Genomic DNA, 72,089 nt, shown 5'->3' with positions numbered 1-72,089 from the left:
AACAGAAAGCCTTATAAAGAGAAGCCCCTTGTTCCACGATCTTCACGTTCCCTGCTCACCCATCCACAGTACTGTCTCTTAAAGTCTTTGGATAAGTATGTGATATTTGGATCACTTGCAGCCATTAGATAGTCCTGAGGTCAAATTAATCTTAGAGATGCTAAACCTGAGTCCTAATATCATTTGCCACTAAGGCAATACTAACAACAATTATTTATTTCCAGACTTCTTATTAATGGAAGACAATAAGTAACTGAGTTTGGGCTATTTCTAGTCAGATATTGTTATTTGCAGCTGCATGCATTCTTAACAGATACGGACAATAATAGCAACAAACACAAAATACTTCCACAAAAGAGTTGGTAGAAAGATGTGAGCCATCATTCTGGAAAAGCTTAACCTAGGATAGGATCAAATTAGCGTTGTGTTGGATTTCCTGTAGAAAAGGAACAATTTGCTTATTATATGCAGCCTCTTAACCACAAGGATTGGTTAGAATTTTTAAGGAAACAGAAAGGGGTTTTGTCTACTTACATCTCTTTGCTTTAAAATATTGTGGGTATTCTGAGGACTTTATTATAAATACTGAATCGTAAGAATCCACTAAGAACATTTGCACAAGACCAAGTTCAGTTTTATGTCTGTACTTCATCTACCATGTGCAGAGATTTTCAAGAAACACTACAAGTTTTTGTGAAAGGACCCCTGATGCCTGAATATTAGGAATGCATTTCTGTACCAGGATGTGGTCATCTGTGAAGACAAAAATGTTTTTATTGAATTTTTGTGAATTCATTTTCTCTTCCCTCATTTTTTGGTGAATTTTGTGTAACCTTAAACTGTTCCATGTTCTTATATACTCAGTTAAAACATCAGACCCAACATTATTTATTTTAAGGATTCACACACTCTAGTTGTGAAAGGCTGGCACTACTGTGTGGCATCTTGGAATTAGCATGAAAAAACAGAGTAAGTGCTTTGAATAATAAAGGGAATATATAAGGATCTCTTCAGTTGAGAACAAAATGTGGTGTGATCCCACACAATAAGTGCTTGTGGGAAAGCAGGACTCATTTTTTTTTTTTTTTTTACTGCAGCAGCAAAACATTTTTGAGATTTTTGGTTAACATTGCATTGAATCTATAACTGACTGGGAGAGAAGAGACAACTTTATAACACTGAGCTTTCTAATCCATGAACGTGATACATATTTCAATTCATTTGGATATTCTATAATGTCTCAGTAGAGTTTGTCATTTTGAGGAAATTTTGCATACCTTTTATTCACTCAGGCAGTACAAAATCTGCCTTGAACCTGGGTTCAATCTCTGAGTCCAGAAGATCCCCTGGAGAAGGGAATGGCTACCTACTCCAGTATTCTTGCCTGGAAAATTCCAAGAACAGAGGAACCTGGCGGGTTATAGTCCATGGGGTTACAAAGAGTTGGACACAATTGAGTGACTAACACTAGCTCTTTATTAGATTTATTTATATATAACTTGATATTTCTGTTGCTATTGAAATAAGTATCTTTTAACATTTCGGTTTCTTTGTTGTCAGTGTATAAAAATTAAGTTTTCTTCTAAAATAATTTTGAAATTCAGGGATCTTTTCGTAAAATTTCTTATTTGCAATGATTTATCTCATTTATATTGTCAATGCACCTAATCATACCATTGGTAAATATTGAGTGCTAAGGTGTTTAGTCACTCAGTCATATGTGACTCTTTGAGGCTCTGTAGTCTGCAGCCTACTGGGCTCCTCTGTCCATGGGATTCTCCAGGCAAGAATACTGGAGTGGGTAGCCATTTCCTTCTCCAGGGAATCTTCCCAACCCAGGGATCAAACCCAGGTGTCCTGCATTGCAGGCACATTCTTTATAATCTGAGGCATCAGCTGCGGCTCCTGCTCTAAGTCGCTTCAGTCGTGTCGGACTCTGTGCGACCCCACAGACGGCAGCCACCAGGCTCCACCTGCCCTGGGATTCTCCAGGCAAGAACACTGGAGTGGGTTGCCATTTCCTTCTCCAATGCATGAAGGTGAAAAGTGAAAGTGAAGTCGCTCAGTCGTGTCTGACTCTTAGCGCCTCCATGGACTGCAGCTTACCAGGCTCCTCCGTCAATGGGATTTTCCAGGCAAGAATATTGGAGTGGGGTGCCATTGCCTTCTCCAGGAGATCTTCACAAACCAGGGATTGAACCCTGGTCTCCCGCATTGTAGGCGGATGCTTTACCATCTGAGACCCCAAACTACAGCACAATTGCCTTCATCTCAAATGCTAGCCAAGTAATGTTCAAAATTCTCCAAGCCAGGCTTCAACAGTACATGAACGATGAACTTCCAGATGTTCAAGCTGGATTTTAAAAAGTTCAAGGAACCAGAGATCAAATTGCCAACATCTGTTGCATCATTGTAAAAGCAAGAGAGTTCCAGAAAAACATCTATTTCTGCGCTATTGACAACGTCAAAGCCTTTGTGTAGATCACAACAAACTGTGGAAAATTCTTAAAGAGATGGGAATACCAGAACATCTGACCTGCATCCTGAGAAGACTGTTTGAAGGTCAGGAAGCAACAGTTAGAACTGAACATGGAACAACAGACTGGTTCCAAATTGGGAAAAGAGTATGTCAAGGCTGTATATTGTCACCCTGCTTATTTAACTTATATGCAGAGTACATCATGCAAAATTCTGGGCTGCTTGAAGCACAAGCTGGAATCAAGATTGTCGGGAGAAATATCAATAACCTCAGATATGCAGACGACACCACCCTTACGGCAGAAAGTGAAGAAGTACTAAAGAGCCTCTTGATGAAAGTGAAAGATGAAAGTGAAAAAGTTGGCTTAAAATTCATGTCAATGTAAGGCAAAAATCACTACAATATTGTAAAGTAATTAGCATCCAATTAGATTAAATAGATTAATTTTAAAAAAAGAAAAACTCAGTATTCAGAAAACTAAGACCATGGCATCTGGTCCCATCACTTCATGGCAAATAGATGGGGGAACAGTGGAAACAGTGATAGAATTTGTTTTCTTGGTCTCCAAAATCACAGCAGATGGTAACTGCAACCATGAAATTAAAAGATGCTTGCTCCTTGGAAGAAATGCTATGACCAACCTAGACAGCATATTAAAAGGTAGAGACATTACTTTGCCAACAAAGGTTCATCTATGGTTTATTCAGTAGTCAGGCATGGATATGAGAGTTGGACTGTAAAGAAACCTGAGCACTGAAGAATTGATGGCTTTGAACTATGGTGTTGGAGAAGACTCTTGAGACTCGCTTGTACTGCAAGGAGATCAAACCAGTCCATCCTAAAGGAAATCAGTCCTGAATAATCATTGGAATGACTGATGCTGAAACTCCAATACTTTGGCCACTTGATATGAAGAACTAGCTCATTGGAAAAGACCCTGATGCTGGGAAAGATTGAAGGCAGGAGGAGAAGGAGATGACAGAGGATGAGATGGTTGGATGGCATCACTGACTCTATGGACATGAGTTAGGGCAGGCTCCGGGAGTTGGTGATGGACAGGGGAGCCTGGCATGCTGCAGTCCGTGGTGTAGCAAACAGTCTGATATAACTGAGCAACAGAATTGAACTAATACATATATCCCCTCCGTCTTGAGACTCCTTTCTAGTCACCAATCCCACCCCTCTAGGTCATTACAGAGCACTGGATTGAGCTTCCTGTGTTACATATCTTTATGCTAGCTTCACACTATTTTACCCATCAGTTAAGTCGCTCAGTCATGTCTGACTCTTTGTAACCCCATGAACTGCAGCACGGCAGGCTTCCCTGCCCATCTTCAACTCCTGGAGCCTACCTAAACTCATGTCCATCAAGTTAGTAACGCCATCCAACCATCTCATCCTCTGTCGTCCCCTTCCCCTCCCTCTTCAATCTTTCCCAGCATCAGGGTCTTTCCCAATGAGTCAGTTCTTTGCATCACATGGCCAAAATATTAGAGTTTCAGCTTCAGCATCAGTCCTCCCAATGAATATTCAATGTTGATTTCCTTTAGGATTGACTGGTTGGATCTTCTTGCAGTCCAAGGGACTCTCCAGAGTCTCCTCTAACATCACAGTTCAAAGGCATGAATTCTTTGATTCTGAGCCTTCTTCATGGTCCGACTTTCATAACCATGCATGACTAGGTGGAAAACCATAGCTTTGACTAGACAGACCGCATGGTAGTGTATATGTGTCAATGCTACTCTGTCAATTCATCCTACTCTGCTTTCCCCATTGTGTCCACAAGTTTTTTCTCTATATCTGTGTCTTCTTTTCTATGTCTGCCTAATTTTGTTTGCTATATACACTTATTTATTATATTTTTTAGTTTCAGCTCAGAATTGATATTATGTGGGTTTTTTTTTTGACATTTCTCTAATTCCATCCATATTGATATAAATGGCATAGTCTCACTCTTTTTTATGGTTGAGTAATACATTGTATATATATATATATATATATATATATATCACGATTTCTTATCAATTTGTCTGTTGATGGCCACTTGGATTGCTTCCATATCTTCTCTTATTGTAAACAGTGTTGATATGAACACTGTTGATGGGAATGCAAATTGGTACAGCCTCTATGGAAAACAGTATGGAGGTTTCCCAAAACATAAAAAATAGAACTATCATATGTTTGAACAATTCTATCTCTGTATATGTATATATATACATTCTGTATAAATAAATATATATATTCTGTATATATATCTAGAAAAAATGAAAGCATTAATTGCAAAAGATAGATACATTTCAATATTATTGATAGTTGCCACAGTATACGTTACATTCTCAGGCCTTTTGTGAAATTTTGCAAGTGGAAATTTGTGCCTTTAACTACCTTCACCTATGTCACCCACTCTCCACCCACACCTCTGACAACCACCAGTCTGTTCTCTATGAATTTGATTTTTCATTTTTAGATTCCACCTATAAGTGAGATTAGCCAGTATTTGTCTTCTTCTGTCTGACTTATTTTAGTTAACAGAATGCCCTCAAGTTGCATCTTTGTTGTCACAAATGGCAAGATCGCCTTCTTTTTATGATAGAAAAAATAGATTTTGTATATATATATATAAATTGGCTATCATTAATAATGCTGCAGTGAACATGAGAATTTACATATATTTTTGGGTTTGTGTTTCCATTTCCTTTGGGAATATATCCGAGTGTGGAACTGCTGAACCATAAGGTAGTTCTGATTTTAATTTTTTGAGAGCACTTACTCCATTCTGTTTTCCATAGTGGCTGCTCCACTGTTGGCTGCACACACACACACACACACACACACACATACACACACACAAAAAACAGTGCATGAGCATTCCCGATTCATCTTTTAAGCTAAAGATATTTCCTATCAATGCACCTCTCTTTTGCTCAGAACGTTGCAGTTTACAAAGATCTTTTAAACCCAGTATCTGGTTTGATATTTGTAGCGCCCTCATGAGCTAGGTGGAGCAGGACGTTATCCATGCTGTGGATCGAGAAACAGATGCCTTGAGAGGATATGATAAGCTCTAGACCATACAGCAGGTGTTTGGAAGGGCTAATCAAACCCAGTGCTTTATGGTGGTGATTCTGATAATCTTTCTACATGGAATTAATAAGCCTTTTTTAAAAAAATCATATCTTGTTTCTTGTTTTTAAGTAAAAGCAGTAAATAATAATATGTCAACATGATATACCATGCAATGTCCTATGCATTTATATATATCAATTTGTCTAATTCTCGCAAAAACACTTTATGTAGTTGTTATCCTCATGTACATTTGATTGATGAAGACATTGAGGCAAAAAGAGAGTAAATGATGTAAACAACTTAGAGGAATTATTAAATGACAGACTTGAGATTCAAACCCGGGTTGCTTCGCTCCTTAGCTGATGCTTTTAGTCATTAACTCACATAGTCTTCAGGTTCATCCATGTTATTGCCAATAACTCAAGTCCTGCTTTTATCGTCTTTAAAACACCTGGAGGGATGAAGCAGCATTGCTGCCATTGGACAAGGTGGAGAGCTTATGGTATGGCAGTAAAGTGAAGCGCTCACAGGAACCCTTCTGCAGATCACTGGTATGAAGTCTAGATACAGTATAAAAGTCAACTATTTAAAGACACTGGAAAGTTTCCAAAATCAGACAGAATCCAAAAGATTGCTTATTCTTAAGGGAAAACCTTCAACAGGAAACAGAAATGACTGCAAGTTTGTGAGTTTGTTGTTGCGAGACACTCAGTTATGAGTTAGCAGCAGAAACTCACAACCTCAAGGTGTAAAGAAACAGAATCAATTTCGGGAAGAGAACTGGATCTAATATATGATCATACCCTATGTGCAAATCCTTGTTTGATTATGCATGCTAGTGGTTAGGCTGAGGGGAATTCCATGAAAATGCAGGCAGAGGCCTATTAGAATCTATCCTTAAATGACAGAGCTGTGCTGGGTGAGATGCATGAAGGTGCTGTTGTTGATTTTTTTCCTTAATGAATCAGTTTTCCAAATCTGTAAGTCACACAGCAAGAAACTGAAGCCTTATTGGCTTTAGGGATCATAGGACAGAGACTGAAGCCAACAGACCAATTAGAAGAAGAATTTCCATAATTTCCAGGGTCAGGCAAACTAGAGAGGATAAACCCAGAACAACGAGCTGAAGCACTGCCCAAATCTTTGACAATTACTAAATTATAAATAGAAAGAGGGGAGTACAAGGAAATTGAGTTAAAACAGCAACAGTTTGAAGCTGTGAGAAGTCGGCAGAGATTTGAGATGCCACATACCATGGAAAATACAACAGTACATTTTGGGTGTAAGCAATTTAACTACTTACTTACTAAAGCAAAAAGCAAAAGCAGCAATAGTCAGAACTGTACAACAGAATGCTAAGCAGCTATACAATGGTATCTAAACTGTCAAGTTTTAAGTAAAAATAAAATAAAAAAGCTATAAGACACTCATAGAGACAATAAAGTGTGATCCATTCTCAGGGAAAAAAGTCAACAGAATGGACACTGAGCATGCCCATCTGTTATATTTGTCAGACAAAGACTTCAATATATGTATATTACAAAAATAAAGAGAAAAACATTCAGATAATTAAAGGAAAGAATGGCCTCAATGAATAAATGAGTAAATTTGAGCAGAGAAATCAAATCTGTATACACAAATGAATAGAAATATGCAACTGAAAAGTTGCTGTTGTTCAGTCACAAAGCCATGTGATCCATGGACAGCAGCACACCAGGCTTCCCCATCCTTCAATATCTCCTGAGGTTTCTTCATGTCTATTTGTTCACTCACATTTATGTCCATTGAGTTGGTGATGCCATCCAACCATCTCATCCTCTGTTGCCCCTTTCTTCTCCTGCCCTCATTCTTTCCCAGCATTAGGGTCTTTTCCAATGAGTCAGCTCTTCAAATCAAGGGGCCAAAGTATTGGAGTTTCCGCTTCAAGATTAGTCCTCCCAATGAATATTGAGGGTTGATATTCTTTAGAATTGACTGGGACTCCCAAGGGACTCTCAAGAGTTTCTCCAGCACCACAATTCGAAAGCATCAACCCTTCTGCACTCAGCCTTCTTGATGGTCCAGCTCTCACATTCATATATGACTACTGGAAATAGTATAAAAATAGGATGGAAAAATCACTAGATGGGCTAAAGAAAAGAAATTCAGTGAACTTAGAGATACATCAATAGAGTTCAAAAGACAGAGATAAAAAAGCCTAAGGTAGTTGAGTGTGCTTAAGATTATAGCCATGAAAACAGTGCCAAGCATTTAAAAGAGAATGAGCTGAATGGAAGCCACTTGAAAATAAGATAACGAGAGACATAAGTTAGAAACAGTTTGGAAAAGTACTCTGGATAATTCAGTAGCTTCAGAAGAAATAAGGCATTTTATGTGCAAAGATTTGTGAAGTAAATGATAGAGCGATATTACTCTGTGTCATACAATCAAGTGTTTGTAAGACTGTGGTATCAACATCAGCTTTAAATTTGCATTGCATCCATATCAGGAGGAGATTGTTGGATGGCATCATTGAGTCAATGGACATGAGTCTGAGCAAACTCCAAGAGATTGTGAAGGACAGGGAAGCTTGGTGTGCTGAAGTCCTTGGGGTTGCAAAGAGTCAGACCTGACTGAGTGGCTGAACAGCAACAACATCTACACCAAAGGCAGTGGGCTGGAGAGAGGCATTTCTACCCCCAGTCTTGTCATGAGACTTGATTTGGCCAAGCAGATGTTTGTAGGAAAGAAGCAAGCAAAGCTGGGAAAAATGTTTGCATATTAGCTTGCTTGCCTGTATGATTCCACCATTTTGAAGGAAGCATGCCTACATTTTGCTCACCTGGGTTAATACTGGGAACTGGATGAAGGGCGTGTGAGCAGTGCTGCATCAATCAAGTTTTCCCAGCCACATCTAAGCTCAGAGGAGAATGCCCCATCCAAACTTCAGATGGGCACCTTAGACCTGCCAAGATTAACCGAGTCACCCGGATGAGTCCAGGGCAGCCAACACTTGGCCAGCCCATAGACTTGTAAACTGTAATAACACATGCCTAATGCAAGGAGATCCAACCAGTCTATTCTGAAGAAGATCAATCCTGGGTGTTCATTGGAAGGACTGATGCTAAAACTTAAACTGCAATACTTTGGCCACCTCATGCGACGAGTTGACTCACTGGAAAAGACTGATGCTGGGAAAGGTTGGGGGCGGGAGGAGAAGGGGACGACCGAGAATGAGATGGCTGGATGGCATCACTGACTCTGTGGACATGAGTTTGAGTGAACTCCGGGAGTTGGTGATGGACAGGGAGGCCTGGCATGCTGTGATTCATGGGGTCGCGGAGAGTCGGACATGACTGAGCGACTGAACTGAACTGAACTGAATGTTTTAAGCTGCTAAGTTTTGAGGTAATTTGTTCCACACAAAGAGCTGATAGAATACTTAAAAATGTCAAGCACTGCACTAGATGCTTTACATGTTATCTTGTTTAACACTCAGATGATGAGATAGACACTGTAATTTGAAAAAACTTCAACAGTACATTTTCAAGATAAGGAACCCAAATGTTATTTTACTTTTCAAAGTCACACAGCTATGGGGTGAAGCAAAGATTCAAATACAGGCCTCCTGTATCACGCATTCTATGTACCTAAGAATTTGTGTCTGTTAGAGATTTTTCTATCTCCAAATTGTCAGAATTGCATGCTGAGAAAGGGAACTAAAAATAAACCACGCTGAAGGAATATAGAACATTTCAAAATATGTAATAACAAGAAATTTCTTTTTAATGTCTCTCCCTACACACTGCTGACATATACAAACATCGTAATACAAATGCTTAAAGTAATGAAACACCAATTTCTGTGCTTGGTTACATTCAGAGTCAAAGTGTGCCAGGAAAAACATATGCTTGCTGCCATGCATGGATATTAGTTCCTGGACCATCAGGATGCCTCCTACTAATTTATTTTCATCACTGGCAGCTTGAATTGTATCCCCCTTCTCCTCCCCCTTTATTTCATCATTCAACACCACTTATAAAAAGTGAGAGAAAGAAGAGAAACCTCTCACTCCTAACATTTCAGACATATGGTTGGGATTAAATAGAGTCTATGGGGAAGCAGGGGACTTGAACTCTTGACTTGTTTATACCTCCAAATATCTGCAGGTTGTCAGGCAAACCTTTTTACATCTTGGAGCCTTGATTTTCTTCCCAGTGTAATGGGGTCACAACCAGCTCTGCAAGCCTATGAAACTCACTTATTTATTCATTCTTGCAAAACTTAATTATTGTACACTAGTTCTGTGTCAGGTACAACACCACTCAAGGGTTATAGAGAAAGAAACAAAATCTTTGCAAGTGTTTTCAGGCTGGGAAACAGGAAAAGAGGCAATAAGTAAATAGTAACAGAAAAACATGATAAGTAATCATTGTTCTTTTATAAAAGCAATATATTTGCCATACATTTAAGATAATATTATTGTTTCACTGAAATAATTTATTTGAAAATACAAACTTTTTATATTAAGAGAATACAATTTTAAAAATTGTCACTAAAAGAATCTTTGACCATGTTTTTAATTACAATCTATGACTTCTGCTTTTTTTCCTTCTTTTTTAAACTCTAAAATATTGAAGGCCAAGTAATGCCTTGACCATATCTACAACCCAATCATATATATGCATGTATGCATGCATATGGGCTTCCCAGGTGGTGCTGGTGGTAAAGCATCTGCCTGCAATGCAGGAGATGTAAGAGAATCAGGTTCGATCCCTGGGTCAGGAAGATCCCCTGGAGAAGGGAATGGCAACCCATCAGTATTCTTACCTGGAGAATTCCATGGGCAGAGGAACCTGGCACGTTACAGTCCATAGGGTCTCAAAGAGTCACACAACTGAAGCAATCTAGCATACACGAACACATGCATCTATACATATACATTCTCGTATATATGTGTGTATACATAAATGCACGTGTATACACAATGCACATAACAGGGAGAATGTGACTTAGAAAAAGGTCAACACCAGCTTTGGGTCTTGGGAGGAAGGGAGAAATGAAAATTGGCAAGACAATGCTATTATTTATCTGATATCAATACAGGTCTCTAAACATGAAATATTTTCTTTTTCCTTTCCTTTCTCTCTCAATATTTTCTTTGTGGTATCCTTGAAGAAGCTGGAAAGTCTATGGACTTAGTTTAGAAATGCACTGATGAGATTATATAAATGATGAGATATATAAAGTATTATAATACTTTATTATAACTGCAAGGGATGTCTGCATGATGTTTCAGTTAAAAGTAAGTTTCAGTTCACTTCAGTTCAGTTCAGTCGCTCAGTCAAGTCTGACTCTGCGACCCCATGAATCACAGCACACCAGGCCTCCCTGTCCATCACCAACTCCCAGAGTTCACTCAAACTCATGTTCATCGAGTCGGTGATGCCATCCAGCCATCTCATTCTCTGTTATCCCCATCTCCTACTACCCCCAATCCCTCCCAGCATCAGACTGTCTTCCAGTGAGTCAACTCGTCGCATGAGGTGGCCAAAGTATTGGAGTTTCAGCTTTAGCATCAGTCCTTCCAATGAACATCCAGGATTGATCTCCTTTAGAATGGACTGGTTGGATCTCCTTGCAGTACAAGGGACTCTCAAGAGTCTTCTCCAGCACCACAGTTCAAAGCATCCATTCTTCGGTGATCAGCTTTCTTCACAGTCCAACTCTCACATCCATACATGACCACGGGAAAAACCATAGCCTTGACTAGACGGACCTTGGTTGGCAAAGTAATGTCTCTGCTTTTAATATTAGGTTGGTCATAACTTTCCTTCAAAAAATGGGGCTTTCCTTGTAGCTCAGTTGATAAAGAATCTGCCTACAATGCAAGATACTGGGGTTCAGTTCCTGGGTTGGGAAGATCCCCTGGAGAAGGAAATAGCAACCCACTTCAGTATTCTTGCCTGGAGAATCCCATGGACTGTAGCCTGACAGGCTCCTCAGTCCCTGGGGTCACAAGAGTCGGATACAACTTCGTGACTAAACCACCAATAGAAAAAATTAATGGCAATATTTTTAGCAAGATAGAAGCTTGTTCTCTTAAGTGCACAAGAATGGCTGATAGTGCTTAACATCAGCTATATTTAACATCTGAGTGCTTCCCCTTGGCTGATTCTTATAATTGTTGCAGAACTCTATAGGGTTTTATTATCTCCATGTTGTGAATGAGGGAAGGAGACACAAGCTAACTTTTGCAATATTTTGCAGCCAGTAAATAGAACAGGCAGGACTTGAACTATCCAACTCTAGAAACTATGTTTCCACTTCTTCTCAATGCCTGAGGTCAACCCTCCCTGGTGAAGATGGAACTCCACAGATTCTTTCTAGAATGGCCTTTATTTTCCTGAAGCATCCTGTTCTCCACATTCCAGAAGCAGTTCAGAGCTAGAGGCAAAGAAGAATGCACAATCTTTATTAAAATACTTCTGAATTAAAGACAATAAAAAGGGATTATCCTTCAATATCCATTTCTATTCCTTTTGTAGACAGGAGACATCTGTGAACTACCTGTGCAAGTAGTTTTACTAATGAAATAACTGGCACTTCCCTAGCAACACTTCCGCTGACATGTCTCTTTCTCACAGTCACACGCAGCTGGAGGGTAGCTCGGAAATGTAGGCTCCACTCTGGGTCCTGAACACCAGTTTACAAATGTCTCATGTCCGGGGAAGAAATAGAAATGGATATTGAGCGATAATCTCTTTTTATTGTCTTTAATTCAGAAATACTATAATAAAGATTGTACATATGTATTCATGATTTTAAATTTTTTTTAGGTAATCTGTTTAAAAAAATCTTTTTTTTTTTGTATGCTGAATGAGACAACCATTGTTTTAAGAACTAGAAAATACTGCCTTTTCAACTCTAATTGCATCATCCAATTTATTTATGCTATTTTCTATTTTGTTAACGGGAAACTGAATTGTGAAAGCCCAAACTCATGTATAATCCTTTCTGTGAACCAAGAATTGAAGTGTCAGTGGGAGCCGGTAAGTTGACCATCCCAGATATCTGCGAAAGTTATCTAAAATATTCAGTGATAACATATTATTATGAGATGGGCATGATATAAAATTTCCATGAAAATGACTTTTAAGAGTGTCTGTCCACTTTTATGGGAAAATCTATTTACTTTCATTTCTAATTGGCTAGCAACTTACAATAAATGTATTTGATGCAGATCCTCAATAGCTGTTTCCATAGACAGTACAATTTTAGGGGACCATAAATTAAAAAAGAAAAATAACCCTTTTTGTTTATTTATCTTTCCTAAATTTGTTTCAACTTAGACAATAGAGTAAAAGCAAAATTTCAAGTTATGTGAAAATTTTAAATTCCATTCATAAAATGCATGATATAAAGGATTATCAGGGAAGCAGAATTAGCCTAATATAGAATGACATTACAAATCACAAATAAAAACCACAATAATAAACACTACTAATCAAAGTTCTCCTATAAATGAGCATTAATTTCTAGGATGGATTTAAAAATAAGATGAAACTATATTTGCTTAGAAAAATAGGTAGGATCAATGTGGCTCAGAAAAATATTTAAAGAAAAAGCGTAGTTTTATTTTCAATCAAATTTAAAACAAGTGGAAAGTAAAGGTGTCAGTATTAGAGCCAGACAAGTTAAAATTACATTAATGCTTTAAAATATAATATTATTAATTTAAGATGAGGGATATTCAATTATGAAGTTTTGGCAACAGTAAATATAAATTAAATAGCACATAATCTGAATGCATGAGTAAACCATTTTAGAGACCTCAGAAAGAATGGACAGCCATTAAATTATAAAAGGGTTTTTTTCTTTAATGTGATTGGATAAAAATGGCTAATAATACTGAATTGTTTCTACATGCTGATCTTTCTTTGTTCAAGCTATATGTCAGTTATTTGCATACATCTTCCCAATAAACTTATGAGTAGATAGAAGAAACTCTATAACTCATCAAGAAAAAATACACTTATTTTTCAAATATGCAACTTGTAGTATTTGCAAAAACTGACCACAACAAAATATCCATACATTCAAAGGATAGAAATTTCATTAGTCAATTTAAAAACTTTGACTAATATGTTTAAATCCCACACAATGAACATTTTAAAAAGAAAAACTTTCTCAAAAATAAAAGCTCGATCACCACAGGTAACTAAAGACACAATACAGAAAAAAATGGAAAATAATAAGTATGACCTTATATTTTAAAACCAGTATCAGAGTAATTTTTTTTTTCAGTTTTACATTTTATTTTCAGGAAATGACATCTTGTTTTCACAAAGAAGAGGTATGCTATATTCTCAAATAGAAGCTGCCTTTGCCTTCATGGGTAGCAATAGGGGTAATACCTAATTTGTCCCAAACAAATGTCAACAGAGGTGCTTCTGAGGTACCAAAACAATAATAACAACAAGCTTATAAAGTACAACAGAAATATATAACCCATACAACACGTAGTGAACAGTCTCTCAAGTACCCTGAAGCAGTTGGGGCTTTAGACAATGGTGGCAGCAGGGACGGCCCAGGCGGAGGCTCGTGATGGGGGTTTCCTAACTCAGTCTGTCCCAATGGCTCCATCCCACGCTCTCAGAGTCACCCAAGGCCTGTCCAAGAGAATCCTCCAGGCCATCTGAAGTTCCCAGTGCCTGGCAGTCTGTCAAACACCCCTGGAGCACCGTCTTCAGGACAGTCTCTTTCCTTTTCGTGCCCTGATGAGGACAATTCGCCGTTCTTTCACTTCTGAGTTCAGATTGTCTACCATCTTACTAATGCAATTGTCCAGAACCAGGGAGTGGGTTTTGGACTTGATGTCCTTCTGACAAATGGGGCATTCTACTTTCCGCTTCATCCACTCATTGATACTGAAGGAGCAGAAGCCATGGGCACAGTTCAAGGTGACAGCCTCAATGAAATATTCTGAGCAAATAATACACTGGAGCTCATTCTCTAGCACGTCACTCATGTGGCGAAGAACTTCCTCCTTCTGTGCTTGCACCTTCTCCTTCTCTTCCTTAGTCTGCTCCAATTCTTTGTCCTTGGCTTGAATGATTGCTTCAAAGTTCTTCTTGCTGCGATTTAGCTCTTCCATCAGAGACCGATGCTCCTGCAGAGCTTGGGTCAGCTGCTGCTTCAGGTCCTCTTCTCCTTCCTCTTTCTCCAAACCCTGGAGATGTTGCTGCTCTTCCTGGATAGTCTTCGAGTAATTGAAGTTTTGTCAGAGTAACTGGAAGTCAGTTAATACAATAATTTTATTATGAAATAAGCATAAATACATTTTATTAATTAGATTAAATGACAGGTCATACATTGTTGATGAGAATATAAAATGGTGTAACGTCTTTTCAGAACTGTTTGGCAGTTCTTTAAATGGCAACCCACTCCAGTGTTCTTGCCTGGAGAATCCCAGGGATGGGGGAGCCTGGTGGGCTGTTGTCTATGGGGTCACACAGAGTCGGACACACCTGAAGCGACTTAGCAGCAGCAGGTACATACCGAGATAATAGAAAATATATTAAACTTAATATAAAAAAAAAACTTATACATGGCTGTTTATAGCAGCATATATATAATAATGGAAACAACCCAAATGTCCATCAAACAATGCGCTGGATAAACACAATGTGGTACATCGATATAGTGAAATACTATCTAGCTTCCAAGAGGAAGGAAGTACTAACGCTACAACAGGAACGAACCTTGAAAATATGCTACCTGGAAGAAGCCAGTCACAAAAGACCACAGATTGAATGGTTCCATGAGATGTCCAGAACTGGTATACGTATGGCACAGGAAATAGAATGACGTTTCCTCTGAGATGAGGAAGAGTAGGGAATGACTGCTAAAAGGTACAGGGTTTCTTTTGGGGGGTGATGAAAATGTTCTCCAATTAGATTGTACTGATAATTGCATAGCTCTGCAAATATACTAAAAAACACCGAATTCTACACATGGCTGAATTCTATGGTATGTGCATTATATCTCAATAGAGCTGTTACCAAAGAGAAACAAACAGGAAATTGAAACATAAAAGTTTTGTACCTGTAATTTCCATTTTTAAAATAGAAAGAAATTGATAAAATTGACAAAACTATCCTTAGTTCTAATCTAGTTTGCACTTTGATCTACAATCTCTAAGAGGATTTCATCCCAGGCCTTACCCAAGTAAATGCTTGGTGAGTATGTATTATTGACATATACTAATTAATTACAAATAACTTCAAAATGAGTTGAGCAAGTAAAATTTCATGCTGAAGAGCACTTTTTGTTTGTTTGTTTGGTAAGTATTTAAAGGCTTGGTGATAGGAGTTTGAAATGGAATCTATGCCAGACTCTGATGGCTTAGAGATTTTGGCAACACTTGTTATATTCCTGAATGCACACTTTGTGTTCCAAGAAGCTTCAGGATGAAAAAAAAAAAAAAAAATAGAGCAGCAGCTATGTTTTACATGATAGGAATCTTTTAGGGAAACAAGAACAAAGTTGGTTCTTTAGAAGAGACAGTTTTCTTGTTTTGTGTAAACACTCAAAGGATTGATTAATAATATCTTTGAAGGGGAAAACAACAGTGGACAAGGAAACAAAAACAAATAGGTTATTAATAGACTCCCAGACTGTTGAAAGACTAGAGATGATCCAGCCTCAGGTCAGCAATTAACTGCTTAAGCAAATGCCATCCCAGCTAAGTTCTTATGGGATTCATACCATAATGAAATAAAGTAATACATATGGAAATCTTTGGTGAGCTCTAAGGTGTGCTAAAAATACAAGTCTGTTTGCTGTTCTGTCTTCTTAGACACTGTCCTTCAAAGTCTTCAATTACAGTTTATGACTAAGTGGTTCATGGACTAATATTTATTTTCATAGATTAGGCCAAGTGAAGTTCAGTTCTCCTAGTTTATGAGCATTTTTGTACCAGTTTCTTAAGCATTTCAGTTCAGTTCAGTTGAGTTGCTCAGTCGTGTCCGACTCTCCGCGACCCCATGAATCACAGCACGCCAGGCCTCCCTGTCCATCACCAACTCCCAGAGTTCACTCAAACTCATGTCCACAGAGTCGGTGATGCCATCCAGCCATCTCAATCTCTGTCGTCCCATTCTCCTCCCGCCCCCAACCTTTCCCAGCATCAGAGTCTTTTCCAGGGAGTCCACACGTCACATGAGGTGGCCAAAGTATTGCAGTTTCAGCTTTAGCATCAGTCCCTCCAATGAACACCCAGGACTGATCTCCTTTAGAATGGACTGGTTGGATCGCCTTGCAGTCCAAGGGACTCTCAAGAGTCTTCTCCAACATCACAGTTCAAAAGCATCAATTCTTCGGCGATCAGCTTTCTTCACAGTCCAACTCTCACATCCATACACGACCACTGGAAAAACCATAGCCTTGACTAGACAGACCTTGGTTGGCAAAGTAATGTCTCTGCTTTTTAATATACTATCTAGGTTGGTCATAACTTTCCTTCCAAGAGTAAGCGTCTTTTAATTTCATGGCTGCAGTCAGCATCTGCAGTGATTTTGGAGCCCAAAAAAATAAAGTCTGACACTGTTTCCACTGTTTTCCATCTATTTCCCATGAAGTGATGGGACCAGATGCCATGATCTTCGTTTTCTGAATGTTGAGCTTCAAGCCAACCTTTTCACTCTCCTCTTTCACTTTCATCAAGAGGCCTTTGAGTTCCTCTTCACTTTCTGCCATAAGGGTGGTGTCATCTGCATATCTGAGGTTATTGATATTTCTCCTGGCAATCTTGATTCCAGCTTGTACTTCTTCCAGCCCAGCATTCCTCATGATGTACTCTGCATATAAGTTAAATAAGCAAGGTGACAATATACAGCCTTGACTTACTCCTTTTCCTATTTGGAACCAGTCTGTTGTTCCATGTACAGTTCTGACTGTTGCCTCCTGACCTGCATACAGGTTTCTCAAGAGGCAGGTCAGGTGGTCTGGTATTCCCATCTCTTTCAGAATGTTCCACAGTTTATTGTGATCCACACAGTCAAAGGCTTTGGCATAGTCAATGAAGCAGAAATAGATGTTTTTCTGGATCTCTCTTGCTTTCTCCATGATCCAGTGGATGTTGGCAATTTGATCTCTGGTTCCTCTGCCTTTTCTAAAATCTGTTTGAAGATCTGGGAGTTCACGTTTCACGTATTGCTGAAGCCTGGCTTGGAGAATTTTGAGCATGACTTTACTAGCGTGTGAGATGAGTGCAATTGTGCGGTAGTTTGAGCATTCTTTGGCATTGCCTTTCTTAGGGATTGGAATGAAGACTGACTTTTCCAGTCCTGTGGCCACTGCTGAGTTTTCCAAATCTGCTGGCGTATTGAGTGCAGCACTTTCACAGCATCATCTTCCAAGATTTGAAATATATTTATATATTTGTAAATATATAGACATATATGTGTGTAAAATATAAGGATATATATTTATTTAATCTTCTCAACAATTATTATATGGGATATGGGCAGGGAAATGATTGATTCAGATGAAAAAGTTGAGACTCAAAGAAGCAAGCTGCTTTCTCACAATAGGGCACAACAAGTCTTGGATTTTACTCTTATCCTGGCCTTTTATTCGATGTCACATTGCCTCTTCGTAGTCATAACAAATGCTTATTTTCTTACACTCTACCACCCTTCCTATTCCTCTCTATACATACCCACAAGCATAAGGAAATAAAAACATATAATACTTTGTTCCCTCTGTCACCCTTCCACTGTGCATTCAAGCACACATACAGGAAAATCACATTTCAAAAAAATCTGATACTTGATTATGCAGAGATACAAAGTTGAGTAAGACAAACTCCCAGTCCTCAATTAAGTTGATGCCTCCATTCCTGCAAAGGAAGAGAAAAGGCCAAGGGAAAAAAAAGAATATATGTACACATCTGTCTGATTCACGATGCTATACAGCAGAGACTAACACAACACTGTAAAGCAACTATGCTCCAATAAAAACAGAATATTCCTTCTTCGACTTTTTTTTTTGTGTGTGCACACTTCTATAAAATCATGCTTATTGTCCTTCAATGGAAGTGTATCAGCCCGTATTGACTGCTAAGCCTTTATTTATCTTTCATAGTATTTATCTACGAATACACCCAAGTGCCTGACAGTAGCATTTAAGTAACATTGGACTAATGCTATTTGCAGATGTCTGATTTCTAAATTAATAGATGGGTGAGATCATCATTTAACAGGTAACACCTATTGGTTTCCTAGCATCTCTTAATACACAGTTAAATTTAATCATTATATAATCAATATAGTAGATTTCCTTAAGATGAGAATTAAGAGTGTGGCAAATATTGTAGTGAAAGCAGAATCTCAGATATAATCTGCAGCAATGTACAGACATAATGAAATATATGCAACTGAATGTGAACATAGCAATAACAAGGAGGAATTCCCATGCCCCGAACTGCAGCAACTTTAAACTTATCAAAGCTTTCTTTTCATTATGAAATTTTATAATGCATGAAAACAACATTGAAGGAGCATTAAAATAAAGCTTTCTTGAATACCACACATGGATAGATGAGAGTCTGGCTATAACAGAAGTCTATATGAGGTTTTGTTTTTTTGACACCTGGTGTTCTTGTCTGAAATTGTTAGGCAGGCCCTCGCCAGTCTTAGATGCCTTTCTGGTACATTTCTTGAACTTGGGATTTATGTTAGCAGTTATTACAAGAAGTGTTAAGAAGGGATTAAACTGTACCTTTAAGAAGGTTGCTTGCTTGCTTGCTAAGTCACTTCAGTCGTGTCCGACTCTGTGTGACCCCATAGACAGAAGCCCACCAGGCTCCCCCGTCCCCGGGATTCTCCAGGCAAGAACACTGGAGTGGGTTGCCATTTCCTTCTCCAATGCATGAAAGTGAAAAGTGAAAGTGAAGTCACTCAGTCGTGTCTGACCCTCAGCGACCCCATGGACTGCACCCTTCCAGGCTAAGAAGGTAAGAGGCTATAATATGGGGACCGTATTATATATAGTTTATACTTTAGCTAACAAGGGTGACATCTGCATCAAATTATGAATATGACATCATGGGATTTTGCCAACAGCACTAGAAGCTCGTGAAATACAAATCAGGAGGCTCCATAGAATGTTTCTTTCCAGTTCTAAATCAAAAAGGAATGCTGTTTTCCTATCATTTATTGACGCTTCTTCAGTTCTCACCTCTTTTTCTCTAGGTCAGTCTGCGTTGACAGGTCACGAGTTTTGTTTTTGCTGTTTGCACAAAATCCATACTTAAACCTCAATTTAAAAAACTTGTTTCAACTAAAAAATTATTTTTGACTGCAAATTTTTTACCATATCATTCCTTTCTGTAAGATGCCTGAAATGTGATGGATTTAGAGAGATGAGTACTAAACCATTACGAGTCAAAGTGCCCTGGTGGAGACTGTTTAGGGGTAGGGAGTGCAGAGGAAAAGCAGCTAAGCCTTTAGTTATCCAAGTGTCTGCCTATCCACCTATTTAACTCTGCATATTCATCTATGCATCCATATATCTATTATCTAGCTATGAATTTATGTATCTAAATTCACCTACCTACTTTCTCTCTCCATATGTATGCATACACATATACACACAAACGTATCTTTCTTCTCCATCTTAATCCTTTCTATTCTTTCAAATGTTACAGGGTTATAAACAACCTAAAGAGGTAATAAATATATCATTTTATCATTGCTTATGAATTTATTGTTCATATCTAATACATTGCATTAGTTATTTATGTGCTTTTCTACTTTGCTTATTTTTATCTTTTTCCTTACAGCTCTTTGAATAAATAAGATACAATTTTAATTGAATCAAGTTGGATCAGAAAGTCTTTAAATTAATCTTTCATAAGAGGGTTTCCCTGGTAGCTCAGCTGGTAAAGAATATGCCTGCAATGCAGGAGACCCCAGCTCAATCCCTGGGTCATGGAGATCCTCTGGAGAATGGAATGGCAACCCACTCCAGTGTCCTTGCCTGGAGAATTCCATGGACAGAAGAGCCCGGCAAGCTACATTCCATGGGGTCGCAAAGAGTTGGAAACGAATGAGCCACTTTCATTTTCAGGATGTAAAAGATGGCAATCAATGCCAACTTTTAATTATACCATTCCATAAATATACACTACCTAGGTTTTTGTAAAAAGGAGGAAAAAAACTTAATAAGTAATATAAATTACCATATGTCAGATATTGCTTTTATTTTACACATATATTAATTTAATGAATCCTCACAACAATCTTTAAATTGGGATCACGACTGCATAAAAGCCGTTCCCCAGAGGGACACATTAAAAATATGAGTGGTTACTCCCAGTCATGCAATGCAATGGATAGTAGATAAGGGCTTCAATCATCAGTCTTTTGACTGTAAATCCTGAGCACCTTCAGGGATAATTTTGTGGGCTGCATGAAAAATGTGTAAACTCTCAGTTCAGTTCAATTCAGTCGCTCAGTTGAGTCCGACGCTTTGCGACCCCATGATCACAGCATGCCAGGCCTCCCTGTCCATTGCCAAACCCAGAGTACACTCAAACTCATGTCCATCGAGTCGGTGATGCCATCCAGCCATTTCATTCTCTGTCATCCCCTTCTCCTCCTGCCCCCAATCCCTCCTAGCATCAGAGTCTTTTCCAGTCAGTCAACTCTTCGCATGAGGTGGCCAAAGTATTGCAGTTTCAGCTTTAGCATCAGTCCCTCCAATGAACACCCAGGACTGATCTCCTTTAAAATGGACTGGATGCATCTCCTTGCAGTCCAAGGGACTCTCAAGAGTCTTCTCCAGCACCACAGTTCAATTCTTCGGCGATCAGCTTTATTCACAGTCCAACTCTCACATCCATACATGACCACGGGAAAAACCATAGCCTTGACTAGACGGACCTTTGTTGGCAAAGTAATGTCTCTGCCTTTTAATATACTATCTAGGCTGGTCATAACTTTCCTTCCAAGGAGTAAGCATCTTTTAATTTCATGGCTGCCATCAGCATCTGCAGTGATTTTGGAGCCCAAAAAAATAAAGTCTGACACTGTTTCCACTGTTTCCCCATCTATTTTCCATGAAGTGATGGGACCAGATGCCATGATCTTTGTTTTCTGAATGTTGAGCTTCAAGCTAACTTTTTCACTCTCCTCTTTCACTTTCATCAAGAGGCTTTTTAGTTCCTTTTCACTTTCTACCATAATGGTGGTGTCATGTGCATATCTGAGGTTATTGATATTTCTCCTGGCAATCTTGATTCCAGCTTGTGCTTCTTCCAGCCCAGCGTTCCTCATGATGCACTCTGCATATAAGTTAAATAAGCAGGGGGACAATATACAGCCTTGACTTACTCCTTTTCCTATTTGGAACCAGTCTGTTGTTACATGTCCAGTTCTAACTATTGCTTCCTGACCTGCATACGGGTTTCACAAGAGGCAGGTCAGGTGGTCTGGTATTCCCATCTCTTTCAGAATTTTCCCTCAGGAACATTGCAGTTGTGCTGTTTCCTGCAAGGAATACTCTTGGCTACTGGGCAATATGGTCTTTTCTCTGGGTCTGTAATCCACAGCCTTTATTGCACTCCTTGTGACAATCATCCATGCCTTTTGTACAATAGTATCAGAAGGAAATTACTAATATATATGGAACATCTGCATAGTCTTTGTCTCAGAGAAAGTACACTATCCTAATATCTGGGCTTTGAACAAGTCATTAAAAAGATCCAACCAGTATTTCTCCAAAAGTTAGGCTTTTGTGCTATATCAAGTCAGAGGTAGAAACTCAATGCATGGCAAACTTAAAAGCCTTTTGTATTAGAGTAAGAAAAATGTGGTCTTGGAATTGCATGGTCCTTAATTCTAATCTAAGCTTTAGTAACGATCAACAGGCTACTTACTGTTTGAAGCTTCATTCAGTAATGCATAAAAAAAATTTAATCATGTTGTGAAGATTAGAGACAATGTGTATAAAATATTTAGAATAGTCCTGCTATATAAGAGATATCCAGTAAAATCTTGTTGACAACATATTAAAAAGCAGAGATCTTACTTTGCCAACAAAGGTCTGTCTAGTCAAAGCTATGGTTTTTCCAGTGGTCATGTATGGATGTGGGAGTTGAACTATAAAGAAAGCTGAGTGCTGAAGAATTGATGCTTTTGAAATGTGGTATTGGAGAAGACTCTTGACAATCTCTTGTTCTGCAAGGAAATCCAACCAGTCCATCCTAAAGTAAATCAATCCTGAATATTCATTGGAAAGACTGATGCTGAAACTGAAACTCCAATACTTTGGCCACCTGATGCAAAGAACTGACTCATTTGAAAAGACCCTGATGCTGGGAAAGACTGAGAGCAGGAGGAGAAGGGGACGACAGAGGATGAGATGGTTGGATGGCATCACTGACCCAATGGACATTGGTTTGGGTAAACTCCGGGAGCTGGTGATGGACAGGCAGGCCTGGCATGTTGCAGTCCATGGGGTCGCAAAGAGTCGGACATGACTGAGCGACTGAACTGAGCTGAATGGAAAGACTTATTATTATCATTATTGGAAAAACAAGTTATGACTCTTCCCCCTCCTCCATTACTCAGTTATAACCACTCTTGCCATTTATTGAATGTGTTAATTACTCACCCTTTATTCTGAACCAACTGGGACTGGACTCATATACTTAGAACACAATAGAAATGTTCAAAATCAGCATTATTACTGTTGAAACTTGATCAGAGAATGTGGAGCTTTGTCTCATTTCTCCTCTCTACCCTTCAGTCAGACACCTGGGAGCTGCCTATAAGGGGAGCAGACCCCTGCCCATATAGTACTGGGGGTAGCAGTATGGGGAATGGGGGCCTCCCTCCCCCCACCAGTGCAGAAGAGACCCAGAACTCTTCAGATCTGAACATTCACTCCTGCTAGCTATCCACCCAGACAATCACTGCTCCTCTTATGTAGAGGAGTCAAGGGGGAAAAACAATAGCACAGAATTCTTTTCCATATTTTCCAAAGAAGGCTGAAATCTCAGCAGCTTTTCCCATCCTGTTATTTGATGTAAAAATACAGTGAGCGGAAAAGAAAGTGTATCTGTAGGGAGGCATTTGGCAGCAAGTAATAGCAATTTAAAGTTGAACAGAGTTGAACATTATGGAAACTTCAATTAGGATGAGAATGAGTTCAGAAGTGGGTGGGCTTCAAAACTGGGTCAGTCCAGCAGTTAAAGATATCATCAAAGTCAGTCATTAGTCCTGTCCTGATAAGCTCTCTCATGATTATGACTGTCAGTAGCCTAGAGTGCAGTTTTCTCATTCATGACTTGGAGGAGAGAATAAACTTGGCTTACATTCATAAAAAAAGATCTCTCTGAAGCCTCAAGCAAGACTGTTCATCTACCCAAAATGGTTTAGACTTCCTTTTCACAAAATTAGTTAGGAGTAAGGGACTTTAGACTGGTTCCAAATAGGAAAAGGAGTACATCAAGGCTGTATATTGTCACCCTGCTTATTTAACTTCTATGCAGAGTACATCACGAGGAATGCTGGACTGGAAGAAGCACAAGCTGGAATCAAGATTGCCAGGAGAAATATCAATAACCTCAGATATGCAGATGACACCACCCTTATGGCAGAAAGTGAAGAGGAACTCAAAAGCCTCTTGATGAAAGTGAAAGAGGAGAGTGAAAATGTTGGCTTGAAGCTCAATATTCAGAAAACAAAGATCATGGCATCCGTTCCCATCACTTCATGGGAAATAGATGGAAAACAGTGGAAACAGTGTCAGACTTTATTTTTTTGGGCTCCAAAATCACTGCAGATGCTGATTGCAGTCATGAAATTAAAAGACGCTTACTCCTTGGAGGGAAAGTTATGACCAACCTAGATAGTATATTAAAAAGCAGAGACATTACTTTGCCAACCAAGGTCCATCTAGTCAAGGCTATGGTTTTTCCTGTGGTCATGTATGGACGTGAGAGTTGGACTGTGAAGAAGGCTGATCGCCGAAGAATCGATGCTTTTGAACTGTGGTGCTGGAGAAGACTCTTGAGAGTCCCTTATACTGCAAGGAGATGCATCCAGTCCATTCTAAAGGAGATCAGTCCTGGGTGTTCATTGGAGGGACTGATGCTAAAGCTGAAACTGCAATACTTTGGCCACCTCATGTGACGAGTTGACTCCCTGGAAAAGACTCTGATGCTGGGAAAGGTTGGGGGTAGGAGGAGAAGGGGACGACAGAGGATGAGATGGCTGGATGGCATCACCGACTCTATGGACATGAGTTTGGGTGAACTCCGGGAGTTGGTGATGAACAGGGAGGCCTGGCATGCTGTGATTCACGGGGTCGCGGAGAGTCGGACATGACTGAGCGACTGAACTGAACAGAACTGAACTGAAGGGACTTTAGACTAATCAGCTAGAGTGGAACAGATACTTGGAAAGTAGCACTTTGCAAGGCAGAAAGTGAAGGTGAAAGTGTTAGTCACTCAGTTTCATGTCTGACTCTTCACTACTCCATGAACTGTAGCATGCCAGTCTCCCATGTCCCTGAAATTCTTCAAGCAAGAATACTGGAATAGGGTAGCCATTCCTTTCTCCAGGAGGTCTTCCTGACCCTCAGAAGGAACCTGGGTCTCCTGCACTGCAGGTGGATTCCTTCTAAAACCTGAAACCTGTTTGCTGGATTCTGGTATGCATGACTTATCTCCTTAGCATAGCAATATTCAACTCTGGTGTGCCAACAGTTTGAGTAGCTAAATTGTCTATGTCTACCCCTATTGTATGTTAAATGTGGTGTTTTAAAGAAGCAGACTGTCTTAAGTCTTTACTTTAAAGGGAAATCTGCTTGCAAATATTGAAGCAACTGATATTAGACTGTCACTTAAACTATATAAGATCTTCTTTTGGTTTACATCAAATAAATGTGCATTTTCTGAGGGAATTGTATTTATCTGCAACCTATGTAGTATTTTGAAAAAGATGTTATGTCCCTTTAAATCACTTTGGAACCCGCTCTTCCAGGTGATGTTTTTGTTAACAGAGATGATGATGTATTTTCTCAAGTTTATGACACACTTGAACATTAGCCCCCTTGGGGAACTTAATGGATTGGGTTCCATTTCAGCAGTGCTTAAGTGGGATTTTTTGATCCAAAAAAAGATTTTTTTTCAAAACTGGAAAAACTTTTTGGACATAAAACAATACTCACAAAATACATGAAAGACTAAAGTGCAAATGATTCTGAAGAACAGGGATTGGATTTTCTTGGAAATTCACAAAGCTTCAAAATTAAGAGACATTGTACACAATGTACTTGGTCAGTTCTAAATTGTTCTTTAGGGAATAAAAGGCTATATTTATTTTAAATACACTATTTCAAAAATAATTTACCAAATTGCATTAAATTTTTCTTTCTGAATTTGATCCATTTGTTAAGCAAAGAATGAGGTTGGCAATAATTTTATTTGTAAATCACTGGGAAATTCAATCTCCAAAATATAGATTAATTTTCAGTCAATTAAAGAGAAAATTTTTCTGAATGAATATCTGAGGCTGTTCTTGATAAAAATTACATTATTTTGTGTGAGAGTGTGAAAAGGAAACAATGCTCACTGTCTCTCACACTTAGGAAGATATTGCTGAGTTCTCCAAGAATCCTCAAGTAGGATTTAAGGACTTCGGGAACTTAGCATGCAGAGGTTCTGTCCTGGTGTTGCGGCATCACAAGTTGGTTGGTTTGGGTGTAGAGTGGTTGGTATTTTGTTCTTTGTGCTGAAAGAAACTGGACATAGTAGTCTGATCACAGTTGATGTGCTATGTTCTGTATGCGAACTACAGAAAGTACCAATGGATAAGCAGGGAGTCTGTATGTCTGAGCTGGTTTGTTGAGGATGCTATGTATTCGGTTCAGTTCAGTTCAATCTCTCAGTCGTGTCCTACTCTTTGCAACCCCACTGATTGTAGCATGCCAGGCCTCCCTGTCCATCACCAACTCCTGGAGTTTACTCAAACTCAAGTCCATTGAGTTGGTGATGCCATCCATCCATGTTATCCTCTTTCATCCCCTTCTCCTCCTACCTTCAATCTTTCCCAGCATCAGGGTCTTTTCAAATGAATCAGTTCTTCGCATCAGGTGGCCAAAGTTTTAGAGTTTCAGCTTCAGCATTGGCTCATAGATGGTAAGGAATAAGGTTTTCCTCTAGGATGATCAAAGGGAAGGCCATTTCCTTGAGCTCAGGTGGTTGTTGTTTCAACAAGGCTAAATTGTTCCCGTTCTCTGTGAAGAACTCCTACATGGTCAAGACTGAAATCCAAGTTACTGTTACCAGTGGAGGGATGTAAACTAACCACCAGTGTTTCCCAATATCCCTGATACAAATATGCATGTTTAAAAAAATAAACTGATAATTTCCCATTTTTTGAGAATTTTTACTTACATAAGAATAATTTAAGATTCCTGATGCATTAAAATATGATATGATATAATATAGCATGATATAATATAATGTAATATAATATAAGGGAGCTTCCCAGGTAACGCAGTGGTAAAGGATTCGCCTGCCAGTGCAAGAGACACAAGAGATGCAGTTTCAATCCTTAGGTCAGGAGGATCCCCTAGAGGAGGAAATGGCAACCCACTCCAGTATTCTTGCCAGAATAATCTCATGGACAGAGGAGCCTAGTGGGTTACAATCCACGGGGTCACAAAGAGACGTGACTGAGCACACATGCACACAGACATTGAAGACATCCCATAGACAAACTTGGTTAATAAAAGTATGAAGAGTAAAATGTGAAGAGGACAGAGTGCTCTGAGGGACGGATAAGAATAGGGTAGAAGAAACAGCGGAGAAGGCAATGGCAAGCCACTCCAGTACTCTTGCCTAGAAAATCCCATGGATGGAGGAGCCTGGTAGGCTGCAGTCCATGGGGTCGCTAGCGGTCGGACACGACTGAGCAACTTCACTTTCACTTTTCACTTTCACACATTGGAGAAGGAAATGGCAACCCACTCCAGTGTTCTTGCCTGGAGAATCCCAGGGACGGGGGAGCCTGGTGGGCTTCCGTCTATGGGATCACACAGAGTCGGACACGACTGAAGTGACTTAGCAGCAGCAGCAGCAGAAGAAACAGAGCCCACAAAGACATTAAGAAGAAATGAGCAAAGAGGCATTTGGAGTAAAAGTGGTCCCACAGAAGCTAAGGGAAGGTGCTGTGGTCTGAATGTTTGTGTCCCCCTAAATCTGTATCCTGAAATTCTAACCTGCAAAGGGCAGAGGCAGAGGGTTGCACAAAGAAAGGCCAGAGACCTTTCTCAGGGGCCCTGAGTCCGCAGCCAGCTATGCTGGGATCCTGTGTGGGAGCCAGTATCCTGTGCTCTAAATCTCTTTTTCCTTCCCCTCTGTCAACCTGGAAACGGAAAGAGGGATGTTCCCTCCTTGGTCCAAGAGTGTTTATTTTCTGATTGGCTATTCTGTTACCTGTTGTCCCATCATTAATCCCAAAAGGCTTTGAGGTTTGCTGAAACGTACAAGGTGGGAGTAATGATTAATGCAGCCCGCGGCAAGGACTGGGATGCCTGCCTCCTTACAGAGATGCCATTGTTCTTCCCCGAGACGCCATCCCTCCCTCTCACACCCTGACCACCGCTTCCCCAAGCAGAGTGTTTATGTGTTGAGTGCAACACTCCATGGACTTCAGGGCCTAATGGGGTGTGAGAGGGGGCCTGGGGTTTTTCATCTTGTTTTCAGCTGTACAAACAGCACACACTTTCCCTTCCACTCAGGGTCTAAGTTCAGGTCTTCTTAAATATTGGGGGCTGCGAGCTGGTGGCAGAGACTCCACAAGTCAAAAGAGGGGGACCTGGCACCTCCCACTTGAACACCAAACACATTCGAAGTGTTTGTTTTCTCAGCCTCCCCACCCCCCCAGCCCTCCCGCCCCCCTGGCCTAAGCTCTGAGATAAACATCTCCCTGGTGGTGGATATTTGAGGATTCCTCATAAGCTTTGTTTAAAGGCTGCAGGATGAACTCTCCATTGTCTAAAGCAAGTTGAACTTGCTTCTCAAAAAAGGCAATCATAATGAGTAAATGAGACTTTCCGTCCCACCTAACGTAAGCGGCCCCTCTTTTTTCCCTTCTTCCTTCCTTTCCTTTTCCTTTCCTCCTTCCCTTGCTCCCTCCCTCTCTCCTTCCCTCCTTCTTTCTATCTTCCTTCCTTTTTTTCTTTCTTTCATCTTGCTTCCAATCTCCACCTCTTCCCCTTAAGCTTCTTAACATTTACTTAAACACATCTTCTCCACAGGCAGAATCTTTCAGAAATTCTTTGCACTAACTGATTGATTAGGAAGTCCACCCTCCATGGAGCAACAGCCACTTGAAGGAAAAGAAGTGCAGGAGAAACAAACCATCAGATGCTGGACTCCTGTTAGGTGTCCACTGTGGCAGACACTTACCGTGCCATCCTACTTAATTCCCACAATCATGTGGGAGGTAAATTCTACTGACTTCGTGCAGTAGATATAAAACATTTGGACAATTATCACAATGTATTGAGCATGAGGAAGGAAATGGCAACCCACTCCAGTATTCTTGCCTGGAGAACTCCATGGACAGAGGAGCCTGGCAGGCTATAGTCCTCGGGCTCACAAAGAGCTGGACATCACTGAGTGAATATCACTCATTGAACATGAGACTTCCCAGCCTGCAGAACTGTGAGAAACACATTTCAGTTAATTGTAAGCCAACCAGTCTGCCTTGTTCATAGATGGCTGACTTTCTGCTGTGTCCTCGAAGGACAGAGGGGCAAAAGATATTTCTGGGGTCTCTTTGATAAGGATATGAATCTCATTCATATAGTCCTTATGAGCTAATCCCATCCCAAAGTCCCCACATCCTAAGACCCATCATATTGGGGGTTAGAGTTTCAACATGTGGATTTTTGGTGTGGGGGGGGCATAAACATTCAATCTGTGACTTTCCTCCCCAGCTTCCCCAAATTAATATCTTTCTCACAAGTACAACACACTCATTCTATCCCAACAGCCCTAGAACATTTAACTCATCCCAGCATCAACTCTAAAGTCTACAATTCAGTCTTGTTGGTGAATCATCAAGATGACTTTTTAACCCTTTACTGTCCTCCAGTGTGGACCACCTCATCAAATGGTGAGTGGATAGTTTCATGGACAATTTAATCTCAGGATGTCCACATTTTAGGTTACTTTTTAATTTTTTTTGCTGCCTGTTATTCATCTTAAGAGGTTTCAGCTTGGATCTTCAAGATAGCAGAGGAATAGGACAAGGAGACCACTTTCTCCCCCACAAATTCATCAAAAGATCATTTGAATGTTGATCTCATCATTTCATGGTAAATAGAGGAGGAAACAATGGAAACAGTGAGAGACTTATTTTGGGGGGCTCCAAAATCACTGCAGATGGGGACTGCAGCCACGAAATTAAAAGATGCTTGTTCCTTGGAAAAAAAGCTATGACCAACCTAGACAGCATATTAAAAAGCAGAGACATCACTTTGCCAACAAAGGTCCAACTGGTCAGAGCTATGGTTTTTCCAGTGGTCAAGTACGGATGTGAGAGTTGGACCATAAAGAAAGCTGAGCACGGAAGAATCGATGCCTTTGAACTGTGGTGTTGGAGAAGACTCTTGTGAGTCCCTTGGACTGCAAGGAGATCCAATCAGTCCATCCTAAAGAAAATCAGTCCTGAATATTCTTTGGAAGGACTGATGCTGAAGTTGAAACTCCAGTACTTTGGCCACCTGATGTGAAGAACCAGTTCATTGGAAAAGACCCTGATGCTAGGAAAGATTGAAGGCAGGAGAAGGAGACAACAGAGGATGAGTTGGTTGGATAGCATCACCAATGCAAAGGACATTAGTTTGAGTAGGCTCTGGGAGTTGGCAATGGACAGGGAAGCCTGGCGTGCTGAGCCCATGGGGTTGGCCATGACTGAGCCACTGAACTGATTCATCTTAAAGTCACAATATAAAGCAAGGACAACAACCTGCACTCAGTCATCCAAACCAAGGATAGGCATGAAGCTATCCTTGCTTCTCCTTTGGCTCATCCTCCACTGTCATCAGTGACTGAGGACAAGGATTTCATGGCTTTCACACCCATTCCTCCCTGTATTACTTGCACAGCCTGAATTCCTGCCTTCATCATTTCTCTCCTGTGTGACTCTAATGCTTGCCTCCAGTCTTTCTCATAAGTTCATCTTTCCTACCATAGCCAGAGTGAACTTTGTAAAATGAGAACTAGATTGTGACATATTCCTGCCTTGCATGTATTATAGTCTTTCTTTGAGCAATTATAGAATAAACACTTGGGCTGTTCTTACTCTTCAGTCTCTTCCCCACCACCTCTTTCACTGCCTCTTTTCCCATCAGCCTACGAGTCAGATGTACACTAGGACTTTGGGTTCCTGAATGATACAATTTCATCTTTCTATGCCTTTGATCTTCTTGTTCTCTTGGTTAAGAATGTCCTTTATCATTTACTAACTAGTGAAAAACTCTCATCTCCCAGGATGGAGCAAGCATCATTCTGTGAAAATTTTCTTGCTCACCCTATGTTCATATACAATTATGCCAGTGACATCTCCAGCTACTTTGACCATGTCATGCATGTTGTACTTTATCTGTTTGCATATCTACTTTTCCCATTAGACTGGGGAGACTTTAAGGGCAGGGAGCGTTACTTGCATATACAGCACATCCATGTATCCTCCTTGCCAATCACAGTTTTAAATACTTAATGAGCACACAGTGAGTTAATAGACATGTGAATGAATAAGCAAAGTTAGTGTTATCTCTGCATGAATCTGCTAAATGGAGACAGAAACCCTCATCCTGTGTTCCTCTCAGGGTTTATGTGCTGAAGAAATGAGATGATGGTTATAAAAAATGTCTTGTAAGCCATAATGGAGTGTGCTGTGCTGTGTGATCAATTGCATCTGACTCTTTGTGACCCCACGAACTGAAGCCCACCAGACTCCTCTGTCCATGAAATTTTCTAGGTAAGAATACTGGAATGAGCTGCCATTTCCTACTCCAGAAATCTTCCCAATTCAGTCTTTCCAGGTGACTCAAAGGTAAAGAATCTGCCTGCCAATGCAGGATACATGAATTCTATCCCTGGATCAAGAAGATCCCCTGGAGAGAAAATGGCAACCCACTCTAGTATTCTTGCCTGAAAAATTCCTTGGACAGAGGGGCCTGGCAAGCCATTAAAGGATTATAGACTGCTCTAGGAATAATGACTTTATGTCTAGTCTTAAAAGGAAGGGAGAAGTTATTCATGTAGCTATTGTGACCCAATAATTTTGCCCTTTGAAATATTCTTGGGGGACTCCCTAACAAGGGTATGGCAATCCACTCCAATATGCTTGTCTGGGAAATCCCGTGGACAAAGGAGACTGCTGGGCTACAGTCCATGGGATTGCAAAGAGTTGGACACGACTTAATGAGTAAACAGCAGCAACACCAAGACACAGATTGCATAGATATTCATAGAGGACTCTTCATCTCTTCTGTTGGGTGTCTGCCAGACTGGAGCAAAAATACAACTGGGTTGGGAAGCAGCAGACCTGAGGTCTTGTGGGACCTGGAATAATTCACTTCCACTTGCTTTCCATTGATTAAAAGGTGAGTCTTAGAACTGATTGAAATATATTTTTGTGGGTTTGATTTTCCATCCCACAGATGAAGATAATGAAGATTTAAAAATGCTAAATAAGCTTAAACGGTGGAGTCAGGATTGGAACAGTCTTCTTAGACTTTGGGGTCAAGCTCTTAACCATATACTGCACTGCCTTTCATAGAGGGAATATTTGGGTTTTGTTTTAATTTTTATTGGAGTATGGTTCCTTCCTACATCCCTTCCTTCCTTCTTCCTTCTCTCTCTTCTATACTTACTGCTCCTATAAGGTTGATTCTCAATATTCACTGCAGTTATGTTGTATAAAGGCACAGCAAATACTGAATTAAATACTAAGCCATTTCTTAACACAGAATTAGGTTCCTGCAAGCCTCTGGCCACAACATTTTCAGCAATCTATTAATATACAATCTTGTTTTCTGTGCCACTCCATTTAAGGGTATCTTATTTAATATATACTGTTGACTCATTAACATTGAACTCACAAGCAACAGCACCATAACTCATGCCTGAATGAAACATCTAATATATAAATTTTATCCGTAAAGCCCATCACAGACTTCTTGCACTTAGGGACACTAAGCAGCACCTTAGCACTACACGAGAAGGCCATTTAAGCACTGAAATCACCAATAAAATACACAAAATTGTGAAATATGGGGCTTTAAACAGACCGTGAAAAGAATACTTGTTTACAGGATGAGAGCTGAAACAAGGAAGTAGGAGGTGACCTTGTTTGACTGCAGAGGAAAACTTGTGAGTCAGGCAACTCAAGTTGTTGCCATTTGGTGGGTGTTCATTATCGACCAAAGTGCCATGAATACTGGTTTTGGGGTTACAAATAGATTGTATTGAGTATGTAAATTTGCAAGTACAGAATCGATTAATAATGAGCATCAACTGTTCTATGTTCTTTGTGCTGTGTGAAACATTGGCTATCCAGCTACAAGCAAAAAACATAGACCGTGTCTTCTCAAAGACTTAATATCTAGAGGAGGGAAGCAGTTACTAATGAACAATAACTTAAATTAAAAATCTTATATGTACCATAGTATATCACATTCTTTAATTGATCAGTTAATTTATTCATCTAATGGGCTTCCCTGATGGCTCATTGGGTAAGGAATCCACCTGCAATGCAGGAGACACAGGAGACACCGGTTCAGTTTCTGGGTTGAGATGATCCTCTAGCGGAAGAAATGGCTATCCACTCCAGTATTCTTGCCTGGATAATCCCATGGACAGAGGAGCCTGGTGTGTGACAATCTATGGGGTCGCAAAGAGTCAGACACAACTGAGCATCTAATACTTTCACTGTCACTTCCCCCTAAAGATGTTAGCCTGTTGAGGACAGGGAGAGCATATTACACATTTCTATATTCATTCACAAAAAATTATTTAATGGATTTGAGGTCAGGAGTCTGCCAAGTTTCTGTGATTTTCTTGGTAAAATAAGGAAGTTTGACTAGACAGTCTCTCCAGGACCATTGAAGTCTGACGCTATAGGAGGCACTCGATAAATACTTGCTGAGTTGATCTATGGGAAATTCTTTCCCACTGACTTCAGATAAGAAATATAGTAGCAAAGCTCTCTGATACAAGTATAGAAGACATGTTTGAGCAGCCATAGCGTCAAATATCTGGCTCTGAAGAGCAAACCTCCAACTTATTTGGGGGCTCCATGACTCCACATATGTAATAAAGATGCTAAGTAAGCAGAGCAGGCGGTTCTCACGGTGAACACGAAAGCCCAGGAGCCACATTCTAGCACATTATGGGTAGTTTATGGAGCACATCAGTTCACAACGCGAGACAAATTGGCATTGGGACTTCCAATGGCTGGGATCCAAGTGGACCACCAGGAAAGAAAAATGAAGAGAATGCCAGCCAGAGAGGGCCTAGTCTCTTCTCCTTAGAGCTTGAGTTCCTAATTGCTCAAAGTCTTCCTTTAGCACAGGGTTTATACACTCATCGTTTTATAGCTAATGACCCTTGAAATAAGACATGTAGGCATTTGTTCACTCAGTCATTTGTTCATTCATGCAGTTAACAGGCAAGGATTTGAGCCCTTATGAAATGCCAGGCGATGAATGCAGCAGGCAAGGGATTACAGGACTGAGGAAAACTATATGGTCATTGCAAAAATGGAGTTTAAAGCCAGTGGGAATGATACACAGTGAGTGAGAGTATAGTGTTATGGAAGCTCAAGTTTGGGAAATAGCCTTCTCCTAGGGGACCTCCTTCACAATGTTAAGTTAGTCGAACTTGGCATAGTGAATAGACTGTATCAGGATGGGGAGAACTGGTTGGGCAGAAAAGACCCCAGGCACAGAGTGTGTACGAGCGTGCTAAGTTGCTTTGGTTGTGTTTGACTCTTTGCAACCTTGGGGACTGTAGCCCGCCAGGCTCCTCTGTCCATGGGATTCTCCAGACGAAAGTACTGGATCAGGTTGCCATGCCCTCCTCCAGAGGATCTTCTTGACCCAGGGATCAAACTTGCTTCTCCTGCAGCTCTTGCTTTTCAGGTGGTTATTTTACCACTGAGCTACAGGGAAAGTCCAAAGCACAGAATACATGTCTATAAAGAGTACTTGACTCTGTAGTGTAGTAGAAGACTGGAAGTCAGAGAGGTAGTAGGAGTCTAGAGAAGTCTGATGATGCTGGAGAAGGAGATGGAATCCAGGTCCTCAAAAGCCTTATAAGAAACAATAGTAGAAAATCATGCATTTTGCATTAACCACGCAATAAGACATGACTGGTAGATTTTAAGCCAGAAAGGGTCATGATCAGATTTGCATCCTAGAAGGAGCCTTACTGGGTGCAAATAGATTGTGGTTAGATTAGAGTAAGTCCTCATAGGACTTCCCAGGAGGTATACTGGTAAAGACTCTGCCTGCCAATGCAGGAGTTGCAAGAGATGGGGGTTCAATCCCTGAGTTGGGAAGGGAATGGCAACCCACTCCAGTATTTTTGCCTGGAAAATTCCAGGGACAGAGGAATATGATGAGCTACAGTCCAAGGGTTTGTGAAGAGCCAGACACGACTGAGTATGCACGTACATAAAGTCATCATAAAATGGGTAAGGGGTGTTTCTGGCTAGCGCGCAGAAGGTGGTGGAAAATCTGGAGAGATGTACATGGATTTATAACAAGAGGTAGAATTTGGCAAGTGACTTTCTATAGGAATAAGAAAGAAGAAAAAAATAAAAGACAAGGATACCTCCCGAATGCTAAGTTGAGCAACTTGGATGGATGGGATGATTTTCTAGATTGGATGAACTTTCTGTTCAGTGGAACACTGTGTGAGAAAGTCTCTTAGAAAGGAAATAGTTGAGTTTTGAAGTGACTTTGAGGGGACCATGAGAAATATGCCACTGAAGACTATTAGTGAAAGGATCTTGGAGCTCAGGCAAGAGGTCTGGACTGAAGATGGAGATTAGAATTACTAATGAAGCCTTTGGAAAGCCTGTGATCTTTCAGAACAGGTGGATCAATAACACAAAAAAATGGGACTAACACAGGGACTCCCCTTTGTTAAGGGTCAGGTAAGGGAAGAAGAATTGTCAAGAAGCTATGGAAGAATATCTTGGGGAGTGTTAGAAAACCATAATTATATCTTCTGTTTGTATGGGTACCTGTGACAAGACATTTCTACATGAGTCTATAGTTATTGAGGCAAAGTCATTCATGTAACAGTTTTACCCACCACATTATTCCAAGTTTCCAAATTAGAAATTCTCAGCCTCGGTAACTAGAAAAGCTGTGTGTTTGTGTGTGCTCAGTCGCTCAGCTGTGTCTGACTCTTTGCAACCCCTTTAGACCCCAAGCTCCTCTGTCCATGGGATTATCTTGGAAAGAATACTGGAGTGAGTTGCCATTTCCTCCTCCAGGGAATCTTCCCAGCCCAGGGACTGAACCCGCATCGTCTGCAGCTCTTGAATTGCAGACAGTTCATTATGACTGAGCCACTGGGGAAGCCCAGAAAAGCTATACTTGTGAGTGAGTGAGTGAAGTCGCTCAGTCGTGTCCAACTCTTTGCGACCCCGTGGACTATAGCCTATCAATGCTCCTCCATCCATGGGATTCTCCAGGCAAGGATACTGTTTTGGGTTGCCATTTCCTTCTCCAGGGGATCTTCCCGACCCAAGGATCAAACCAAGGTCTCCCGCACTGTGGGCAGACACTTTACAATCTGAGCCACCAGGGAAGACACTGGTTTATTTCTATATTACAGAGCATATGTCCATTATTTCACATGTATTGTCCTTTTTCTGTGCATGCCAGAAAGTTCTGAGATATAATTTCAGTCAGCATTATATTTTTACCAAGTCATTTAAGAATATCAGACATGTATTTCTGTTCACAGCTCTTTATTTTTCATTTTCCTATTCAACAAATTTTTTTCTCACTTACATTTATTTTAAACTATTTTTCCTCCTACAAAAGACTTTATGTTTTTGTAAGCCACCTAATTGGGCTTCCTTGGTCTCAGTGGTAAGGAATCCTCCCGCAATGCAGAAGATGCAAGAGACATGGGTTCTATTCCTGGTTTGGGAAGATCCTCTGGATAAAGGCAAAGCAATCCACTCCAGTATTCTCACCTGGAGAATCTCATGGACAGAGGAACATGACTGCCTACAGTCCATAGCATCTCAAATAGTCAGACACGCCTGAAGCAACCGAGCACGCATGCACGCAAATCACCTAATGCCATTTGGAAAACATTCATTTACCCTAAAATATTCTCACTTAATAACAGTGTTTTTGACTATGATTGAACTTATGTTGCTTTTAATTGAGAGAAAAAAAAAAAAACAAAGAAAAGAAACCATAAAACCTAATTTTATTGGAAAAAATTTTTGGAAAAGATTCAAATTGTCCCATAGAACACTTTTTTTTTTTATTCTGTCACCATTGAAAAATGGAATCATATGACTAGCAACTCATTCTTGGTAGAAACTTGTAATGAGATTTTACTATAGGTGCATATTTATATCAGTATTTATTACTTCCATTTGGGCCATTGACAAGAGTCATATTGCATTTCCTATGTGTAACTCATGAACTATGATTAAGACTTCAAAAAGAGAAAAATATAGTTAACACAACACTGCACTAAAGGGCACTATTCTCTCGGTCTGAAATGCCTGAGGTAGAAATTGTTCAGCCACTAAGTTGCGTCTGACTCTTTGTGACCCTATGGACTGCAGAACACCAGGCTTCTCTCTCTTTCACTAGTTCTCAGAGTTGGCTCAAATTCACGTCCACTGAGTCAGGGATGCTATCAAGTCATCTCATCCTCTGCTGTCCGCTTCTCTTTTTGCTCTCAATTTTTTTCCAGCATCACAGTCTTTTCCAATGAGTCAGGTAGCTGACCTATTGGAGCTTCAGCTTTAGCATTAGGCCTTCCAGTGTATATTCAGGGTCAAGGGAATTGAAAGTGAGGCCACAGGACCCTTGGGATAGAGATCTCTGGATAAAACCTAACACATTTAAACAGGATCCCCACTTCTTCTCTGTGTCTCATGGTAAATTGTCAGGAAAGACGGATGTGGTGGAAGGGTGGGTAGGGAGGGCAGTAGTGCCTCAGAAACTCATTTCATTGCAGCTGTTCTCCCTGTAAAATACTCTTATACCAGCCAGCGTTCCTCTCGACACTGAGAAGGTCTGTCTCAGGTTCAGTGATGCTAATGACCAATAGTTCTGAGAGCTGTAGTGAATGGATAATATATATGAAAGATTTCTTGACTCACCTACATAAAATTACAGGAGACTTATCAACCCAAAGAGGTAAGCCACATACATGGTAGCTCTGGACCAATGCATGCTACACTAAGTCACTGGGGGAAATCATCCCAACAAGCTTCTATTCATACTTCAATACCCAGACACCTTGCCTTTTCTCTCTGAAAACTTCCTCAACTTTCCCTAAACCCACCATACTTATTCATCCTAGAAGCTAATACAAGGTGGGGGTGAAGGGTTGTCTAAACAGTCTTTTGTCTAAGGTCTTAAGTTTAAACTTTTTACATAATCTCCAAGTGGATTTCTTTATGTATTCATAGGAATATGCTAAGATCGAAAAGAAAAAATAATGTTTTATTTTCACTGTATTCAAGTCCTATACTGCTTAGCATTGCTTTCAAATTAATATTCTTAAAATATCCTGAATAAATTCTAGATTTATTTTGTGAATAGTACAATTATGTGGCACTAAACTCTTCAATTTTGATTTAGCATATTTTTAACTTGTGGTATACTGAGAACCCCAAACACACACAGAGAGATATGACTTTGGACTCCTCTAGGTTTTTGGATGATCTTGATTATTTTTAATCATAGGTTTTATTATCATATTATGATGATGTATGTTCTTATTTGCTCCCTCAACAAACTGTGTCCTTCTATATGGAAGGGTTTATGTCTTATATTCACTTGGCAATGATTCATAAACTATGATGCACATAAGAATAATCTTGGGAAGTTGTCAAATATCCACATTTCTGAGTCTAAACCCCAGAAACTGTGATTCACTAGGATTGAGCTGGGATTCAAGATTTTCAGTTTTGCTAATGTCTCCAGTTGCCCTAATGCAGTGCTCTATGGACTTCACTTCCATAATTTGGATCTAGGTATTAGATATATTTGACAACTTATGCCAGTGCTGATCTGTTGGTCACGGCTATACAAAGAAGTTTCGAGAAAAATGGCAGGACTAGGTTTCAATGACATAGAACTCTAAACCAACGGGAAAGGTTGGAGTCAAAATGAATGTTTTGTATTGTCAGCATTGGTTTAAACAAAGAAATAAGCAGGGAATTAGTACTTATTCAGTGTCTTCTATGAATCAGCATCTATGCTGCCTATAAAATTACTGGTCTTCTCCTATTCCTCTGAATCAGGAGGCGATCGAGAAGTTAAAGCACTTGGTTAAAATCTCACAGATAGAGAAGCAGCACTGTTTACTATAGTCTAGTCATGGAAACAACCCAAGTGCTTATCAAGAGATGATCGGATAAAGAAGATAAGGTATTTATAATAATGGGATATTACTCAGTCATAAAAAATAACAAAATATTACCATCTGAAGTAATATGGATGGGCTTAGAGAATATCATACTAACTGAAATAAGTCAGACAGAGAAAGGCAAATATTATATGATGTCACATATATGTGGAATCTAAAAAATAATACAGATGAATCTATATATAAAACCGAAACAGACTCATGGATATGAAAACAAACTTATGGGTTACCAAATGATAAAGGGAGAGGGGGAGAGATAAATTCGGAGTATTGAATTAATAGATACAAACTAACTCCCGTGGTCATGTATGGATGTGAGAGTTGGACTGTGAAGAAAGCTGATCGCCGAAGAATTGATGCTTTTGAATTGTGGTGCTGGAGATGACTCTTGAGAGTCCCTTGGACTGCAAGGAGATCCAACCAGTCCATTCTAAAGGAGATCAATCCTGGGTGTTCATTGGAAGGACTGATGCTAAAGCTGAAACTGCAATACTTTGGCCACCTCATGCGATGAATTGACTCACTAGAAAAGACTCTGATGCTGGGAAATGTTGGGGTCGGGAGGAGACGGGGACGACAGAGAATGAGATGGCTGGATGGCATCACCGACTCTATGGACATGAGTTTGAGTGAACTCCGGGAGTTGGTGATGGACAGGGAGGCCTGGCGTGCTGTGATCATGGGGTCGCAGAGAGTCGGGCACGACTGAGCGACTGAACTGAACTGAACATACATAAAATAGATAAGCAACAAAAATCTGCTGTATAGCACAGGGAACTATATTCCATACCATGTAATAATGTATAATGGAATAAATCTGAAAAAAATGTATTTATATAACTAAATCACTTTGCATACACCTGAAATGAACACAGTATTGTAAATCAACTACACTTTAAAAATAAATAAATAAATGGTGAAAAAAAATCTTACAGGAAAGGTTCTGAGATTTAACTGGTCTTTATTATTAGACCTTGCACTTTCCAATTAATAGCAGAATAGGGAAGATTCTCAATGAAAACCTTTTTACAAATTATTTCTGGACTAAGAATTCTGATATGCAAAGTCAGGTTTATCAGATATTATGCCAAGTATTTTATGGATTTCTTAATATATTCTTCAAGGAATCTCCATGTTGTTATTCTGGTTGAATGATGGACTTCCTGCCTGGGGTTGGAAGTCTGAATTGATAGATGTATTTACCAAGAGCCTGTGCACTGGTAGTGCTCAGAAGCAGTTTTATTTTATTTTAGATGTCTGTTTCAATGCAAAAAACTTAACATATTTTCAAGTATGTGTCAGCCTGTGCAATATAACTAGAAAATTTGATGTTGCATTTGGCTATTTTGTGTTTTAATTCATGATTAAAATAGTAAATAATAAATGTGACCTTTATGACCAGTTGCATGAACTCTGTGAGCATGTTTGACATTATTTACTCCTGTTGGCTACTTGTTGAGGAAAGAAAACAAGCATAACATATATTTGAGAAATCAACTTAATATTTGTCAGATATTTTTGATGGTTAAAATAAAACTTGAAGAAGTGCAATAACAATGAGAAATACATACATGCATTCACACAAATAAACACAAAACAGTAGCTTATAAATGTGATGAGAAATGAGGATAAATTTCAATCCTTTTCTGTAAGGCAGACTTGTAGAAATGTATTCATTCAAATGAATGTGCTACATGCCAAGAATTGTGTCAGGTTTTGTGAATAATCAATTATATAAGAGATGATTCTCGGCCTTCACAGAAAGCATTGTCTGATGTAAAAAGTAAGTTAACACATGGGTTATACTCCAAACTTTGCGAGTACAGTGGCTAAAGGATGAAGGATCTAAAATCAGATTTAGATGTGTGGGGATTCTCCCAGTAGAAGTGGTACTTGAATCAGTGAAAAAAGGGAAAGGGAAATGCATCTCAGATAAAAACACCAGACTGTGGGGAAATGCCAAAGCAGAAACTAGAGGACATATTGGCAAAACCGTGAACAGTTCAATATTGCTTGGATGAGAGAAAGTAAGGGTTGGAAATGAGGCTCAGGAATTAAGTAGGTACCCTCTGATTACTGGGTGAGCCCTGATTTTATATCTCTGGTCCTCTGTTTCTTCATGTTATAGTTTTTATATTAATATATTTTTATATTATAATTTTATATTATAAATATATGATTTTATATTAATATATAGTTTTATATTTTTGGAAATCGGATGAAATGAATGCTGAGATACTTCTCGGCCTTTTAAAGGTCTGATTCTATACTCATTTTAATCAACAAATAGATAGTTAAAACTTATTATGTACTAAGCAGTATTCTAGGAACTTTAGATCCATCAGTTCAGTTCAGTTCAGTTCAGTCGCTCAGTCGTGTCCGACTCTCCGCGATCCATCAGTAACTGGAATAAAATGTGCAAAGTCTCTCCCCTCATTGAGTTGACATTCTTGTACAAACTTTACATATTAAATACATAAACTACATAATACATTAAAAGGTATTACGTGCAGCATATAAAGAAAAAAACAGAGCAGCAAGGAGGATAGTATAGAGTTTAATTTTAAAAGCGTGCTCATGAAGAATAAGTTGAAAGAACACAACCTAATTTCAAGACTTACAAATCTATCATAATCAAGTATGTGTGGCATTGACACAAAGACAGAAATTATGTAATAGAATGGAGTCTAGAAATAGACCCACACATGAATGGACAAGTGATTCTTGGCATAGATACAGAGGAACTTTATGTAGAAAATATTTCCATTTCAGAAACTTGGCTGAATCAGTTATCCATGTACAAAAAAAGTAAAATTTAATTCATTTGTCATTGTTCTTCAGTCACTCAGTCGTGTCTGCCTCTTTGCTACTCCATGGACTGCAGCATGCCAGGCTTCCCTGTCCTTCACCATCTCCCAGAGCTTGCTCAATCTCATGTCCATTGAGTCGGTGATGCCATCCAACCAACTCATCCCCTGTTGTCCCCTTCTCCTCCTGCCTTCAATCTTTCCCAGCATCAAGATCTTTTCAAATGAGTCAGTTCTTTGCATCAGGTGGTCAAAGTATTGGAGCTTCAGCTTCAGCATCAGTACTTCCAATGAATATTCAGAATTGATTTCCTTCAAGATTGACTAGTTGGATCTCCTTGCAGTCCAAGGGAGTCTCAAGAGTCTTCTCCAGCACCACAGTTCAACAGCATCAATTCTTTGGCACTCAGCCTTCTTTATGGTCCAAATCTCACATCCATACATGACTACTGGGAAGACCATAGCTTTGACTATATGGCCCTTTGTTGGCAAAGTAATGTCTCTGCTTTGCTATCTAGGTTTGTCATAGCTATTCTTCCAAAGAGTAAGCGTCTTTTAATTTCATGGTTGCAGTCACCATATACAGTGATTTTGGAGTCCAAGAAAATAAAGTTTAACCATATTTAAAAAAAAGAAAAAAGTTCAAAATGAACCATATTCTTAAGTCTAAAACTTAAAACTATAAAACAAGAGAAAACTATTGTGACTTTGAAGTTAGTAAGGATTTCATAGCTATAATGCCAAAAAAAAAAAAAGACAATTGATAAGTTGGATTACAAAAAAAAAAGACTCACTTATGTTTCAAAAGACTATTTAAAGGCATTGAAAAGATATGGACTGGGAGATATTTTTATAAATCATGTATCTAGTAAAGGGCTTATAGTCAAAATATATAAAGAACTCTCAAAACTCAGAAACAAGAAATAACACAATTAAATAACACAATTTTAAAAATTTTATAAAAAAAAAATTTCCCAAAGAATATATGCACATGACAAGTAAGCCCATGAAAAAAAATGCTCAGCATCACTATTGGGAAATGCAAACTATACCCACAATAAAATAATAGTACATATCTATTAGAATAACTAAAATTAAAAAGAGTTAACATACTAAATATTGGCCAGGAAATAGTGAAACTGTAACAGAAATGGTATGATCACTGGAGGACAATTTAATTATCTCATATAAATTAAACATCCATAGACCATAAGATAGATCTCTTTAAGAAAATTAGGGATGCCAAGGGAACATATGCAAAGATGGGCATAATAAAAGACAAAAATGGCATGGACCTAACAGAAGCAGAAGATATTAAGAAGAGGTGGCAAGAATACACAGAAGAACTATATTAAAAAGTTCTTAATGATCCAGATGACCATGATGGTGTGATCACTCACCTAGAGCCAGGCATCTTGGAGTGTGAAGTCAAATGGACCTTAGGAACATCACTGTGAACAAAGCTAGTGGATGTTATAGAATTCTAACTGAGCTATTTCAAATCCTAAAAGATGATGGTGTAAAAATGCTGCACTCAATATGCCATCAAATTTGGGAAACTCAGCAGTGACTACAAGACTGGAAAAGGTTATTTTTCATTCCAATTCCAAGAATGGGTAGTGTCAAAGAATTTTCAAATTACTGCAAAATTTCACTCATTTCACACACTAGCAAAATAATGCTCAAAATTCTCCAAGCGAGACTTCAACAGTACCTAAACCGAGAATTCCCAGATGTTCCAGCTGGATTTAAGTAGAGGAATCACAGATCAAACTGCCAACATCCATTGGATCATAGAAAAAGCAACAGGATTCCAGGAAATAACATCTACTTCTGCTTTATTGACTATGCTAAAGCCTTTGACTCTGTGGATCACAACAAACTGTGGAAAGTTCTTCAAGATATGGGAATACCTGACCACCTTACCAGCCTCCTGCAGGACCTATATACAGGTCAGCAAGCAACAGTTAGAGCCGGACATGGAACAACAGACCAGTTCAAAATTGAGGAAGGAATTTTATATGTCAATATATGTCAAGGCTGTATATTTTCACCCTGCTTATTTAACTAATATGCAGAGTACATCATGAGAAATGCAGGGCTGGATAAACCATAATCTGAAATCAAGATTGCCAGGAGAAATATCAATAACTCAGAAATGCAGATGACACCACCTTTGGGTAGAAAGCAAAGAGGAACTAAGGACCCTCTTGATGAAGGTGAAAGAAGAGAGTGAAAAAGCTGCCTTAAAATTCAACATTCAAATAACAAAGATCACGGCATACAGTCCCATTTCTTCATGGCAAATAGACGGTGAAACAATGGAAACAGTGACAGATTTTATTTTCTTGGGCTCCAAAATAACTGCAGATGGTGATTGCAGCCATGAAATTAAACGACATTTGCTCTTTGGGAGAAAAGCTGTGACAAACCTAGGCAGTGTATTAAAAAGCAGAGATGTCACTTTGTCCATTTAGTCACAAAGGTCCATTTAGTCAAAGCTGTGGTTTTTCCAGTAGTCATGTATGAATGTGAGAGTTGCACTGTAATGAAAGCTAAGGGCCAAAGAATTGATGCTTTTGAACTGCAGTTCTGGAGAGGACTCTTAAGACTTCCTTGGACTATAAGGAGATTAAACCAGTCAAACCTAAAGGAAATCAATATTTTCTGCAAAGACAGATGCTGAATCTGAAGCACCAATATTTTGGCCACCTAATGTGAAGAACTGACTCATAAGAAAAGACCCTGATGCTGGGAAAGATTGAAGGTGGGAGTAGAAGGGGATGGCAGAGGATGAGATGGTTGGATGGCGTCACCAACTCAATGTACATGAGTTTGGGCAAGTTCTGGGAGATGATGAAGAATAGGGAAGCCTGGTGTACTGTAGTCCATAGGGTCTCAAAGAGTCGGACATGACAGAGAGGTTAAACAACATACCATATGACTCAGCCATTCTGCTCCTAGGTATTTGCCCAAAAGAAAACAATTCCTATATGCATACAAGACTTTCACACAAATGTTTGTAGAAGATTTTTTCTTTTTTTGTAATAGCCAAAAACTGACAAGAACTAAAATGTTTACCAATAGATCGATAGTATATCAATACAATGGGATATTTCACAGCAAAATAAAGAAATCAATACACACAATAACATGGATGAGTCTGAAATTAAATTGGTTTAGTGAAAGCTGCTGCTGCTGCTGCTGCTGCTGCTAAGTCGCTTCAGTCGTATCCAACTCTGTACAACCCCATAGACGGAAACCCACGAGGCTGCCCCATCCCTGGGATTCTCCAGGCAAGAACACTGGAGTGGGTTGCCATTTCCTTCTCCAATGTGTGAAAGTGAAAAGTGAAAGTGAAGGCGTTCAGTCGTGTCCGACTCTTCACGACCCCATGGACTGCAGCCTACCAGGCCCCTCCATCCATGAGATTTTCCAGGCAAGAGTACTGGAGTGGGGTGCCATTGCCTTCTCCATTAGTGAAAGCAGTCAGCCAATAAAGAGTACATATTGTATAATTCATTTATGCAAGACAGTTATACATCAAAGAAGCTGTCAATAAATGAAAGAACAGGTCAGGCAATGAGAAATTGACATTTAAACAAAATATTGGTGTAGCTAGGGTATTAGTGGCTTCCCTTGTAGCTCAGTCAGTAAAGTATTTGCCCACAATGCAGGAGACCCAGGTTCGATTTCTGGGTGGGGAAGATCCCCTGGAGAAGGAAATGGCAACTCACTCCAGTATTCTTGCTGGAGAATCCCATGGACAACGGAGCCTGCCGTGCTGCAGTCCATGAGGACATAAGTTAGCAACTGGACCACAACTGAAAGTACAGTGTGGCCATCATCTGTGGTGGGGACAATTGTAGGTAGAGCAGATTTGGGGGTGGAACAGATGAGGTATAGAAGTAAATCCAGTCAGTCAAGCCTCTGCCTTCATGGGGCTTACATTCTTGACTGGGAAATCAAGTAATAAACATAAATATGTCCTGGTTTCTAGATCCCAGATTGATGTGAGGAAAAGTGACTGGGAAAGAACCAGTTCCTCTCTGGGAACTCCTTCTTTGTAACACAAGATTTGGGAGGACTCTGGGAAGATGATGAACTGAACGCATTTCTTCTCTGCTCCCAACCTGATCCTGCCCTGAGTCAGAGTCTAGGCACACCAGGGCACAAGGAAATTCTTATACTTGCTGACAATATGTGGGGGTTGCAGGAGCGAAATGTTTTAAATACAGATCAGATAAAGCCTGAGACTCAGTGGGAAGTCCTAGAGCAAGAACTGAAATTCTGAAAACCCTAGTGAGAGCCTGGACCCTAGGGATCCAGTGAAGGCTGCAGAGAAAATAAACATCCACTCCGTGTTTGTTAGTGGACTTTATCTTGCTCTTACCATGACTTGGAGAAGATGCTCATTAGGTGGGTTGAGCCTTCTGATCCTGTGGCCGGGATAATTCAAGAGACCAAAGAGCAGGAGAACTTCCTTCTGGGGTCCCAACAGGAGACTGGCTGCAGGCTTGATTCTCGCCACTCCAGCCACATAGATGGGAAATATTTACCTTTCCTTGACATTACATTAGGACTAGTAGCAAACTCCAATAAACACCACACACACACAAATCCACTCTTAAGGAGGTTCCAACTATCAGAGGAGAGAAACCTCTGATTCACCAGGAAAAGAGCAAAACTGAATTGCTGGAGACAGCCAACAACTTGAATGAATAAGAACATTTCAGGACTTTCATATGGCAGAAGTCATGCTTTTGAACAACGACAACAAAAATTAATAGGCACATTGAAGAACAGAACAGATGCTGTCAAAAATTTTTAACTTGTGACCTAGGTAATCAGATGCAAGAACCACCTGAAAGCACATAACGAAACTCAAAGAGATGGAAATCATAAGGGAAATAAGAGACATGAAGACCCTCAGATGCAGATAACAGGACTTCTACAAAGCATCTAGTAAACATGGAGAAGAGAGAATAATCACACACACAACATAAAAGGAAATTTTCTTGAGGTGAAAAAAAAACTGAGTTTTTAGAATGAAATGGAAATTTGGTGATGAAAAGATACCTATACAGCCTGATGAAATTTATGCATTTCAAGGATAAAGATGAGAAGTTTCTCCAGACATAAAGAGCAGTTTAGCTACAAAGGAAGGCACATCTGTTCGATAATTAGACAACTTATGTGAAAGAGTGGAAAATAGAAAATAGAGAGGGAACATATACACATACTGAGGAGAAAGGAAGTGACACTGTGAATCATGTACCCACAACTTCCTGGTAACAATAGCGTATGGTAAATGATGTCAGATTCATGATCTCCAAAGAAGAAAATTTAGCTTCAGAACCAGGGACCAGGTTGATCACTCAAGTTTGTCCTTTCCTCCTCCTTGAGAATTCCAGACTCCATCTCCTTCTTGAGAGCCCCAAACCCCTTTCTCCTTGGCGACCCCAGACTTCTTATCAACCTGCCTAGGAACTGAATCTCTCAGTAAAATAAAGGCAACATATTTGTAGCTATCTAAAGATTCAGATATTCAAGTTGGATTTAGAAAAGGCAGAGCAACCAGAGATCGAATTGCCAACATACATTGGGTCATCGAAAAAGCAAGAGAGTTCCAGAAAAACATCTCAGTTCAGTTCAGTTCAGTCTTTCAGTCGTGTCTGACTCTTTGCGACCCCATGAATCACAGCATGCCAGGCCTCCCTATCACCAACTCCCAGAGTTCACTCAAACTCATGTCCATTGAGTCGGTGATACCATCCAGCCATCTCATTCTCTGTCGTCCCCTTCTACTCCTGCCCCCAATCTCTCCCAGCATAAGAGTCTTTTCCAGTGAGTCAACTCTTCACATGAGGCAGCCAAAGTATTGGAGTTTCAGCTTCAGCATCAGTCCTTCCAGTGAAGACCCCGGACTGATCTCCTTTAGAATGGACTGGTTGGATCTCCTTGCAGTCCAAGGGACTCTCAAGAATCTTCTCCAACACCACAGTTCTACTTCTGCTTTATTGACTATGCCAAAACATTTGACTGTGTGGATCACAACAAACTCTGGAAAATTCTGAAAGAGATGGAGATACAAGACCACCTGACCTGCCTCTTGAGAAAACTGTGTGAAGGTCAGGAAGCAACAGTTAGAACAGGACAGGGAACAATAGACTGGTTCCAAATTGGGAGAGGAGTACTCAAGACTGTATAATGTCACCCTGCTTATTTAACTTATATGCAGTGTATATCATGAGAAATGCTGGGCTGGAGGAAGCACAAGCTGGAATCAAGATTGCCAGGAGAAATATCGATAACCTCAGATATGCAGATGCCACCACCCTTATGACAGAAAGCGAAGAACTAAATAGCCTTTTGATGAAAGTAAAAGAGGAGTGAAAAAGTTGACTTACAACTCAACATTCGGAAAACAAAGATCATGGCATCCAGTCCCATCACTTCATGGGAAATAAATGGGGAAACAATGGAAACAGTGGCAGACTTTATTCTTTTTTTGGGCTCCAAAATCACTTCAGATGATGATTACAACCATGAAATTAAGATGCTTGCTCCTTGGAAGAAAATTTATGACAGACCTAGACAGCATATTTAAAAGGAGAGACATTACTTTGCCAACAAAGGTCCATCTAGTCAAAGCTATGGTTTTTCCAGTAGTCATTTATGGATGTGAGAGTTGAATTATAAAGAAAGCTGAGTGCCAAAGAATTGATGCTTTCGAACTGTGGTGTTGGAGAAGGCTCTTGAAAGTCCCTTGGACTGCAAGGAGATCCAACTACTCCATCCTAAAGGAAATCAGTCCTGAATAGTCACGGAAGAATTGATACTGAAGCTGAAACTCCAATACTTTGGCCACCTGATGGGAAGAACTGACTCATTTGAAAAGCCCCTGATGCTGGGAAAGATTGAAGGTGGGAGGAGAAGGGGACGACAGAGGAAGTGATGGTTGGATGGCATCACTGACTCGATGGACATGAGTTTGAGTAAACTCTGGGAGTTAGTGATGGACAGGGAGGCCTGGCATGCTGCAGTCCATGGGGTTGCAAAGAGTTGGACACAACTGAGTGACTGAACTGAACTGAACTGAAAGATTTACAGCCTACCAACCACTCATACCACTGAAGAAATTCTGACCAAATAATAGAGTTAAAACAAAGATCTCAAAATTGCAGTAGATGAAGGACATGGGTGAGTTAATCGCAGATTCTCTCTACTTCTCATCTGTGATAATTAGTAGGAGACTTCAACTTAATTCCCATATTCGCTAAGTTCAATTCAGTTCAGTCTCTCAGCCATGTCCGACTCTTTGCAACCCCATGAACCACAGCACGCCAGGCCTCCCTGTCCCTCACCAACTCCTGGAGTCCACCCAAACCCATGTCCATTGAGTCAGTGATGCCATCCAGCCATCTCATCCTCTGTCATCCCTTTCTCCTCCTGCCCTCAATCTTTCCCAGCATCAGGGCCTTTTCAAATGAGTCAGCTCTCCACATCAGGTGGCCAAAGTATTAGAGTTTCAGCTTCAACACCAGTCCTTCCAATGAACACCCCAGACTGATCTTCTTTAGGATGGACTGGTTGGATCTCCTTGCAGTCTCCTTGAAGTCTCAAGAGTCTTCTCCAACACCGCAGTTCAAAAGCATCAGTTCTTCGGTGCTCAGCTTTCTTTATAGTCCAACTCTCACATCCATAAATGACCACTGGAAAAGTCATAGCCTTGACTAGATAGACCTTTGTTGGCAAAGTAATGTCTCTGTTTTTTAATATGCTATCTAGGTTGATCATAACTTTCCTTCCAAGGAGTAAGCATCTTTTAATTTCATGGCTGAAGTCACCATCTGCAGTGATTTTGGAGCCCAGAAATATAAAGTCAGCCACAGTTTCCACTGTTTCTCCATCTATTTGCCATGAAGTGATGAGACCAGATGCCATGACCTTAATTTTCTGAATGTTGAGCTTTAAGCCAACTTTTTCACTCTCCTCTTTCACTTTCATCTAGAGGCTCTTTAGTTCTTCTTCACTTTCTGCCATAAGGGTGGTGTCATCTGCATAGCTGAGGTTATTGATATTTCTCCCGGCAATCTTGATTCCAGCTTGTGCTTCCTCCAGCCCAGCACTTCTCATGATGTACTCTGCATATAAATTAAATAAGCAGGGTGACAATATACAGCCTTGATGTACTCCTTTTCCTATTTGAAATCAGTCTGTTGTTCCATGTAAGATAAGAATCAGGGACAAATCCCAATGTCATTTTATGAAATCAGCAACTTAATAAAAAAATTCTGATATCCATAATTCAAAACAGAAAAAAAGAGAGAGAGAGAAAAAAAAGAATAATCTCATAGCATTCAGATACAAGCAGTGTAGCTCAGGACCTTCATTCCTAAATATTTTGTTAAACCAATTAATATAAAACATCACCTCCAAATCTAAATGATCAAGAGATATATGTAAAGATGTTAAATTCCTTTACAGTTGGCAAAGTTCAGGCAAGAGAATATGAGATATTAATTTCCACTCATTAATTATATATATATATATATAAACATGTATATTTACATGCATGAATTTTTTTCAAGGATTAGTGAAAAAGTACGTTCACACAAAACTGGTGGATGTGAATTATTATAATTATTATACTTTGCTATACATGTAGCAAACAGCTATTAAAAATAAATATACATATAACTTTTAACCCATCAAAGGTGGTTTTTGGAAATATGCCCTATAACAACTAGATACTAATGCATACAAAGATGTGCATGTAAAGAAATCTTTTGCAGACTCTACATCAAAATAATCAATGTATCCAAATCATAGCTTTAAGTAAGTGGCAGAGGTAAGATTCACATCAGTTCTGTCTGGCTCTGAAATTCACACTTTTAAATAGCATCCTATGCTAGTGGAAAAGAAAAAAATAAATGAATGAGCATTTTAAAAAATTGCTAAAAGTCCTCTTGGTTGAAAAGGATCGGCTGCACATGCCCAGTTTCTCATTCTAAAATCACCAATTAGTAGTCACTTTGTCTTCTTCGAGGTTTAGAGAAGACAGGAGGATTGTTCTAAGGCTCCTTCCACATAAAGGGAACATCAGAAGTTGACCCAGGGAGATGAAAGGGTGTAACAGTCCACAGTGAAATCTGGCTTTGCTAGATTACTAAGTCTTCCACATTATAGTGTGACTTCTGTGAAGCTGAAATGGTCTACTTAATTGAAACATAAGAAGGAAATGCCAATTTCGGTGATTAGAGTTGTCATGACTTTTCTCCTTGGTTTATTTGACAAATTACTCTCCACATTAAAACTTCTACATTAGTCCTGCATTTATAATTCTGATCACTCACTGGGCACTGTCTACCGGCTGCCCTTCCTCTTTCCCTGGACCCATTATACTTCATCTTTAATTGCTCCAGATTACCTCTGAACCTGTGGCTGCTGTGTACCCTGAATGTGCTCATACAGCTCTGCATTCTAAATTATTTCTTGAACTTCCTGGCCTTCAGATCCCTGTTGGTGTAGATAAAAAATAAGAGCCTGTTTGTGTCCATATGCCAGGTATGTAGCAGACTTCCCAGCGTATATTAAGCTCCCACACTGGGACTCTTGATCAAATGATTGAGTTATAAAGATTACATTAAATTTAATGAGATCTTCAATTCAGCCTCAGAGGAAACACACAACTGTCCAATTCTTTCAAACTAAAAAGAGAGAATAGTGATTAATCACAAATTAATGAACGAAACAATTAGTGACACACCTTCAAAGAACAGCTGGATTTCTACTTTAAAGGGAAAAAAATCATACATGTGAAATAAAATCTTAGATTTCACACTTTCTCATTTGAGAATTCAGTGGCACCAGATAAAGAGTGACTGATCAATTTGTTGGAATGTCTAATGTGTTTAGTTACCTGTAAAATATCAAGAAATGAGTGACATCTGCTAATTTAAAAAAGAAAAAAAAAGGATTAACATTCTGTAACTCTTTCCTCATCTTTTTTCTTCACTCATATTCACATTAAGGAAACACTTCTCTTTTTCCAGATGGTAGCATGAATTTTAAGGTCAAATGATATTAAAAATAGATAATAGCCAGGACCCCATGAGTCTCTACAGAAAGACTAAACAGGCACAATGGGGAATATCATTGTTTTGGTTTTCTTTAGGAGCTTTTATGTACTCAGCTGTTTCTCAGGCAGACTTTTACTGCAGTGGGACCTGGATCATTCTGAATTCCGGTTCCACATCACTTCCCAGCCTTTACACTCAGTTCCATGCCACACAAGTCAAGGGAAAAAGCCTTACAGCTGCGCTCAAGTTCTGAACACTCCCCAGCCCCCTTCAAGGAGCTGGCCTCAAGGAGCTCCTGGAGTCAGAATTCTATTCATTTTGTCTCCTGGTGGTGATAGTTTAAACTTCTTTTCTGTCTTGTGGAACTTGGACTGACAGAAAAATTGTAAAGGGAAAATCAAATGATTTCAAATCAAGTTAAAAGCCTCATCTAGTTCTGTTTAAATATTAGCATGAATATTGTTGATTCAGATTAATAATTATTCTTGGCTAATATGCTCAATACACATCTCAAAGGGTCCTTTTGTTCTGGAAGCTTTCCCAAATTCTCTAACTCTTCAGTGATTTCATTGTTTAAACTTTTTAGAGTCCCATCTTTTCATCTGTGTTTATCTGGAAGTCCATGAAACACTTTCTCAATACAGCATTTTACACCTGATTCTTTGTAATGTCTCTTTCAGTGGCTGACCATGAAGAATGGAGGTACTCAATTTATATTTGCTAAATTTATTGAAGCAAACTGTGATATGTTCATAACTATGATACTTTATATCTAAAAACCTTGAATAATTCATCATGACTTCAGAACTTCTTTTTAATCATTTTAATTAAGATTGAAAGTGAAAGTCACTCAGTCATGTCTAACTCTTTTCAACCCTATGGACTATACAGTCCATGGATTTCTCCAGCCCAGAATACTGGAGTGGGTAGGGTCTTCCCAACCCAGGAGTAGAACACAGGTCTCCCACATTGCAGGCAGATTCTTTACCAGCTGAGCCACAAGGGAAGCCCAGCAATACTGGAGTGGGTAGCCTATCCCTTCTCCAGCGGATCTTCCTGGCCCAGGAATCAAACCGGGGTCTCCTGCATTGCAGGCAGATTCTTTACCAACTGAGCTATTACCTTTCCTTTTATTGTTAATATTTATTTGCCATTCTTACACTTAGAATTACTACTAAAATCAAAGGATGGCAACAAACATTATAAATAGAATGAAACCAAGTAAGAAGTAAAACGTCAACGCTTCATAGAGGCCAAAACTGAGAGAGACCCTAGAAGTGAATATTCTTACTTCATACATGAGAAACACGAGGCCTGATGAGCATAACCAGATCCTGCAGTGAATCATTGGTTGACTCTAGGCTAAACTGAGTTTTCAAGAGAAGCATTACCTCATTCAGTCAGACAGGTGTGAGTTTTCTTGAAACTTTATTCCAATTGTGTATCCTTGGGCAACTTACTCAGTCTCAAAGACTGACTGTGTTGTTATTGTTGTTTATTCCCTAAGTCGCGTCCAACTCTTTTGTGACTCCATGGACTGTAGCCTGCTAGGCTCCTACAGGCTTCCCCTGTAGCTCAACTGATAAAGATTCCACTACAATGCAGGAGACCATGGTTCAATCCTGGATCAGGAAGATCCCCTGCAGAAGGGATAGTGGACCCAATCCAGAGTTCTTAGGCTTAGTGGTGGTTCAGCTGGTGAAGAATCCACCTTCAGTGTGAGAGTCCGGGGTTCAGTCTCTATGTAGGGAAGATTCCCTGGAAAAGGCAACTGATGACCACCCCAGTATTCTGGTCTGGAGAATTCTATGGACAGAGGAGCCAGGCTATAGTCTATGGGGTTGCAAAGAGGTTGAATTGATTGTCAATGGTCAATGACTTAATCCAGTCTGCCTATGTAATGATACCTCCGTAAAAACTCCAGAAGACAGGGTTCAGAAAGCTTCTGGGTTGGCAAGTGCACTAAGATTTGGGGAGACTGATCAGCTTGGAGAGAGCTGTGCTTTCTCACAGCTTATCCTATGCATCTGCTCCATCTGATTGTTCTTGAGTCTTATTTTTATACTAAATCCAAGATCTAGCAATTAAAATGTTTCTCTGAGTTCTATGAGCCACTCTGGCAAATTAATTGCACCCAAGGAGGGAGTTATTATAACCTTCAAGCTATATCTCTTCTGCTTGAAGCAGACATGACAAGGTACACTTGTAACAGTATCTGAATTACTTGTAAGAGACAGTCTTGTGGTTTGTTGTTGTTCAATCACTAAGTCGTATCTGACTCTTTCAGACCCCATGGACTGCAACATGCCAGGCTTCCCTGTCTTTCAGTATCTCTGGGAGTTCACTCAAACTCATATCCATTGAGTTGGTGATGTCATCCAATCATCTCATCCTCTGTCATCCCCTTCTCCTCCCACCTTCAATCTTTCCTAGCATCGGGGTCTTTTCTAATGATTTATCTCTTCGCACCAGTGGCCAAAGTATTAGAACTTCAGCTTTAGCACCAGTCCATCCAATGAATGTACAGGGTTGATTTCCTTTTGACTGGCTTGATATCTTTGTAGTCTAAGAGACTCTCAAGAGTCTTCTCCAGCACCACAATTTGAAAGCATCAGTTCTTCTGTGCTCAGCCTTCCTTATGGTCCAATTCCCACATTCATACCTGACTACTGGAAAAACCATAGCTTTGACTAGATGGACCTTCATCATTGTGGGACTGAGCCCTTAACCTGTGTGATCTGACCTTCTCTATCTGGGCAGATTGTGTCAGAATTGTGTTGGGTTGCAAGGCACTCAGCTGATGTCAGAGATTTGCCTGGTTGTGGAGAAAACACCCCTGCCCCCAGCCCTCATCAGAATCAGTGACCAGAACCCTTGTTAACTTTTCTCATTTGCTGAAGCTGAAACTGCAATACTTTGGCCACCTCATGCAATGAGTTGACTCACTGGAATAGACTCTGATGCTGGGAAAGGTTTGAGGTGGGAGGAGAAGGGGACGACAGAGAATGAGATGGCTGGATGGCATCACCGACTCTGTGGACATGAGTTTGAATGAACTCCGGGAGTTGGTGATAGACAGGGAGGCCTGGCGTGCTGTGATTCATGGGATTGCAGAGAGTCAGACACGACTGAGCGACTGAACTGAACATGCCAATAATGTTAATTCTGCAACATTTGATGAAATGACACAACATATAGGAAAGCATCTCAGTAGTAGGTGTTCAATAATTACTGCTGTTAGAAAAATAGCATTTCATATAATTTAGTGGGCTTCCATATGTATAAGTTCTGATGCTTAATAAATATCTCCCTCTCTAACCCTCTCTTAATGTTTGATACCTTCTGATCAAACACTAGTGTTTTGTTAAGCAAGCATGTCTTTTTCCCTAAGAAGTAAGTATAGCAGATGTTAACTGCTAACTCTAGTATAGAAACAACTTTATCCACAGCTCTTAGGAGGGACCACCCTAAATACACTTGCAGCTTATAATGCTGTTGATTGCACCATGGGCTGCTGCTGCTAGGTCACTTCAGTCATGTCCAACTCTGTGTGACCCCATAGACGGCAGCCCACCAGGCTCCCCCATCCCTAGGATTCTCCAGGCAAGAACAATGGAGTGGGTTGCCATTTCCTTCTCCAATGCACGAAAGTGAAAAGTGAAAGTGAAGTCGCTCAGTCGTGTCCGACTCTTAGTGACCCCATGGACTGCAGCCTACCAGGTTCTTCCTTCCATGGGATTTTCCAGGCAAGAGTACTGGAGTGGGGTGCCATTGTCTTCTCTGACACCATGGGCTACATTGTCCCATTCTGGTTAATGGGACTTTCTTAAAAAAATTAAGAACTGTGACGCTGAGAGAATGTCAGTGGACACTTGTACTAAGAAGTCATGTAGAGTTGGGTCATGAGTTGGCAATATGACAAGTTAAAGCCTCAGAAAAAAATTTGGGAGAAAAGCTACGAGTGAAACAGAGAAAGCCTGTTGCAGACCAAAGCAGGAAAACAGTGGACTAGAAGGAGAGACACAGGTGACAACTCAGCCCTTGAAAAACTAAGATTGGCCTTGACTTGTAAGATGAATCAGTAGTGCCATTACAACAAAACATGCTTCACTTATACTAGCCTGAGCAAATTCTCTTTCTGGTGATCAAAATTTCATGCCAAGAACTGTGTGTTGATGGTATGGATGACTTGTCAATGGCAAGAGGGGGAAAAAATGACTCATTCCAAATACATGACCAGATATAGAGTGGCGCTGCTCACTGCAACTCAGAAATATTTACTTCGGTCTCAAATGTGACATCACTTAGCTTCTTTATGTGTTTACAGGGTTTTGACACAGGAAACAGCTCTTCCACCCTTCCCCCATCCCAATTCTGGCTCCTTCTTGCTCCTCTGAATTCTTGAATGGTGACCATGTGAGCTGCCACCCAAATGTGTGGTCTGAGCCGGCCTTTGAAGATTGCCATGATGATCTTTGCTGACTTCTGCCCTGTGCTTGTATTTGGAACCCCTGGTTGGCTGTTTGCTTTCCTAAATGTTAGCAGACTCTGAGCTGATGAGTTTTAAGTGCCTGCAGTGATCAACACCAGATCCTTCTTTATCAGTGACTTTCAGTTTTGCACTTATATTATATACTGAAAAATAAAATGAATGATGCCAAGAGAGGCAGCATTCCAAGGCCTTTCCTTCTTCCCCTCCTGTCTTTCCTTCCTTCAATTTTTCCTTCCCTTTCATTCTCCTAAATTTATCACTTCTCAGTTCTTAACATAGCTATGTGATGATAATAAACATTTGTCTTTTCTCCATTGCGTCAATGCTATATCCATTATAGAAAATTTGAAAATTAAATGGAATACAAAGAAAAATACCAGAATTACACCATGTAGATAAATTAGAATTAACTCTTTGGTTTATCTTTTTTCTTCCCAGTTTTGTCTCAGATGTATAGGTAAATCAATAATTGTATAGACAGATGAATAGATAGGTAGGTAAACAGATGATAAATGGGTAGCCTGATTGATACAGAGAAGGAATTGGTACAATTATACATTATTTTTTGTTTCCTATTGTTATCAGTTCACATAAACCTTTTTTCAAACTTAAATATTCTTGGAAATCATCTTTAATGGAAGAACATTTTATCATATAGACACACTATAATTTATTTTTAAAATAATTTTATCATCATTATTCTGTATAAATAATGATCATAAAGTATAAACCAGAGATCAAATTGCCAGCATTCACAGGATCATAGAGAAAGCTAGGGAATTCCAAAAAACATCAACTTCTGCTTCATTGACTATGCTAAAGCCTTTGACGGGGTGGATCATAATAAACTGTGGAAAGCCCTTAAAGAGATGGGAATATCAGACCAACTTACTGTCTCCTGAGAAATTTTTATGCAGGTCAAGAAGCAACAGTTAGAACCCTGTATGGAACAACTGATTGATTCAAGATTGAGAAAGGAGTATGACGGAGCTGTCTACTGTCATCCTGTTGGTTTAACTTATGTTTACACTGAACACATCATGACAAATGTCGGGCCGGATGAGCGACAAGCTGGAATCAAGATAGAGAAACATCCACAACCTCAGATATGCAGGTGATACCACTCTAATGGCAGAAAGCGAAGAGGAACTAAAAAGCCTCTTGATGAGGGTGAAGGAGGAGAGTGAAAGAGCTGGCCTAAAACTAAATATTAAAAAACACTAAGATCATGGCATCCGGCCCCATTACTTCATGCAAAAAGAAGGGGAAATGTGGAAGTAGTGACAGATTTCCTCTTCTTGGGCTCTAAAATCACTGTGGCTGGTGACTGCAGCCATGAAATCAAATGATTGCTTCTTGGCAAAAAAAACTATGACAAACCTAGACAGTTTGTTGAAAATCAGAGACATTACTCTGCCAACAAAGTTTCATCTAGTCAAGGCTATGGTCTTCCCAGTGGTCACGTACGGTTGTGAGAGCTGGACCATAAAGAAGGTGTAGGGCTGAAGAATTGATGTCTTCAAACTATGGTGCTGGAGAAGACTCCTGAGAGTTCCTTGAATAGCAAGGGGATCAAACCAGTCAATCTTAAGGGAAATCAATGAGTTGATTTCCCTGAATACTCTTTGGAAGGACTGATGCTGAAGATGAAACTCCATTATTTTGGTAATCTGATGCAAACAGCTGAGTCATTGGAATACTCCCTGATGCTGGGAAAGACTGAGGGCAAGAGGAAATGAGGGTGTCAGAGGATGAGATGGCTGGACGGTATCATCGATGCAATGGACATGAACTTGGGCAAACTTCGGGAGATGGTGACGGACAGAGAGACCTGGCGTGTTGCAGTCACAAAGAGTGCTGAAGTCACAAAGAATCACAAAGAGACACGGGGTCACAAAGAGTCAGATACGACTGGGCAAATGAACAACAACAACACAAATAAAATACAAAATTTTGTACTTTAGCCAACAATGTCTTATTTTTTCAGGTATATAAAAGTGTTATAATGGATGTTTTTCATAACTTGGTAAACAAAAATTCAATGCATAATTGGTATTCTCTAAGCAAATTTATAGGTCTGCATAGTATATATATTTTTAAGAGATCTTGATATATATTTCCAGACTACCTTTAAGAAAGTATTGTTGTTCAGTCACTGTCATATCTGACTCTTTGCGACCCTATGGACTGCAACATCCCAGGCTCACCTTTCCTTCCCTATCTCCCAGAGTTTGCTCAAATGTATGCCCATTGAGTCACTAATGCTATCCAAACATCTAATCTTCTGCTGCCCACTTCTCTTCTTGCCTTTAATCTTTCCAAGCATCAGAGTCTTTTCCAATGAGTTGGCTCTTTACATCAGGTGACCAAAGTATTGGAGCTTCAGCTTCAGCATTAGTCCTTCCAATGAATATTCAGGGTTGATTTCCTTTGGGATTGACTTGTTTTATCTTCTTGCAGTCCAAGGGACTGTCAAGAGTCTTTTCCACTACCATAGTTTGAAAACATCAATTCTTGGGTAAGCGGTCTTCTTTAAGGTCCAACTCTCATATCTATACATGACTACTAGAAAAGCCATAGCTTTGACTACACGGACCTTTGTCCACAAAATGATGGCTCTGCTTTTGAATGTGCTGTCTAGTTTTGTCATAGCTATCATTCCAAGGAGCAAGTATTTTTTTAATTTCATGGCTGCACTCAATGCCCACAGTGATTTTGGAGCCCAAGAAAATAAAATCTATCATTGCTTCAACTTTTTCCTCATCTATTTCCCATGAAGGGATGGATTGTTGGTGTTGTTCAGCCACCCAGTTGTTTCTGACTCTTTGTGACCCCGTGGACTACAGCACGCCAGGCCTCCCTGTCCCTCACCATCGCCCGGAGTTTGCCCAAGTTCACGTTTGTTGCATCAGTGATGCCGTCTAGCCATCTCATCCTCTGATGCCCTCTTCTCCTTCTGTCCTCAATCTTTCCCAGCATCAGGGACTTTTCCAATTAGTCATCTATTTGTATCAGATAACCGAAATACTGGAACTTCAGCTTCAACATCAGTCCTTCCAGTGAATATTCAGGATTGATCACCCTTAAGACTGTCCAAAATCACTGCAGATGCAGCCAAGAAATTAAAAGATGCTTACTCCTTGGAAGGAAAGTTATGACCAACCTAGATAGCATATTAAAAAGCAGAGACATTACTTTGCCAACCAAGGTCCGTCTAGGCAAGGCTATGGTTTTTCCCGTGGTCATGTATGGATGTGAGAGTGGGACTGTGAAGAAAGCTGATCGCCGAAGAATTGATGCTTTTGAACTGTGGTGCTGGAGAAGACTCTTGAGAGTCCCTTGGACTGCAAGGAGATCCAACCAGTCCATCCTTAAGGAGATCAATCCTGGGTGTTCATTGGAAGGACTGATGCTAAAGCTGAAACTGCAATACTGTGGCCACCTCATGCGAAGAGTTGACTCACTGGAAAAGAGTCTGATGCTGGGAGGGATTGGGGGTGGGAGGAGATGGGGACGACAGAGAATGAGATGGCTGGATGGCATCATCGACTCTGTGGACATGAGTTTGAGTAAACTCCGGGAGTTGGTGATGGACAGGGAGGCCTGGCGTGCTGTGATTCATGGGGTTGCAAAGAGTCAGACACGATTGAGCGACTGAACTGAACTGAACTGAACTGAAGATTGACCGGTTTGATCTCCTAGAAATGATGGAGCCAGATGCCATAATCTGAGTTTTTCGAGTATTGAATTTCAAACCTGCTTTTTCACTCTCCTCTTTTAGCCACATCAAGAGGCTCTTTAGTTCCTCTTCCCTTTCTCCCATTAAAGTGGTATCGTCTGCATTATCTGAGGTTGTTAAAATTTTCCCGACAGTCTTGATTCCAGCTTGTAATTCATCCAGTCTGGCATTCCACATTCCAAGGTAAACTTAAGGAGTTTCTTTAAAATTTACATAGCTGAAATGTATGATAATGAAACGTGATCATTAATTTTTAATTTGCAACTTCCAAAATGATTTTAATAATCACCAAATATGCAAACAAGCACACCAAGCTAAAGGACAGCCAAGGGGCAGGGGAAAAGACTTGGAAAATAGAATTTCACTGAGAAATACTTCAGATATTTGAATCATTAAAACAATATGTAAATTAACAATGCTTTATATGCATAAAGAAATATAAGAGAAGCTTGACCGCATGGGCCAGGGAGGTTATTGCTGATACTATTATTGGCATTGTTATAAAAATAATAAAGAATTTTTAAAAGTGAGTGAAATAAAAATGCATAAATGAAAATGTAATAATTGAAATAGAAAGCTCAATGAATAGATTAAGATGGCATCATATTGCACATCTGAAGCTAATGTAATGTAACATGTCAATCATGCCTCGATTTTAAAATGCCACAATTCCCAGGAGTGTGATTGCTGGATCATATGGCAGTTCTATTTCCAATTTTTTGAGGAATCTCCACAGTGTTTTCCATAGTGGCTGTACTAGCTTGCATTCCCACCAACAGTGTAAGAGGGTTCCCTTCTCTCCACACCCTCTCCAGCATTTATTGCATGTAGACTTTTGGATAGGAAACCAGAATTGAAAGAGACACATGTATCCAATGTTCATTGCAGCACTGTTTATAATAGCCAGGACATGGAAGCAACCTAAATGTCCATCTGCAGACGAATGGATAAGAAAGCTGTGGTACATTTACACAATGGAGTATTACTCAGCCATTAAAAAGAATGCATTTGAATCAGTTCTAATGAGGTGGATGAAACTAGAGCCTATACAGAGTGAAGTAAGCCAGAAAGAAAAACACCAATACAATATACTAATGCATATATATGGAGTTTAGAAAGATGCAAATGATAACCCTGTATACGAGACAGCAAAAGAGACACAGATGTATAGAACAGTCTTTGGGACTCTGTGGGAGAGGGTGAGGGTGGGATGGTTTGGGAGAATGGCATTGAAACATGTATATTGTCATATGTGAAATGAATTGCCAGTTAAGGGTCGATGCATGTTACAGGATGCTTGGGGCTGGTGTGCGGGGATGACCCAGAGGGAGGATAAAGGGAGGAGGGAGGTGGGAGGGGGCTTCGGGAGGGGGAACTCATGTACACCCGGGGCAAATTCCTGTCAATGTATGGCAAAACCAACCAATATAATATTGTAAAATAATTAGCCTTCAATAAAAATTTTTTAAAAATGCCATAATTCAAATATTTTTTAAAAAATGGAATAAATACTTGCTCCCCCCACCACTAAACACAGATTACAGAAGACATAATTTACATACCATGTTCATAAAAGTATTATTCACAACAGCTGAAACATGGAAGCCGCTCAAGTGTCCACACTGATGAATGAATGAATAAACCAAGCATGTTATGAACATGCAATGGAATATTGGGCATGTATGCATGCCTCGCCTGCCAGGCTTCTCAGTCCATGGGATTTTCCAGGCAAGAATACTAGAGTGGGTTGTCATTTCCTTTTCCAGGGGATCTTCCCAACCTAGAGACTGAACCCACGTCTCGTGCATCTCCTGCATTGGCAGGTGGATTCTTTACCAGTTGAGCCACCTGGGAAGTCCCAACAATGGAATATTATTCAACCTTGACAAGGAGGACATTCTGACATAATACAATGTGGATGAATCTGGAGAACCATATGCTAAGTGAAATAAACTAATCATAAAAAGGCAAATAGTGTATAATCTCACTTACCAGAAGTACCTAGATTGTATACCTGATCAAATAATTCTAGTAACCACTAAAATACTATGCGGAGAGTGTATTATTTCCAAGCAAGTAGAGAGGAAGAATGGAGGGAGAAAAAAGGAAAAAATAAAAAATGTCAATCCAAAAGATGGCAAGAAAGAAATGAGAATCAGAAAAAAATGAGGCAGAAAGCAAATACATAATTAAATAATCAACATAAACCCAGATAAAAGAGTGACCACAAAAATGTGCAAGGTCTCAACTATCTAATTAAGGGCAAACTTGTCCTAGATTAAAAACAAAATCCACCTTAATGTTATTGAGGAGAGATATACAGAAAGAGAGGCTTAAATTTAAAATATGAAAAAAAAAATGTTACATCAATATGAAATAAAAAAAGTTGATTGAACCTATTTTATTAAAGAAAATAAATTTAGACATAAAGGATAATAGATTAAAATGTATAAAGTTTAATGAGTCTAGATAATATAACAATATTCTAGGATATTTTTCTATTAATATATTACATAGACAGGATGTGATGGTTTAGTCCCTAAGCCATGTCTGACTCATCGCAACTCCATGGACTGTAGTCTTCCAGGCTTCTTTGTTCATAGGATTTCCTAGGCAAGAAAACTGGAGTGGGTTGCTGTTTTCTTCTCCAGGGGATCTTCCAGACCCAGGGATCAAACCAGAATGTCCTGCATTGCAGGCAGATTCATTACTAACTAAGTCACTAGGGAAGACCTGTATATCTATATCTATGCCTATATCTATATCTAGCTTCCTTTTCCACTAAGGAAAAACAAGAAATTCATCAGAATGAAATTCAGATTGTGTTACCATGACAGGGGAAAATCCAACTGGAAAGGGATGAGAAAAGGACTTTTGGCTACCAGTAATCTACCCTCTAGTCAACAGTGTATGTAAATGAGAATGCATCACTTTTACTCAAATTAGTGTTAATATTTTGTTCATATTCCTGTGTGCTTAAGTGTGAAATATTATATTTTACAAAATATTGCTAAAGGATAGGAATGTTTTCTTTAGGATAATTAAAGGAAGATGTCAAATATGTATTGGTACATTTGGGAAAAAAGCAACCGACAGCTTTGAAAATGGGAAACATGCCTAGTGAACTACTTTTTAAAAACTTAGATAAAAACTGAGAAAGACTCAGGTGATGGTAGAATGAATGTATTTGACACTGGATCTGAACATGTAAATGAAACACAGATTCAGAAGATGAAAAATAGAGAATTCAAGAACATGTGATATAGTTTGAGAAGCTCTATCACATTTTTCATACTCTTCATGGGGTTCTTAAGGAGAACGTGATGACAGAGGAGGAGATGGTTGGATGGCATCACTGACTCGACATGATGGACATGAGTTTGAACAAGCTCTGGGATTTGGTGATAGACAGGGAAGCCTGGCGTGCTGCAGTCCATGGGGTGGCAAAGAGTCAGACACAACTGAGCGACTGAATTGAACTGACCACATATTTACTAGACAGTTTGAAGAGAGACAAATTTCAAGACCACACATTGAAAAAATTCGTCAAGTTTGGAAGCATAATTTCTAGCGATATATATTTGAATGCATCATATTAAACCATAGAACAACAAAGCTAAAGGGAGCATCTGGAACATAAGAGAATGGACTCATAAATTGTGTACAGGGGAGCAAGTTCAGATTGACAACAGACTTCCCAACAGCAAGCATAGATGTCTGAAGACGTGGATAAACATGAACCAGGTGATCAGAGTAGAAAACTACCGAGCTGTGATTCTAAACTCCTTCAAGAATGAAGGTAAGGTAGAACCATGTGCAAACAACAGAGAACAACAACCCACAGAGCTTTGTTGAAAAAAATTACTAAAAGATGTTCTTTAGTAAGAATAAAAATGGGGGCGTTTTATATTTAAGAGGTTAATCCATCCAAAAGATACAATTCTAAATGGGTATCCTAATAATATACCTTCATAATAGATAAATCAAAAATTAACAAAGCAAGCAAAAAAAAGAAAAAGAGAGAAATAAATTATGATCAAGTTTGCTAGTTGTGTCATGTAAATCTTCAATAATCTTACTGGGTTTTGAATGCTTTTCCTATCATGTACTAAATGAAGTTGATTAAAACCTCTCATTAAAATGGAATTTGTATCCCATGTATATGAATCTTTCATTCCAACTATGGACACACCCTACCCCCCCCAACTTCAATCAGCAAAACTACTTGCATATATATTCACCAAAAAACATGCTCAAGACTGTTCATAGTGGTGTTATTTGTAAAGCCTCCAGACTGGACACAACCCTTGTGTCTAACCACAGTAGATTGAATGAAATAATTTTAGTATATGCATATAATGAAATTCTATACACTAGTAAAAATAAATGAAATTCACATACTTTTGAACAAAAAAAGCTAAATAGCGTATCATTTCATTTATATTCAAACACAAGCTGAACTAATCTATGGTGTTAAAAGTCAGAAAAGGGGTTATATTTTGGGAGGAAGAATTAATAAATGGCTGAGAGAAAGAGGGAGGTCCTGATGTCGGTGTTTCTTCATCTGAGTGGTGGTTATTTTGTCATGCTCCCTTTGAGAAAATTCATCAAACTATAATAGGAGTTAGTAATTTTCTGTATGCCTGATTATTCAAAGTAAAATCTTTAAAACCACATGTCTGTGGTTTAAATAGCTAATTTTTTTAGTTTAGTTATTCTTACTGGGCTTTCCTAGTGGCTCAGATGGTAAAGAATTCACCTGCAATGCTGGAGACCGGGGTTCTATCCCTGGGTTGGGAAAATCCCCTAGAGAAGGGAACAGCTACCCACTCCCGTATTCGTTCCTGAAGAATTCCATGGACAGAGGAGTCCGGCGAGCTATAGTCCATGGGATCACAAAGACTCGGACACGACTGAGCAACTAACACACGCATACACATAGTTATTCTCATTACTCTTTTTAAAATAAATAACAGCCTAAAGCCCCTCCCTTCTAGTTTCATCCTCTAAGCCACTTTGCCTCTATCATATCTGCTGCTGCTGCTGCTAAGTCGCTTCAATCATGTCCGACTCTTAGCGACCCCATGGACTGCAGCCTACCAGGCTCCTCCTTCCGTGGGATTTTCCAGGCAAAAGTACTGGTGTGGGTTGCCATGGCCTTCTCCATCTATCATACCTACATGCCTATAAATAAAAAATCATTATTGTTACTTCTCATTTTTCATATTAAGCATTTTTAAAATTTTTATTGGAGTATACATGCATGCACTAAGTTGCTTCAGTCATGTCCGACTCTTTGCCACCCAATGTACTGAAGTCCACCAGGTTTCTCTGCCCATGGGATTGTTCAGGCAAGAATACTAGAATGGGTTGCCATGATCTCCCCCAAGGGATTTTTTTAACTCAGGGATTGAACCCACATCTCCTTATGTCTCCTGCATTGGCAGACAGGTTCTTTACCACTCGTGCCACCTAAGAAGCCTGTATAGTTGATTTGTAACATTGCATTCATTTCTGCTGTACAGCAAAGTATATCAGTTATGTGTATACATATATCAGCTCTTTATTTAGATTACTCCCCTATTGGTCATTACAGTGCATTTGTAGAGTTCCCTGTGCTATAGAGGAGGTTCTTATTAGTTATCGATTTTACTTACAGTAGTGGGTATATGTCAGTACCAATCTCCCAGTTTGTTCCTCTCTCCAGGAACCACAAGTTTGTTTTCTACATCTGTGATTCTATTTCTGTCTTGTAATCAAGTTCATTTATACATTTTTTTTTAGGTTCCACATATAAGCAATATCATATATTTGCCTTTCTCTGTCTGACTTACTTCATTCAATATGACAATCTCTAGGTCCATCCATGTTGCTAAAAATGACATTATTTAGCGTTTTATCTGCTTCTCAAAAGTATTTGTTCATTGAATGAAATCCAGGCTTTGATTTCATTTTTTTTTCCTTTGTTGTTTGTAATTGAAACATATAGGGAAAGATTTGTAAACATATTATCACAATATAGGTACTGGTTGTGTAATCATGGACCATTAACAGATTTGGTTATATTTTAAACTATTCAATCCTGAAGACATACAAAGACACATGATCATATTTTGCGGGAGCCACTATAACACATACACACTCACACAGACACTGCGTGGAACCAACCACATTTCGTATCTCCTCTGGGCATATTTAAATAAATTTCCTAAACATCTCTTGAGCAACCCTCGCATGTTAGCGATGAAAGAGGTACTCAAGGGTTTCCCAGAGGTTAGCCCTGCCCTTGTGATGCAGCAAGAAAGGATGGGGCGTGGAACAGACAATTAAGCAATCAGTGGAAGTGCAGTGCTATAGGGAGTGAAGTGACAGAACTACGGAGAGCCTGCTGAGAGTTCTTACTGGGCTGGGGGAGCGGTGCTCCGACTGGCCCTGGAAAGATGGGCACATCACCCGCGAGTTCCGCATCCGGGGATGCAGAGCGCTGACTGTACAGGGGCGAAACAAGCGAGCATCCACGGATTTTGTTATCCGAGGGGAATCTGGATGCAACCTCACCCCCACCCCAAGCCCCGGGCCATGGGTACGGGAGGGGAGAACTGTAATTCAGCTAGCGCAGATTAAAGGAAGGGCTTTTCGGTCGGTGAAGCCAATGCAGAGATAGGGTAATGGATGCTTTATCAGTCTGGGGATCCGAATGGACAGAGGAGAGCCTTCCGGAGCTAGGTCAGAGGCAGGAACGACCTCAGGAGCTTGTCACCAGGCTCCCTTCTTAGCCTCTCCAATGAGGCTGACCTCTCCCTGCTGTCTGTGTCTGGTTCCAGATTGTGCAGAATAGGAATCGAGGCATTCAGTCATACTAGCAGGTTCTGACTAGCATGCCATGGTGGGAAACGAGATTTGCTCTCTGAGACTGAGGTACTTCGAGCACAGTTTTCAGGCTGTGCGAGGTAAGGAATGTAAAACATAAACCAGAAGGAAAGAAGACACCACCCCTTCCATCGCACTCCCCCTCCCATCGCATCCCCCCACCCCACCGCACTGATCCTCTGCTGCCCATGGGACACCCGGAGGACCCCCTGTGTGCACACCATCTAGTTTCCTCTTTGCGCAGTCCCGCAGGTATACTCATCACCCCATTTTCCAGACGGGAACACTGAGGCTAACAAAAGTCGATTAAGATCACACAGCTCATTAAATGAGGCGGCCCGGATGTGTGGGGGTGTTCCAAGCGGACTCTGCTTTTGGTTAAATCTGTCATATTCCTGGGAGCCAGCATCAATTGCTCCTGGTAGCGCAGCAAGATTTAGTGCTTTCCAGACATCAGAACTGGAGTCTCCACACGGAGTAGGGGGTGCGGGGTGGGGGTGGCTAAACACTGAAATTAACTATTTTCTCTATTAACTCTCCCGGCAAGGAAACGCGCGTCTCCATTTACACTGGGAGCCTGGCCGTCACGCCGAGGCGGCGCTGGAGTTTGCGTTTCTCCGTGGCCGTGGCGGCAGGCCACACGCCATGCCTAGGTGCGCGTTAACGTGACATAAATGTTAATGTCCTGTTGGAAAACCAAAGCCTGCGGGAGAGAGGAAATACCACCCCCGCCATACCCGGGGCCAGTGTTTGGATACTGCAGTCTATATTTTGACTCCAGAGTGTGATGACTATGTAACTTTTCACAAGGATTTCATTTTTTCCCTGTCAAGCCACATTATTTTAAGGGTGACAATAACTTGGCTGCAAATGAGCTGAAACCATCAAGGTGATAAATGAGTTTCTGGGGCAAGGCGGCATCAGCCTGGCTTGGGCTTTGCAGGACCACACACCTCTGTCCTCTTCCACCTTCTTAGCAGAACAATGCTGTCACAGATCCTCCCCGCCCCCACCCCGTCTCCACGCCCCCGAGGCCCCTTCCCTCCCAGCCTCCTGCTTCTTAAGGCAATAGAGAACCGTGAGCACGTGACTTTGGAAAATAGACCCTATTTCCCAGAGTTGGGAAACAAGGGAGAAAGATGTGATACTTTCCTTTGGCTGTGTAGCAAGGATCTGATTTATAAAACTGCCTTTGAGACGACCCCTCACTCAGTTTATTTTCTCTGTCAGCCAGGTTTGTCTCTGAAGTGGGGTTGCCCGTGGTCAGCTCAGTGGTCAGCCGGGTTTTTTTGAATTGAAACTTAAGAGTTATGTCCGGAAGGGCCTGGTGAGCTGGTGTGCTGTATTTCTGGTCAAGAAAGATGACATTCATTACTACTTTACTAGGGAAAGGAGGGGAATAGGGGACAGGTTATGCCCAAATTTTATGTACATATTCTTAAATTGTGCCTCTGTGCGTGCTCAGTCACTCAGTCGTGTCCAACTCTGCAATGCTATGGGCTGTAGCCCTCCAGGCTCCTCTGTCCATAGGATTCTCCAGGCAAGAATACTGGAGTGGGTTGCCATTTCTTCCTCCAGGAGATCTCCACTCACGGGTCAAACTCACCTGTTGGCAGGCAGATTCTTTACCACTGCACCACGTGGGAAGCTTTGTTCCTTTAATTTATTGAAATCATAGCTGGATTAAATGATTTGCTTAAGGATTCTCCCTGGGACTTTGCCAGGCTCTGAACCACAAGCTGTTATACTGTGGCTTCTTTCTCTGCCTTCTCCTCTATTTTGGTCCAGCCTTCCGTGGGAGATAACACACATTTTATCAGAAAAACCTCACTGTCTTACGTATTCGACAGCTAGGAAACACTCAGGAGCAAGTCTTTGTGGTGATAAATGAATGTAAAGAATTTTAACAGTGCCTGGCTTGAAGCTATTAGCTTTCTCTTTGCTATTATAGTATTGCTCGCATTATGTAAACTATGGACTTTGCGTGATAATGATGTGTCAATATAGGTCCATCAGTGGTAAAAAAACGTACCATTCTGGTAGGAGATGTTGATAGTTGGGAAGCTACACATGTGTAGGAGACAGGAAGCATGTAGTTACTTAATTTTGTTGTGAATGTATAACTACTGTAAAAAATATTTGTATATATATATAATTTATTGTTGTTTAGTCGTTCAGTCATGTTCTACTCTTTCACGACTCCAAGGACTATAGCCTGCCAGGCTTCTCTGTCCATGAGATTTCCCAGGTAAGAATATAGGAGTGGATTGCCTTTTCCTTCTTGAGGGAATCTTCCTGACCAAGGAGTCAAACCTATATCTCTTGTATCTCCTGCATTGGCAGGCAGATTCTTCACTACCGAGTCACCAGGGAAGCCTGCTCTAAAAGATAATCTATTAAAGTTATAAATAGTATTCAAAAGAGATATTTAAAATTAATGTACAAAGATAATAATACGTATATAAATCGGCATACATTTAACAAGTATTTGCTGATTCCCTTCTATGTTTTAGCTGCAATTGTGTACCCTGGGGTGATTCAATCTGAGAGATCGTAACATTTTCGTGACAATAGCAGAGAAGTAAGTTAATAGTTATAACACAGCCTGTTAAGTACTATGAGAGAAGTAGGCATTCTCTTTTAACCTTTCTGATCCTGACTTTCTGTGAATTCACACAATAAAGGCTTAAAAGACAAAAGCTGACCTGTTAGTTATTTGTTTTGATTTTTCTTCAATGCTGCACCTGTGACCTTAAAGCTCTAGATGACTAACTTCAGCCACTGGGGAAGCTGAACTGACTTGCCCTGACCTTTTCTGACCTACCTTGAGGCCAAATCCAAGCCTGGAGGAACAGACACTGGTGTGGACAGAGCCCTTGTTCAGCTGTGTTTATCAAGAGAGGATCACAGGCATGTCTTTCTGCAATGCCGCCTTCTTTCCATGCCCTTCATTTTTCAAGATGCTTGGAATCATTGGTGCATTTATTGCTTTTACTCTAATCCATCATATAAAATAGTGCGTGTCTTAGTGTTGAATGGTAGAAAGTGACTCTGCTGTAATGATTTGCTTAGAGTAAATGAGAGTGGGAAACAGACTATAATTAGTCACCAATATTTACCAGTCTTATTCCTTGAGGGGATCAGGCTGGATTAAAGTAGACAAGCTGCCAGTTCTGATTGCAAGTTTCTGGGAGGGAAAGGAGCAGAAAATTTGAAGTCTACTTGTTTGTTTGTTTTTTTGACAGCAATGTGTGGCATGCGGGATCCCAGTTCCCTGACCCGGGATCAAACCCATGCCCCCTGTAGTGAAAGTGCAAAGTCTTACCCACTGGATCTCCAGGGAAATCCCTGGGAAGTCTACTCTCTGATTCAGGATTGACTCATCGGCGGGTCACAGTCTCCAATTACTATTGATCTGTCCGTGGTACTTCTGGTTGCTTTCCATACACCACTTCCTTCGGCAAATCCTTATTTCTTTGATTATAAAATGAGAATATGAGCCTCCCTTAGTGTCTTCAACACTAGTTCACATTAGAGCCTCCTAAGGCAAGGGTCCTCAACTTCCGGACCAAGGATGGGGTACCTCCTATCGGACCAGCAAGAGCATCCAACCAGAAATAAAGTGCACAATAAATATCATCCTAAAACCATCTCCCTCAGCCCTGGTCTGTCCCATGAAACCAGTCCCTGGTGCCGTAAGGTTGGTGACTGCTGCCCTCAGGCAGAATGATGACCACCAAGCCCCAACTCAGTCAGTCAGTTCAGTGCTCAGTCGTGTCCGACTCTTTGCGACCCCATGGACTGCAGCACACCAGGCTTCCCTGTCCATCACCAACTCCCGGAGCTTGCTCAAACTCATGTCCGTTGAGCTGGTGATGCCATCCAACCATCTGATCTTGTTGTACCCTTCTCCTCCTCATTGAGTTAGAGATCCTAGGAGATTAAAGGGCCTTTAGGCTGCTGGCTCTAATTGTTTCTCCTTGTAGCCTGCAAATCAGAGTCCCCTAGAGTGGATCACAATCCACCAGTGCCCATAACCAAGCCTAGTCCCCAGGTGTTTGAATCCAGGTGACCTGAGATGGGGCACTTGGAACTAGACTTGGTTATGGGCACTGGTGGATTTTGATCCGCTCTAGGGGCCTCTGATTTGCAGGCTACATGGAGAAACAATTAGAGCAAGCAGCCTAAAGGCCCTTTAATCTCAGAGGATCTCTGAGCCAATGAGGTTTTTCAAGGGCTAACTGCACTCACAACAATGGAGTTTCCCACAAGCAAATTTAAACATGTCAATTTACTTGAAACTTTTGAATTCATTTACATATGTAGTGGCTGAGTTTGTATGTTAGACCCTGTTGTTATTGTCAGAAAATTGCTGATTCTCCAGGCTGACCACAGAGCTTCTGAATCAGAATCTTAACTCTGAGGCTTTGAAGCCAGATCAACTAAATACACTGTAGGGACCAGTGCAAAATGAACATGGAGACCCTGGTTCAAATTATTAAGAAGCTTGAGATGGTGATAGCAGAACATTAAACCAAATGCAGGGCCCTTCTGAGCCTGGGGCTCTGTAAAACTGCATGGATTAAAATGCCCGTGAAGGTGGTTCTGCAGGGGAGTTTGTTGTTAAAAATTCCCCAAGTCATTTTGATGGGTCTTCGGAGGTTTCCATACCTCCGTCATAAGAAATTAAAAGATACATAATTCCTAGTAAGTCTTAATGCAGTGGGGAGAACAGGTCAATGCAAGTCAATGGGCTAATCAGACACCTTCATAGATAAGAATCAGAGGCTCCATCAAGATTTCTTAAATTTCATTTTAATGAAAATGTTCAGG

General features: G+C 40.1%; 1 pseudogene; it reads right to left on the bottom strand.

Annotated features, from left to right (window-relative positions):
* Nucleotides 1–14,273: 14,273 nt before the first annotated feature.
* LOC148777915 (E3 ubiquitin-protein ligase RNF8 pseudogene) lies at nucleotides 14,274–66,854 on the bottom strand (annotated as a pseudogene).
* Between the last annotated feature and the right edge of the window lie 5,235 nt (nucleotides 66,855–72,089).

This window comes from Moschus berezovskii, chromosome 5, assembly GCF_049115385.1.
Source record: "Moschus berezovskii isolate FMDL1 chromosome 5, NW_MosBer_1.0, whole genome shotgun sequence".
In the NCBI taxonomy this organism is placed as follows: Eukaryota; Metazoa; Chordata; class Mammalia; order Artiodactyla; family Moschidae; genus Moschus; species Moschus berezovskii.
This window is presented reverse-complemented; position numbering and strand designations above follow the sequence as displayed.